The sequence below is a fragment of the Malus sylvestris genome, chromosome 4, assembly GCF_916048215.2.
Source record: "Malus sylvestris chromosome 4, drMalSylv7.2, whole genome shotgun sequence".
Lineage (NCBI taxonomy): Eukaryota > Viridiplantae > Streptophyta > Magnoliopsida > Rosales > Rosaceae > Malus > Malus sylvestris.
Window position 1 is genome coordinate 16,254,867 of NC_062263.1, and position 71,639 is coordinate 16,326,505.

General features: G+C 37.0%; 4 protein-coding genes and 1 long non-coding RNA gene across 14 annotated transcripts; 3 read left to right on the forward strand and 2 right to left on the reverse strand.

Moving 5' to 3' along the window:
- Positions 1-14,958: 14,958 nt before the first annotated feature.
- LOC126617733 (uncharacterized) lies at positions 14,959-16,936 on the reverse strand. 3 transcript variants are annotated; one of them, XR_007621501.1, is made up of 5 exons: positions 16,860-16,936; positions 16,504-16,773; positions 16,325-16,402; positions 15,950-16,231; positions 14,959-15,792 (listed from the first exon to the last, which is right to left on the reverse strand). It is a non-coding gene; the product is annotated as an uncharacterized LOC126617733 (long non-coding RNA). The 3 variants fall into 3 exon arrangements; XR_007621502.1 differs by having other exon boundaries at positions 14,959-16,231; positions 16,504-16,735; XR_007621500.1 differs by having other exon boundaries at positions 14,959-16,231.
- A 10,463-nt stretch (positions 16,937-27,399) lies between these two features.
- On the forward strand, positions 27,400-29,391 carry LOC126617731 (transcription initiation factor TFIID subunit 8-like). The gene has a single exon (XM_050285779.1). The coding sequence runs from the start codon at positions 27,944-27,946 to the stop codon at positions 29,132-29,134; it is 1,191 nt and encodes a 396-aa protein (XP_050141736.1). The 5' UTR covers positions 27,400-27,943; the 3' UTR covers positions 29,135-29,391.
- Positions 29,392-29,764: 373 nt separating this feature from the next.
- Positions 29,765-31,701, reverse strand: LOC126617732 (membrane magnesium transporter-like). 3 transcript variants are annotated; one of them, XM_050285782.1, is made up of 5 exons: positions 31,476-31,701; positions 31,264-31,316; positions 31,083-31,183; positions 30,048-30,142; positions 29,765-29,967 (listed from the first exon to the last, which is right to left on the reverse strand). In XM_050285782.1, the coding sequence occupies exons 1-4, from the start codon at positions 31,552-31,554 to the stop codon at positions 30,049-30,051; spliced, it is 327 nt and encodes a 108-aa protein (XP_050141739.1). In that variant the 5' UTR covers positions 31,555-31,701; the 3' UTR covers positions 29,765-29,967; position 30,048. The 3 variants fall into 3 exon arrangements, with proteins under 3 accessions (XP_050141739.1, XP_050141738.1, XP_050141737.1); XM_050285781.1 differs by having other exon boundaries at positions 29,765-30,142; XM_050285780.1 differs by lacking the exons at positions 29,765-29,967; positions 30,048-30,142 and adding an exon at positions 30,172-31,005 and having other exon boundaries at positions 31,052-31,183.
- A 102-nt stretch (positions 31,702-31,803) lies between these two features.
- LOC126617730 (uncharacterized) lies at positions 31,804-37,535 on the forward strand. Of its 6 annotated transcripts, none has more exons than XM_050285773.1 (14): positions 31,804-32,006; positions 32,117-32,375; positions 32,530-32,861; positions 32,949-33,234; positions 33,445-33,512; positions 33,690-33,761; positions 34,004-34,252; positions 34,750-34,825; positions 35,125-35,201; positions 35,281-35,330; positions 35,658-35,742; positions 36,263-36,361; positions 36,575-36,929; positions 37,216-37,535. In XM_050285773.1, exons 1-13 carry the CDS (start codon positions 31,830-31,832, stop codon positions 36,818-36,820), a joined length of 2,076 nt encoding a protein of 691 aa, XP_050141730.1. In that variant the 5' UTR covers positions 31,804-31,829; the 3' UTR covers positions 36,821-36,929; positions 37,216-37,535. The 6 variants fall into 6 exon arrangements, with proteins under 6 accessions (XP_050141730.1, XP_050141729.1, XP_050141732.1 ...); XM_050285772.1 differs by having other exon boundaries at positions 37,223-37,535; XM_050285775.1 differs by having other exon boundaries at positions 35,314-35,330; positions 37,223-37,535.
- A 23,556-nt stretch (positions 37,536-61,091) lies between these two features.
- Positions 61,092-66,932, forward strand: LOC126617729 (cell division control protein 48 homolog D). The gene is made up of 9 exons (XM_050285771.1): positions 61,092-61,258; positions 61,392-61,557; positions 62,165-62,393; positions 62,906-63,672; positions 63,780-64,001; positions 64,102-64,173; positions 64,274-64,555; positions 65,962-66,321; positions 66,426-66,932. The coding sequence occupies exons 1-9, from the start codon at positions 61,230-61,232 to the stop codon at positions 66,717-66,719; spliced, it is 2,421 nt and encodes an 806-aa protein (XP_050141728.1). The 5' UTR covers positions 61,092-61,229; the 3' UTR covers positions 66,720-66,932.
- The last annotated feature ends 4,707 nt before the right edge of the window (positions 66,933-71,639 follow it).

Below are 71,639 nucleotides of genomic sequence, written 5' to 3' on the forward strand. Positions count from 1 at the left end.
GAGTCATCAACTCTGAAGGAACCAGTGATCTAGCCATCGGAGTTCTGCAACGTCTAGCTACAGACTTAAAATAAAGCGCTTATTGGGAGGCAACCCAATGTTTCTAAACTTTTTCCTAATTTTATTTTATTTTTTTGATTTTCACTTTAACAAAAATTAAAAATTAAAAAATTAAAAAACAAATAAAGAAAAAAAAACGAAAAAATCTAAAATGAAAAATTGCAGGTTGATTTTATTTACCCAGTTGATTTTAGTTGATTTTATTTTATTTTAACACATCTTGGTTAATTGCAGGTTGCGAACGTGGAAAATAAAGCGCGTCCTATGCTGGAATCCTGCACCCAGCAGCAAGTCTACCGTTGCATCAACCACATCTACACTATGCTGGAAATTTAAAGCAGTCAACATAAAAAGTCATTCACAGATGCAAGTTTGGGGGAGATTGTTGCAGATCCAGCACAGAGACATAATTTTGAGCAGTTAATTTTCTGCAGCTCAGTTTTGCGATGCATGGAGGAGAAGCACAGTTAAATGTCAGATCCATACACCACAGAACTGAGTACAGCTATTATTACCAAATCTACAACAATTCAACTTGCAAGGATATGAAATTTTACCTCCCAGATTCACTGATCTGGGCTCTTGGAAGCTTGTGCCGTTTTTGTCTATTGAAGTTGATGTTTGTCCATCCACTTTACATCCCACGGATCTATCAGTGATCCACCTTCCTTACACACAGAGCAACACAATGAACCCATGCTAGGACATAAATATCATTTTTACAGATCATACTCATCCCAACCTCGGACTAGTTTTACCTTCGTATGGGAGGCGGATCTGTGATGTCCGAGCTGTCCTGTTTTCTTCCTTTGTTCCAGGATCAGACTGTCGTCCTGCACAGTTCACAACAGAAAGACTAGTAACACTTTGATTTTCATGATCCAGGTTCTATATCACTTAACACACAACATTGTGAAAGTCATTCTAGGTCTGCAGGAATGAGTGTATACCCTCCATATCGACAGATCAAGACCTTTGCGAGAGGGTACTGAGGCTGCATGACTCGGGTCTGCGATGTCTTCAATGTTTGTTTTGTCCTTGCTATTGTTCAGCTTCCAGCTTGAGAACCTTTACACCCTAACGCGATGTACATATTTTACATATGCCAATTTTTCCGATTTCTACCACGGATGGGCTATTGAAACACTACGGGGGGGGGGTACGTTATTCAGTTGCAGGTAGAGAAGATTTGAGAAATGAAAGGGCTGCGAGGGTTGAGAGCAATGAGAGAAAAATGTGAGGGGCGGAGGACCATTTTTCATTTTAAAGAAAAATGGGGTCTGAGAGAAAGAGATAGTGGGTTGAGGAAAATGGAAGGTTTGTATGCAGAGGGGTGCCAAACTGAGAAGGATTAAAGGCATTTTTAGATTTTCTAGAGAGAGAGAGATGGGCCAATGGATTGATCTTAACCCTTGATTTGGAATCCTATGGAGCTCCCCTTCCTGATGCATGACACGTGGGTGCATCCTTAGCTTTTATGCTCCCTAGGACACGGTTTGAAGAGAGGGGAGAGAGCCGTTTGGGCTCTGTGTTTGATGACTGACAGAGACAGAAGACTGATGCCGCATATCACTTTTCCATTTGCATGCCAGCTGCATGCCATTCTCACGGGAATCCAAGGTGCTTTCTTTTCTAAATTTATTTTTTATTTTATTTTAATTTTTTAATGTTTTTTTATTATGTTCCTTGTCATGCCGTTTTTGTCCTCTTTTTGTTAATTATTCATAGGTTTAGTTAGTGTCCTTTGTAATATTTAATTTTCTTTGTAAGGTTGTTGCTACATTTTCTTTTATTTTTTTTCACACCTTGAGGACAAAGTGTGAAATGAGTTTGGGTGTGGGAAAGTAAATTTTAGTTTTTTTTATTATTGTGTAAGTTAAAAATTTTCATTCTTTTTAAGTTAATATCCATAGATTATTTTAAACGTTAGAACAAATGGACATGGTAAAGGTTAATCCCACATTAGAGTCTTTGCTATTTATCGTTGCTTAGACACTAATTCATGAATTATACTTTGAACTTTGCACATCACACCAACATGGTTTGTAGGGAGTGAGATTGAAACACTTGCTTTTAGTCTAAGTTTATTTTTAATTTTTGTTTTAAGTAAAGTCAGTTATTTTTGTGAAAAAAGTAATAATTGTCTCACCCGAGGTTTTGCCTAGTAACCGGGCCAGTCCTGCCTAATCAGCAGTGATTCTCGCGTCAAACGGTAGAGTTTTGGCATGGGGCAGGTTGGTTAGTTGGTTTCGTAGCCTTTTCAGCTCGGGTTAATAAGTCCTTAGGGGTGTTCTACACCTAGTGCCCTAAAGCCCTAGTGGTTTGGGAGTCATTGACCTAAAGCTCGCTACATGGGTTGGATTGAAAGTTTAAGTGAACCGACATTGAACGACCACTACTGTTACTAAAAAAAAAATTGAAAAGAAAAAGAAAAATAGTTATACTTAAAGTTAGTATGTGTGAAATAAAGAAGGACGAGAGGTAAGGGTTTTAGTCGAGTCTCCTTAACTATGTGGTTCACTTTACACCAAAGGAAGTTTGTGAATTCTTTTCTAATTGATTCTAAATGGTTTAGACTCTGTGGTGGGATAAGTTTGAACTTTTGAAAAGATGTTCTAGTTTTTAAAATTTGCTATGGATTGCAACTTGAAGGTGGAAGTTTTGTCTTGGTTGAGTTTTAGCTAGTTGTCTAGTTTGTTAAGTTTTTATTTTTGTTTGAGTCTTGTTTTGCTTGAGGACAAGCAAAAAGCTAAGTTTGGGGGTATTTGATGAGTAGATTTTATATTATATATTTTACCCTAATCTTAGTATATTTTGGTTAATATATTGGAAGAATTTTGATACTTTGAATTGTATTTTCAATATAGGACTTTCGACTTCCTCTGGAGCAAAACAGGACCAAATGAATGAATTTTGGAGTAATTCTAGTTGGAGGACGTTCGTGAGTCACTTAGCTTGATCATATCAAAATTTGGGATTTTTCCACCAAACGGTTATTTTCTGGCAATGAAATAAAGAAGCAGTGCACAGTGCTGGAAAATGACGTTTTTGGACTTAAATTGCGTTTTTGGAGCCCAAGATGACCTCGGATGGGTTCGTAGCCTTCTGGAGAAGTGTTCAGAATATTCCAAACATTAGATCCAGCTATATTGGGTCAGTTTTGGAGCAGCTTATGGGTCCAAAACGTGGCTGTTCAGTTTTTAGACGAATTTTACCATTTAAATTAGGGTTATGTTTCCTATTTTATGGGAATTAATTTTAGTTTCCTAGGGTTTGTGTGGGGGCTTAGCAGATATATTGCTTGGCCATCTACCATATTTCACTAGGCTTTCTTTTATGCAATTTTGGAGACAGAGAGAATTGCTAGGGTTCTTGGAGATTTTCTACTCTAAGGTGTTTTCAATCCTTTTCTTAGTAATATTTTCTATGATTTCAATTATGAATATGCGTAACTAATTCTATTGCTAGGGCGAAACCTTGAGCCTTAGCATGAATATGTGATTTTTATTTAATTACATATGATTGATTGCATGCATACTTTGAATTGTTAATCACCGGGATAAAAACTATCTAATTGTCTTAATGCCTAATCACCATTAGGATCTTTAGAAAAGTAATTTGATGCAATTTTGGTCGGAAGGTTCCCTGAAATTGACGCTGGCTTCTTGTGATTAATAATTGTAATTTCACTTAGGATGAATATCACGTCTTAAGGATTGCATGGTTTTTCAAAGGATTTTCATAAAGCATAATGAGTCTTTCATGTTCAGATTTGACCCGAACGTCCGAACAGGTTGCATGTTAGATATATGTTCTATGTTGGAGGTTCCAAGTAGAATATGAATTAGGAAAATCTAACCTTCAAAGTGGCATGTATAGATCATAAGTAATGGGTAAAAATTCATAGGATTGCTAGGTGATGGTGGAACCCTAGTGCTTTCTTAATTTTATTCTCCCAAAACTGTTTTCTTTTCTCTCTAGCTCTAATATTGCAGATTGTTTATTTTAATTCATTAATTTCGTTTTTATTTTATTTAGGTTATAAAATCAATCACTTCAATTTTTACTTTACAATAATTAAATGGAATCTGATTAGTTTCGAATTATTTAATAGTCCCTGTGGAGACGACCTTACGAGATCCGTTTATACTACAATAACCTTGTGATTCTTGCAAGTAAAATAGGAGATTTAAACCCGTTCACATGAGTAGTAAAAATCCTATCAATGGACATAAGTCCATCTAATGTGTTGTAATAGGGCATAAGCCCTTCTCTTTATTTCAAGTATTCCTATTTGTTTATTTGTATGCAAATTGGAATAGTTGGGTCCAACGCCCAATAGGAAATAACGGTTTAATTAGATTAAACGCGTAACTAAAATCAACAACTACCTACCTTAGACCCAAGGTCCAACACAAGGCTCGTGTTGGATCAAATCAAACGGTTCATAATCATCCTAAGACCTAATATGACTATATAGTCCATATGAGGATGCAAAGCATTCGTTAGTAGTTCCATATAGTCTCGATTGTTTCATCGAAATAGTGGGAGTATTATATACTACTAATTCATATTAACTTGGACCAATGGTTGTGATAGGCCCAAGTTCTTTTAATAAGATTAAAATAAAATTGATGTAGCCCAACACTACTCCCTCAACAAAACGAATATTAAGTTGATAAGCGAGAGATGCTTTGAACATCTGGTGGGCTCCAATCGTTTGTGACTCCTACACCGGCTTCACCCAATCATGGGGAAGTTCAAAGTATGTGCTTACATTCAGGAGGAGTCCATATGTACGTACTTGATGTGGTGAGGTAGGCAACGAGGATGGCCGACATCATATCATTGTGAGGCTATTCTTGAACCCCTACACGAACTAGCATGGTGGGAATAACTTAACTAAGTGCAATGGTGCCAACATCATATCATTGTGAGACATCATTCTCTAGAGGCCAAACAAGATGGGTAATTACAAGAGTTGTAAATGATTAAAGCGTTATTCTCTCATCATTATTTTTGCTAACCAACATCGTATCATCGTGAGGTTGGCTTGGTAATGGTGAGCCTCCCATACCCCGCTAAAAGTTCAACATAACTCTCAAATTCCATTGAGGGATGTGGAATTTGCCAAAAATAGTGGGTGGTACTATTTGATTTAAGACCCAATCAAGTAGTTTTAAAATCAACAATCTAATACGATTTCTGTTATGTTATGTAGTTAACGACATGCCTAAAATTACACCCACCATTATACTTGACAAAAGGGGCCTTAGGGGCCAACGTTTCCTTGCTTGGTATCGCCACATTGAGAATGTTTCAAATGTGAAAGACATATTGTATGTGCTTAAGCAATCCTTTCTTCGTGTACCTCCTACGAAACTAGCTTCAAATGAGGAGTGTCAAAATTATGATAGACACTATGAGGATGACTTACAAGCCAAATGCTTAATCCTCACTTCACTTAGTGAGGAGCTTATGAAGTTACATAAGCACATGGACACTTCATGTGCCATGGTTGAAAGTTTGCATAAGATGCATGACATTGAGACTAGTAATGTACGATTCTCAAATGTTTGTAGTCTATTGAATGCCAAAATGGCAAAGGGGACATCGGTTCATAAACATGGACAAAAGATGGAAAGGATCTTTCAAGATTTTGAGAGTTTAGGAACTTCCATCGATGGGAAAATGGCCCAAGACTTTTTCCTTGCATCTCTCTCGGATGATTTCACTAAGTTTATTGTAAACTATAAAGTGAATAGATTCAATCATACTTTTACTGAGATGATTAACATGTGCTGTAAGTTTGAACAAGGTTTCAAAAAGGACAGTGGGAGTGAGAATGCAATCATAAGGAAAAGGTTACATAAGAAGAAGGCAATAAAATCCAAAGGAACATGCTTTCATTGTGGAAAGGATGAATGTTGGAAGAAGAAATACAGGGTGCGCATTGCGAGCCTTATGACACGAACTTTAGAAGGGACTATTTCTGTCATAGAGAGTGTTTTTACAGTGAGCTCCAATTCATGGATATTTGATTCAAGCGCTACTCAACATATCTACAATTCGTTGCAGGGACTAACAGGGAGCAGGACACTGAGCAATGGGGAGATGATTGTGCGAGTTGGGAACGGCACTAAGATATCTGCAAAAGCAATAGGCACCTACATGCTTAAACTACCCTCTGGGGAAGTCCTGGAACTTAAAAATTGTTTATATTTTCCTTCATGTATAAAGAATTTGATTTCTATCTCTAAGCTTTTACGAGATAGGCACTCAATATTGTTTGACAAAATGAGTTGCACTTTATACTTGAACAGTCGTATTATCTCTCATGGTAATATGATAGAGGGACTTTTTCACCTAAAGACAAGTAGTGGGATGCACTGTATTGAAAGCAGGAATACCTCAAAACCCAAAAGGGCTATAGAAGAAGTTAACCAAGAAAAGATGTGGCATCTTAAACTTGGACATGTGAACCTTGATAAGATTCGCAAGATGTCGAAAGACGGATATTTCCGCCCATTAGGTAATGACCAAATGGGTACTTGTGAATGTTGCTTAAAAGGGAAGATGACCAAATCTCCATTCACTGGGAAAAGAGAGTGTGCCACTGAAATTCTAGGGTTAATCCACACTGACGTATGTGGACCTATGTCTACTACGTCGAGAGGAGGCTTCTCCTACTATATCACATTCACCGACGATCACTCTCGGTTTGGCTATGTGTATCTTATGAAGTACAAGTCAGAATCCTTTGAAAGGTTTAAAGAATTCAAGAATGAAGTTGAGAAGCAGACTGGGAAACAGATAAAGATCCTAAGATCAGATCGAGGGGGAGAGTATCTAAGTAGCGAGTTCCTAGATTATCTCAAAGAGTGTGGAATAATATCACAGTGGACTCCACCGGGAACTCCACAACTTAATGGAGTTTCTGAAAGGAGAAATCGAACCTTGATGAACATGGTTCGTTCTATGATGAGTTCCGCCGATCTACCAGTAACATTTTGGGGATACACTCTATATACAGCAGCTTACTTACTTAATAGAGTACCTTCCAAGTCAGTTTCACAGACGCCCTATGAGATATGGCATGGAAGAAAGCCAAGTCTTAATCACATTAAGATTTGGGGTTGTGAAGCATATGTCAAGAAGCTTGAAGCTACTAAGCTTGAAGCGAGATCAGTTAGGTGCTATTTTGTGGGATATCCTAGAGAAACTATGGGATATGAGTTCTACCATCCTGACGACCAAAAAGTCTTTGTTGCCAGAACTGCTAAGTTTCTAGAGGACGAATTTGTTCTCAAATGAACTATAAGTAAAACGATGGAAATTAATGAGATTAATGATGAACCACAAACAAGCACTCGACAAGTTGACAACCCTGTTCCTGAACCCCTAGCTCCACGTAGATCTGAAAGGGTTAGCAAGCCACCTAAGAGGTATGGCTTAGATAATGACTTTGGGGAATTGCACCTTCTAGGTGACAATGACACAAAGGAGGACCCTAGGGACTACACTGAAGCAATGTCCGACATTGACTCAAAGAGATGGCAAGAGGCCATGAAATCTGAGATGGATTCCATGTATCAAAATCAGGTCTGGACTCTTGTAGACCCTCCAGAAGGTATAGTACCTGTTAGAAACAAATAGGTATTCAAGAGGAAGCTAGGCGCTGATGGGAACATGGAGACTTATAAGGCTAGACTAGTAGCCAAGGGTTATAGGCAACGAGAAGGGATTAACTATGAAGAAATCTTCTCTCCTGTAGCCATGATTAAGTCTATTCATATTTTGCTTGTTATAGCTGCGTACCATGATTATGAGATATGGCAAATGGACGTGAAGACGGCCTTTCTGAATGGCTACCTAGAGGAAGAGCTCTATATGACTCAACCCGAAAGTTTTGTGTCCAATTCTGAAAGGACTAAGGTATGCAAGCTTCAGAGGTCCATTTATGGACTTAAGCAAGCCTCCAGGAGCTGGAAATTCATTTTGATACTGAAATCAAATCGTTTGGTTTTTCTTAAAATGAAGACGACAATTGTGTTTATCAAAAGGTCGTTGGGGATGCAGTTGTATTCCTAGTGTTATATGTAGATGACATATTACTATTCTGGAATGACACTGCAGTACTTTCTTCTGTAAAAGTGTGGTTGTCCAAAACCTTCCACATGAAAGATTTAGGAGATGCATCTTATGTACTTGGGATAAAGCTTTATCGTGATAGATCCAGAAAATTAATTGGATTATCCCAATCTATGTACATAGATAAGGTGCTAAGTAGGTTCTAGATGGAACAATCTAAGAAAGGTCTTCTTCCTGTGAGACATGGAATTCACCTTTCTAAGTTCATGTGACCTAAGACTCCTGAAGAGATACGGCAGATGAGTGCTATTCCTTATGCTTCCGCCATAGGAAGTCTCATGTATGCCATGATATGCACAAGGCCTGATATCGCATATGCTGTGAGCATTACTAGCCGATATCAATCTAACCTAGGATCAGAACACTGGGCAGCTGTCAAGACGGTCCTTAAGTACTTAAGAAGAACTAAGAACATGTTCCTTGTTTATGGAGGAGCAATAGAGTTGCGAGTGAAAGCCTATACAGACGCAGACTCCAATCTGACGTCGATGATAGAAGTTCCAACTCCGGATATGTATTCACTCTAAATGGTGGGGCTGTTAGCTGGAAAAGCAAGAAACAAGATGTAATTGCTGATTCCACTACGGAGGCAGAATATGTCGCTGCAGCTGAAGCCGGCAAAGAAGCGTTCTGGATGAAGAAGTTCATTACTAAACTTGGAGTGGTTCCAACCATTACATCACCAGTAACTTTGTACTGTGATAATAGTGGGGCGATAGCTCAAGCCAAGGAACCTAGGGCTCATCAAAAGAACAAACATTTTGACAGGCGCTTTAATATCATTAGAAGATATGATGCCGAGGGGAAAGTCAACATCCTCAAGGTTGCCTCAGCCGATAACGTAGCAGATCCACTGACAAAGCCAATGTCTCAAATCCAACTTGACCGCCATATGGAAAAATGGGTAGATACATGGGAATGTGGCTTTGAGTGCAAGTGGGAGATTGTTGGAAGTATGCCCACAAAGCCACTCATTTGATGTAATAGCTTTTGGAATACTTATTGTATTAAACTATTATATGTTTAATAAAGGGCAAAGCTTACTGTTAATCACTATTTATTGTATCATATGTTTAAGCAATAAGGGAATCCAATGAATGTATTTGATCTAAGAGATAAGTGATTTAAGTAAGTTAGATTAACGAGACCTTTCTCTTATGTTCATTCCTAAAACGTTCCTAGCCATAGGATTGCCAATTGGGCATTGACAATCCGCTAAGGTTAGTATGGTTAGGTCTTTGATCTTTGATCATGTTAAAGGCATTCCATCGAGAGTGTCCACGACATTGTTGGGGTCAAGCTATCTAGTCATGTAGGCATATGAATGCACAACAAGGGATCTCTAACCTTCCATGGTGGAAGGAGAATACTCTAAGATATGATTCGGGAGTCTTTGGCCAAAGCATACGAATATGACTTAGGAAGTATGTTCCAAATCATATTCAATTGAATCATATAAAGAAGTATCACATTGGATAGTAGACATGAAACAAACTATCACTCAAACAATGTGATTAAGAGTATTTTATTAGAGAATGACCGTATTGCATTGTAATTGTAACTGGATAGGTTCTCCAACCACTTCTACTTAGCTTGGGTAGCCATGACATACTGCTAGGTATCACTCATGGTTTGTGGAAGCCCTGAAGATTAGCAAACACTAATCTTCAACAAAGGGAGAATTGAAATGTTGTTTCAATTCACAATCGATTGTTAAGAGTAACAATCGCCCACTGCCTCGCTAATTGGAACCTAATGGATCGTACACCGAGTAAGGATGAAAGTGAAGAAATATAAATGAGATGGATAAGCAATTAAATGGTTTAATTGAGAATGGTCAAGATTAATTAATTAGTTAATTAATTTTACGAAAGGTTCGTATTGGGCTTTTAAGTTAGTTTTGGGCTTCGGGGTCCAAAAGGGTTTGGTCCACTAGGCCCATTATGTTTAAGTTGTATGACAACTAAAACAAATATGGGAAAATAGCCCAATCACTTAAGATGGCCGGCCATAGCAAGGGTAGTGGGAAGTTTTGCTTAATTGCAAGTTTGCCACTTACCTAAGAAAAGAGATATAAAAGCATCGTTATAGATTTTACCTCATTAGGGTTTTCTTGAGACAAAGATGAGAAACACTTTCTCTCTTTTTCTCTAAAGGAGGCCGGCCACTTAGAGAAGATATAGCTAGCAATATTTTCTTCTCTAAGTCATCCATTTCATCTTCACACCTCATCCTTGGTGTGGAGACTTAGAGACACCAAATCTTTGGTGTTCTTGGAGATCCTTTCCTCACATTCTCAAGGAGCAAAGGAGCATCAAAAGGAAGAAAATCACAAGGAAGATCCAAGGAGCTAGGAGGTGACTTGAAGGCCCTCCACTTGGGTGAATCCCTTGTGTAAACAAGGATGAGCTTCAAGGGTAATGAATCTCTAAATCCTTCATTCTCTTTAATGTTGTTGAAGAGTCTCTTGGTTCACCATTCCCTAGGCTTTGAAAGTCATGGGTTTTAGAATTGTTTTTTAATGCATGCCTACTTTAATATGTTAATAGTTTGCATATGTGTTCAAATATTCTCACATGTTCTTAGCTAGGACAAAATTTTTCCTTCAGCAATAATAATGAAAAGATCACACTTTAGCCATTTACAACCTTTGTAATTACCCATCTAGTTTGGCCTTTAGACATTGATGCCTCAAAAGAATATCATATTGGCACTATTGGACTTAGTTAAGTAATTCCCACCATGCCAGTTAGAGTAAAGGTTCAAGAATGGCCTCAGAAGAATATCATATTGACCATACTTGTTACCTACCTTTACTTCATCATATGTTTATAGGTTCCTCCTGAATGTAAACACATACTTTGTATAACCCAGAACTAGATGGATACGGTGTATGAGTCACAAACGATTGGAGCCTACCATGGTGGAATGCCCATAAAAGAGATGTTCAAAGCATCTTTTGCTTATCAACTTAATAATCGTTTTGTTGAGGGAGTAGTGTTAGGCGACATCAAGTTCATTTTAATATTATTAACAAGTCTTGGGCCTATCATAACCATTGGTCCAAGTTTATATGAATTATAATACTCCCACTGTTTTGATGAAACGAGCGAGACTATATGGAACTACTAACTAATGCGTAGCATCCTCATATGGACTGTATAGTCATCTTAGGTCTTAGGATGATTATGAACCGTTTGATTTGATTCAACACGAGCCTTGTGTTGGACCTTGGGTCTAAGGTGGGTAGTCATTGATTTTAGTTACACATTTAATCTAATTAAACCTTTATTTCTTATTGGGCGTTGGGCCCAACTATTCCAATTTTCATACAATTAAACAAAAGGGAATACTTGAAATAAAGAGAAGGGCTTACGCCCTTTTACATCACAATTGAACTAATCAAATGACATTCAAATCTAAATTACTTAACTCATTCATGCATAATGTTAAGCGGTCAATCACATAACTCAATTATCATAGGCCTTTGGTTCATAATCATGCCGTTTCAAAGTTAATCACATTAACTAAAAAAGCAACTTTAACAATTGGTTCTTGAATCCATAGAGTTGATTTAAATGGAGCTAAATTAAATGAAAATCAAATTCTCGTTAAAGAGACAAAACTATTTTGTTCTCTAGCTAATTTGGGTCTAAATGCAATAACCTCAACTATTGGGCCATTATGCAAAACATAAACTTTTGGGAGTCACTTTTTAAAAACACAAAAGTTCACAACTTCATATAATTACTAGACCCTAAAATTTCAACAATTACGGAAAAAAAAAACTTCGTTCAAGGAGCAAAAGAATTTGTCCTTTAATGATTTTGGGTTTTACGTAAACACATAAGCTTTCAGGTCAAAGTGCAAATACACAAAAGTATCAAAACTTTATGTTATTACATAGAAGTTCCAAAAGCACAGCCATTGTAGGGGTGGCAAGTATTGGTGAGGGGTGATCATGTGTGTGAGTTGATTTGCATGTTGAAGGAAGTGATTGGTGAGGTAAGGTTGAAAAAAGTGATTAGTATGACTTTAAATAATAAAATACCAAACAAGTACACCAACCATGACTAACAAAAATTTCAAATAAACAACCAAACATTTTTGAACTCAAAACAACAAACTTTTTGTTCTTGGTATGAACATCAAGAACATTGAAGAACATCAATGAAAACTCATAAGAGCTTCATAAATGTTTTCACTCAATAAAACTCAAATTTTCACTACTCAAAAGAGGGTTAACATCCTAGGGTATTAGGGATTCCTAATGTTACTTTAAAACCTTTTTAACAAGACAAATATGAACCCAAAAATCCACCCCATGGATTTAGCTGAATTTCTCCACAAACATGGCACCTAATTTTAACTCCAAAATCCATGCTTAAATGAATTGCATCAACAACTTTTGAGATGGCAAATTTTCTAACAAAATTTACATTCAAAGAAGTAAGAATAAAGCTTGTAACATTTACAACATTCAAAACATAAACTTTGAAAATACAAAACCCAAAAGGATTCACCATACACTAGACCTAGGCACTTGATACCACTTGAAGAAAACTTTTGTCCTAGCTAAGAACATGTGAGAATATTAAACATACAAGCATACAAATAACTCTTAAAGTAGGCATGTATTCAAAAAAATTCTTTGACCCAAAGAAATTCAAAGCCTAGTATATGGTGAACCTAAAGACTCTTTCCAAAAGAAAGAGGAGGAGCTTTTCTCACCCTTGAAGCTCATCCTTATTTATACAAGGGATTCACCCAAGTGGATGGCCTTCAAGTCACTTCCTTGCTCCTTGGTTATTTCCTTTCTTCTTGGTTCTTTGCTCCTTTGCTTCTGGTGGATGTGAGGAAATGATCTCCAAAAGTACCAAATGTTTGGTACCTCTAAGTCTCCACACCAAGGATGATGATGTGAGGATGAAATGGATTACCTAGAGGAAGTTGGATGCTAGTGAACTCCTTTAGGAAGGCTGGCCTCTATAGAGAGAAAGAGAGAAAACGTTTCTCTTATTTGCCTCGAGAAAATCCTAGTGAGAGAATGGCTATAAGATGTTTTTAAACCACCTCACAAGTGAGTGACAAACTTGAAATTAAGCCAAATTCACCCTCTCTTTAGTTTGGCCAGTTTTGACTTTGTTTTTGGGCTAATTTCCCATTTAGTTTTAGTTGTCATACAAGTTAAACTCAATGGACCTTATGGACCAAAAACCCTTTTGGGCTCAGTAACCGGACACTAACTTAAAAGCCCAAAACAAACCTTTCGTATAATGTACTAACTAATTAATTAACCTTGACCATTCTCAATTAAACTATTTAATTACTTATTCATCTCATTTATATTTCATCACATTCATATTTACTTGTTGTACGATCCATTAGGTTCCATTTAGCAAGGCAGTAGGTGATTGTTACTTTTAACGATCGATTGTGAATTGAAACCACATTTCAATTCTTCATTTGATGAAGATTAGTGTTTGATAATTTTCAGGGCTTCCACAAACCATGAGTGACACCTAACAGTATGTCATGGCTACCTAAGCTAAGTAGAAGTAGTTGGAGAACCTATCCAGCTACAGCTACAATGAAATACAGTCATTCTCTAATACAATACCCTTGATCACATTGTTTAAGTGATAGTATGTTTCATGTATACTATCCAATGTGATACGTCTCTACATGATTCACTTGAATATGATTTAGAACATTCTTCCAAGTCATATTCATATGTTTTTTTTTCTTCCAAAAACTCCCAAATCATATCTCAGAGTATTCTTCTTCTGCCATCAAAGATTAGAGATTCCTTGTTATGCATTCACATGCCTACATGACTAGATAGCTTAATCCCAACAATGACGTGGACATTCTCAATGGACTGCCTGACATGGTCAAAGATCAAGGACCTAACCATCAGACAACTATGATGCCTTAGGTCAAATGACTACTTTGCATATTGCAACTTATGAGTTCTTACATGTATGTTCGAACTCTCTTTTTATCGTTGTTCAGTGTACTCGATTACCCTTTCGAGCACGTATGTGTTTGTCTTTGGTTCCAACACTAAATGACTTGAGACTAGTCATACTCACGCTTGAGTCAACATAACACATACTAACCTTAGCGGATTGTCAATGCCCAATTGACAATCTTATGGCTAGGAACGTTTTAGGAATGAATATAAGAGAAAGTCCTCGTCAATCTAACTTACTTAGATCACTTCTCTCTAGAACAAATAAGTTCCTTGGATTCCCTTATTGCTTAAACACATGATACAATAAAAAGTGATTAACAATAAACTTTGCCCTTCGTTAAGTGATTAAAAATTTAATCATATTTCACAAAATTCAAATTTGAGAAGAAAAAAAAATTAAAAATACTTATATGGTATAAGTTTTTGCATGATTATGGGAGAAGTTATTAATTTTCATTATTAATTTCTTAATTAATTTTTAAATTTAACGTTTTGTCCTTTAGTCTAAGAATTTTTTGTCAACTATGGAACTGAACTTAAAAAAAAAAACCCTAAACCAAAGGTCTAAAACTCCAGCAATAACTTACACACCCCGACCCCAGTAACAAAAGTTACGAGGCCATGATATGCTTGCCAACACTAAATTGACCATATGACTCCATTGTAAGATGACATCACAAGCCAGCTTAATGACGAAGCCATCGTAAGATATTTGTGATGTGTAAGAATTTGAACAAAAATGTTCATTTATAATAAATCCAAAGCTACTACATAGTTCACTTATCAACCTCCCCACTTAGGGACACAAAATATCTTGGGATTAAATCCCGTTATTATCACATCACATTAGAGTAGCTAGAAGTTTCACACAACAGTAATTAAACACATAAAAGTGCAGTGTTGGGCATTATCAAAAGTGTGATCATGCAATTATTACAATCAAGATAAAACTACATTAAATGAACTATCGCCCTAAATCCAAAGGATGAAAACCTCACAGCCAAGCCCACTTGTCATCACCGGTGTTCTTCTTATTCTCGTTACTTCCTAAAGATGTTGACAAAACAAAATGTGAGTGGACCAGTTTTATCACTTCAAAATCATTCAAACATAATAACCCCTATTTTGAAAACATAGATAGTGAAAACTACATACATAGTAATACAAGAGTAATAGTAGTCAAGATCAACTCAATCTTGCTCGTCATATCAAAGAAAGTAAATCAATCACAAATAAGTAATGTATAGCAAGCAAGTGAAGTGGCATCTACCTAATCAATATCTAGCGTCTACTAGCGAGTTCTAGCCTCTACTAGAATATAATGTACCTGTAATAAATCATGCAGCCATATCTAGCTATACGATATGTATGATAACCATGTGGTGAAAGTAAATCACAAATGATCTCAAGATATCATCTAATATTAATTTAAGTATAAGTGTCGTCAAAGACTAACATAAGTAATATGCATCCGCATATAAAAGCATATATATATATATATAACGTAAAAACGTTTGAGTTTTCGAAAGGGTCCACTCATTGGTAAGCAGAGCGCTCCTCGTCAATAGGCTCCTTGCTTGATCTCTTTTTATCCTCTAATAAACCTGTGATAATCATATAAAGCTAAGTTAAGCTTTAATCAACAATTTATGAAAATTGTCCAAAACTACCATTTTAAGTAATGAATTTGCACGAACGGAGGGCACCATGTGATTCAGAGCATTGAAAAACGTAAACATAGGTCACGGGTCCTGCACACACCTCCACACATGCCGCATGCTCCGGCCACGTGCCACCATGCGTTGCCGCAGTGGTGTCACGTGCCAAAAAACACGCACCATTGTGAGCCACCGTTGTCAGTGAACACATTTTCGTACTCACCGTCGCGGTTCAACAAGTAAATGTCACACTCATCGTTGCTGAAGCCACGTTTTGGTGCGGTGAGGTTCAACAAAGATAACGGAATATACCTGATGAGGAAAGATATGCAGTTAAAGTTAACGGCACCGTCGCTGTAGCCGTCAAAACGACGGTCACCGGAATCTGCAGAAAAGTACAGAGACGATCAGGCCTTCCCCAAGCTCCAAATTTACAGATTTTTAATTCCAAATTGATCCCAGAGATCAAGAGACTCACCTAAAACTAGTTTAGAAGGATAAGAGATTGAATCCATCTTGGATTCAACAGTTTTTGCTCAAAAAACCTCGTCGGAAACTGTAGAAAGTGACAGAGAGTTTGCATGCATCAAAATAGAGGCCAACACCACATTAAACTCGAGGAAAATCCCACAAACATGACTCAAAACTTATCCATACCACATGTAGCAGGATTGGAGGGGAATCATGGCTCGAACTCGCTGGAGTTCGTCCTCCTTCTCTTGCCGAAAACTAGAAATAGAGATAAGGGTGCATGCAGGTGTTAGAACTTGAACACATAGCTCAAAAGCCTCATCCAAACATCCCAGATGCAAGAGAGAGAGAATGGATGGATCACCAACACCAGCCGACTTCAAACTCAACGACATTTTGCCAGAATTTGTCGTTAAGGCTGGATTCGTATGCAAAAAAGTTGCAGAGGTTGAAACCCTCGAGTTTCAACATAAAATTAACATCACAGAGTGAAAAATGATAAGGTTAAACACATAAATTCAAAGGGTAAGTAGAGACCATACCTGGGTTTGAGTTTGAGAGCTTCAAGCTCTCGGCTTTAATGGTGTCGAGGTCCACACTGCACCGATCTCACATACAATACCACCATTGTGATCCTTGCATCCCACAGACTTCGAATATGTAGAGCTTTAGGTTGATTTGTGAAGGTAAGTGGGAGAGTGGTGTTGGAGAACAATTCAGAAATAAACAATATAACAGAAATAAACAGAACTTGAAATTCACAATTTTATTTCACAAAAAGTACTTGCTATACAGAATGAAAAGTATACAATAAATACAGAAATTAATATAAGAATATCAACAGTATTAACTTGATTACAAAAGGTAGAGGCTAGCGTAAAAGCTATGTCCTTCGAACAGTAATTCCGTCCCACTCTTGTGCTTGTGGTTCTATAACGTCTGCTCGACCAGGATATAACTACCTAATCCTACAACCCGCACTGGATTATAGAATTCTAGCGAATTGCTTTGTGTGTTTACTCTCTCTGGAAAGTTTGTACGGAAGAAAAGGAAGAAGAAAAGATGAAAGATGATGAACTGAGGACTCTAGTTATATAGGCTCTTTCATACCTCTTCAAATACCTTTTGGATGTATCTGAAGCTTTACAACTCTCTTCAAAAGGTTGTATCTTTAATCAAAACGTTTTTAATTAATTTAATTAAAAAATTAATTCGAAATTAAAACTAATTGATCAGATTAATTTTAATTCTTAGGCCCCAAGTGCCCCAAGGCCCTTGTCTTGATTAATTAATATTATGGTATAATCATCAAGCCCAATCCACAGAAATGGTGGCCCAAGCCTCAATTCCCATTCCAAGTGGTCTAACACATAACTAATATTGTAGAAGACAAAACATATATAAAGGTACTTTGGAATCTTGTTTTCACCAATGTGGGACAAGAGTCTCAAAACTTCCAACAATACCCCACATTTTGAGACGACTATTTAGTCCTAGAGAAACTAAGATATGAGAGTAAACAATAGATGTGACAGACATCAGGAGAGGTGTCTTTTGGACTTGAACCTACCTTAGTATATACTTATCGGATTTACTAGATGACGCAGTGAATATAAAATCTTGAATTGTTCATCTCCGCAGTAAACCAAGACAATAAGCAAAACATATGCCACACCAACACATCGCAAATTCATACATTTGTGTTCATTTTGGTCCTGAACAAATCCTGGATTCATGAGAGCTTTAAAGAATGTAGCCATATAATTCTCATAAATGCGACCCCACATTTTCTCTCATATAGGTGATATTGATTAAGAATAAGCTGCTACTATTCCACTTGACTTACAAGTATCGATATCATTAAACTAATGTATCCTATACTCATCAGCAGTCACCACACTTCTTCCATCATAGGAATGGGTATGTAAGTGTGTTTCTTCTTGAATCTAGCCAAACCAGTTTGCCTATTGAACCTAGACCATGGGATCTCCAATCAACTAGGTTAGGTTTCCATTTGGCAGTTTCATTTTACTCTATTGGCTTTAAACCCATTCCCCTCGATGTATGCTTAACTTGCTCTCTAGATAAGCCTTTAGTAAGCGGATCTGCAATATTATCTTTTGACTTGACATAGTCAATAGAAGTTACACCACTAGAGAGCCATTGCTTTATTGTATTATGCCTTCGTCTAATTTGTCTAGACTTCCCATTGTATACACTATTTTTAGCTCGATATTGTGCAGCTAAACTATCACAGTGTATACATATTGCCGTTACAGGTTTAGGCCAGATGGGAACATCTTCCAAAAAATCTCTTAGCCACTCAGCTTCTCCTCCAGCCATATCAAGAGCTATAAATTCCGATTCCATAGTTGATCGGGCTATGCATGTTTGTTTGGAAGATTTCCAAGATATTGTTGCTCCTCCCAAAGTAAATACATATCCACTTGTGGATAGTACTATCTGATATCCAATTCGCATCTGTAAATCCTTCAATCACGGGAGCATACCTCGTATAATGCAATCCATAATTCATTGTATGCTTTAAGTATCTCAAAACTCGAATTAAAGCTTCCCAATGATCATGCCCAGGATTGCATGTATATCTACTCAGTCTACTCACGGAGTATGCTATATCAGGCCTTGTACAGTTCATAATGTACATAAGGCTTCCAATAACTTGTGAGTATTCATGTTGAGATAAAGCATCACCTTTATTTTTCTTAAGTTTGCTATTAGCATCAAAAGGAGTAATTGCATCTTTACTTTCCAAATGACCATATTTCCTAAGTGTAGCTTCTATATAATGGGACTGAGTAAGAATATATCCTTCTTGGTTTCTTTTTATTTTTACACCAAGAATCACATCAGCTAGTCCAAGATCTTTCATATCGAAATTTGATTTCAATATCTTCTTGGTCCAATTTATTATCTCTTTGTTAGTTCCCATTATAAGCATATCATCTACATATAAACACAACATAACGCAAGCATTATTTTGAGTTTTTGTGTAGACACACTTATCACACTCATTTATCTTAAAATCGTGTGTGATCATAACATGGTCAAATTTTTCATGCCATTGCTTAAGAGCTTGTTTAAGCCCATATAGCGATTTCACAAGTTTACACACTTTGTGTTCTTTACCTTTAACTACAAACCCCTCGGGTTGTTCCATATATATTTCCTCATCTAAGTCTCCATTTAAGAACGCAGTCTTTACATCCATTTGATGTATTTCCATGTTATGGAGTGCAGCTATAGCAATCAATAGTCTTATTGAGGTAATTCTTGTTACAAGTGAGTATGTATCAAAGAAATCCAAACCATGTTTTTGACGGTATCCTTTAGCTACCAAATGAGCCTTATATTTGTCAATTGTACCATCTGGTTTTAATTTCTTCTTAAAGATCCATTTGTACCCAATTGGCTTATTGCCAGGGGGCAAATCGACTAATTCCCATGTATGATTTTGCATAATGGAATCTATCTCACTGTTAACTGCATCCTTCCAAAATGGAGCTTCAGGAGTGGACATGGCCTCCTTGAATGATTGAGGTTCTGTCTCGGTTAATAAGGTCACAAAATCAGGCCCAAAGTCTTTTCGAATTTTTGACCTTTTAGTTCTTCTAGGTTCAAGTTCTTCTTCTTCTTGAACTCTAGACGAGGTTGAACCATCATCATGTTCTCTAGGTTCGTTTGTAACCTCAGATACCTCATCATGTAATCTCTTTTTCAATAAATTAGACTTGCCTATTTTGTATGGAAAAATATCCTCAAAAAATATTGCATTTATAGATTCTATAATAGTATTGACATGTATATCACTTACTTCGGAATGAAAAACTAAGAATCTATAAGCTGAACTATTAGATGCAAAACCAATAAAACACATTCTATAGTTTTAGGCCCTAATTTTGTTCTCTTTGGCAATGGAACTTGTACTTTTGCAAGGCAACCCCACACTTTAAGCAATTTAAACGTTGGAGTTCTTCCTTTCCATAATTCATATGGTGACTCCTTTCTCGTTTTAGGTGGAATTCGATTCAAAATTTTATTTGCAGTAAGTACAGCTTCGCCCCACATATTGTGTGGAAGCCCAGAGCTATTCAACATGGAATTGATCATGTCTTTAAAAGTCCTATTTTTCCGTTCGGCAACACCATTTTGTTGTGGTGTATAGGGGGCTGTGGTTTGATGAATTATGCCATGTGTGGCACAAAATTCAGCAAAGGCATGAGACTCATATTCTCCTCCCCTATCGGACCTTAAGACTTTAATCTTCTTGTTAAGTTGATTTTCAACTTCTGCCTTATATGTCTTAAACATATTCAATGTCTCATCTTTACTATGAAGTAAATAAACATAACAATACTTACTGAAATCATCTATAAATGTTACATAATAGTTCTTTCCACCACGAGTTGGATATGATCTAAAATCACACAAGTCACTATGAATTAAATCTAACAAATCATTGGATTTTTCATGCACTGATATAAAGCTTTGACTTGCAAATTTCGATTATGTACAAGTTTCACATTTAACATTATCTAGATAATCAATTTTGGGTAGCAAACCTAAATTATGCATTCTAAAAAGAGAACAGAAATTTACATGTCCTAATCTAGAATGCCATAAATTAGAAGAATAAAAAATATAAGCAGAAGCATTATTTATTTCATTCATAGCATTAGCAAGTACATTGAGTTTGAATAATCCATCAGCAAGGTAGCCCTTTCCCACAAACATTCCCCCTTTAGTTAATACAAACTTATTGGACTCAAATACTAGTTTGAATCCCTTATTACTAAGGATAGGACCAGAAACAAGATTCTTCCTTATATCGGGGACATGCAGCACATCAAAAAGGGTTAATTCCTTTCCAGAAGTGAATTTCATAACACACTTCCCTATTCCAGCCACAACAGATGCGGATGCATTTCCCATAAATAGCTGCTCGTTTCCCTCGATTTTCTGGTACGAAGAGAACATATTTCTGTCACCACATACATGGCGAGTTGCACCAGTATCTATCCACCAATCAGCGTGGTCAGATACAAGGTTAATTTCAGAAATCATTGCAGCCAGTGCATCCACATTGTTTTCAATCAGGTTTGCGCAGTTGTTGTTGCCTTGATTTCCAGGACCTTGATCCCTTCGATGGCGACATTCTTGAGCCCTATGGCCTTGCTTTCCACAAACCCAGCAACTTCCCTTGATTTTCTTGAAGTCTTTGCCTTTCGCACCAGGGATAAAGTGGCTTTCCTTCTTCTTAGTTTTCTAGAATTTTGGCCTTTGCTTTGATGAACTTCCTTCAACAACATTCGCCTTGGCTTCCATACTTGAAACCAGGCCCTTCTCATTCTTTCTGTTATCTTCCTCAATTCTCAGCCTTACAATGAGATCCTCAAGGGTCATCTCCTTTCGTTTGTGCTTGAGATAACTCTTGAACTCTTTCCAAGAAGGTGGCAGTTTTTCTATAATGGACGCCACTTGGAAAGACTCATTGATTACCATCCCTTCAACATGAATATCATGGATGATTTTCTGTAGATCTTCAGTTTGAGAGACAACAGACTTGGAATCCACCATTTTGTAGTCCAAAAATTTGCCCACGACAAATTTCTTTGAACCAGCATCCTCGGTTTTATATTTTTTCTCAAGTGATTCCCAAAGTTCATTGGTTGTTTTGCACACCACGTAGACATCATACAATGAATCATCTAATGCATTAAGAATATAGTTTCTGCAGAGGAAATCATTATGTTTCCAGGCATCTATAGCCGTCAAAGTTTCTGCAGAAAAAATATTTTCTCCATCTGCAGTAGGTTCAGTCTCGCGCAGAACATTAGCCAAATTCAAGGTTGTCAGATAAAACAGCATTTTCTGCTGCCATCGTTTGAAGTCTCCACCCTTAAATTTCTCAGGCTTCTCAGAAAGAGGTTTAGTTCCTGATTGTTCCATACTGTTCGAAGATTGTTGGAGAACAATTCAGAAATAAACAATATAACATAAATAAACAGAACTTGAAATTCACAATTTTATTTCACAAAAAGTACTTGCTATACAAAATGAAAAGTATACAATAAATACATAAATTAATATAAGAATATCAACAGTACTAACTTGATTACAGAAGGTAGAGGCTAGCGTAAAAGCTATGTCCTTCGAACAGTAATTTCGTCCCACTCTTGTGCTTGTGGTTCTATAACGTCTGCTCGACCAGGATACAACTACCTAATCCTACAACCCGCAATGGATTATAGAATTCTAGCGAATTGCTTTGTGTGTTTACTCTCTCTGGAAAGTTTGTACGGAAGAAAAGGAAGAAGAAAAGATGAAAGATGATGAACTAAGGACTCCAGTTATATAGGCTCTTTCATACCTCTTCAAATACCTTTTGGATGTATCTGAAGCTTTACAATTCTCTACAAAAGGTTGTATCTTTAATCAAAACGTTTTTAATTAATTTAATTAAAAACTTAATTTGAAATTAAAACTAATTGATCAGATTAATTTTAATTCTTAGGCCCCAAGTGCCCCAAGGCCCTTAATTAATATTAATTAATATTAATATTATGGTATAATCATCAAGCCCAATCCACAAAAATGGTGGCCCAAGCCTCAATTCCCATTCCAAGTGGTCCAACACATAACTAATATTGTAGAAGACAAAACATATATAAAGGTACTTTGGAATCTTGTTTTCACCAATGTGGGACAAAAGTCTCAAAACTTCCAACAAGTGGGAGCTCCCTTCTCTCGATGTTTTAGGGAGAGAGTGAATTCAAGAGAGAAAGATAGCTTAGAGACAGTGAGTTCTGAAAATAATGAGGGAAGAGAGAGAGAGTGGACCGGACGTGGGATAAATCCTACTTAACCTAACTTAAGTGAATTACCAAAATTACCCTCCACTAATTGTAAAATTACAATTAGGCCCTTGTACTTTCGATTTGAGATTCAATTATCGACGTTGTGTTAACGTACCAAAATTCATGAAACTTTAAAAAGTATGAGAATTGAATTCTCGAGTCGAAATTCGATAAATAATTAGAACATTGATTTAGGACCAAAATGATCATTTCACATGTTTAGAAAATAAAATACAATATTTTAAGAAACGAATCATAACAATAGTCACTCTGTTCTCTCCTCAAACGAACCCAATCCAAATCTTGCGGCACTTTTTCCTGTCGAAGGCCACAATCCCCTCCTCTCTCTTTCTATCGTTCACCTCTGACCTCTCCTCTTTCTCTTGAGATTAAAAATAAAAAACAAAAAAGTGATATCCAACAACAAACCCCCACATCCCTGTGTTCCATTTCCGGTTAATCACCCAATCACCAATGGTGCCTCTATGACGCCAACGACCATCCCTCCATGACCACCATCTCTCTTCTTTTTATCTCTCCTGCATGGCTATGCTCTCTTATCTCCAGGTGGAAACTTGTCGGGCCCAACCGATCGAAAAAGAGAGGTCGGTGAGGAGGGTGAGTTGAAGGCGGAGCAAAAAGGACAATCAGTAATTTTCCCTTTTTTCGATGGGGACAAAATCGTTGCTCGCCTATTTGTAATTAAACAATTTTATCTCTACACCAATTTTTATATATGTCACATTTGAAATGTAACATTTATCACATGGATAATGTTAGGAAAATAAAATTTTATATCAAATTTGAAAACCAAATAATGTGTCACTAATAGAAAATAAGCATGTTAATCAAGACTTAAGTAATATCTAATAGTGGTATTAGACACATCTCATTGTTCTATTTCTACGCCCACATTATAATTATACCCACCATAAAAAATAAAAATATTATTTCTCCACCCACCATTATTCATAAAATAACCTCTAATATAAATTTCTTTTACCAACAAGATCCTCTCTGGATCCCTTCGGTGATGATCCTGGGGATCTGTGAATCGTGTCCGTTCATCGTACATTGTGCGGTTAGTTTTTGTCAGCTATTGTTTTTGTTTAATTTTAAATAAAGATATTTAAAATGATTTCTGACTGCACGATGTACAATTCACGGACACGACCCTGAGATCCTCGCAAAAAGGATCTGGATTCTTTCTATTAATTTTTCAAGGGATACTGTTAATATGTTAAAAAAAAAAAAAAACCATCATCGTTCCTTAATTACAACACAGTACCTGCATTACCCTAGCCGCACCAACACCTCCACCCACCCTTATCAAAAACCAAAACCCTTGACACTTGCTTGGCGGCATCTCCTTCGGAAAGAGAGAGAAACAAGAGGGGGTGGAAGAGAGAAGCACGGGGATGACGAGAGAGAAATGGGAGGGGGGAAGAGAGAGAAGCATGGGGGAAGAAGATCCAATACAAGGGAAGATTGCTCCAAATCGTTTATTCCAAGTGGGAGTTGGTATTTATTCGATTTGAAAATCTGGGTTGTCGTCATCCTTTTCCATGACTGCCTCCTTTGTTGCATCTCCATTCCACACGTGATTGGTGGTCATCGTTGTTTGTCTATACGGAAGAGGAACAAAGGGTGAAGGTGGTAGTACTAGAATTTAAAGGGAGAGTGAGGTGGTGATTGTCGCTGGAGAAGGGTGATGGATGACTGGGGACTTGATAGTCATCGGCCCATCATGGATGATTTGGGAGGGTGATGGATTTTATTTTTATTTTTGTTAGTTTTAGTGTTTCTTTATTCTATTTTAGTTTATTTAGTTAAAATCATAATGAATTTATACATATGGATTTAAAAGTATTTTACTAAAAAATAAATATGTGAGTAACATTTTTATTAAGGTGGGTGAAAAAATAAGACAAATTTTAGTACCAGGTAATGCTAGGAAGACTAAATTTGTAAACTAAATTTTAAAAACTAAATGACATGGAAGTTAATGATTTGGTTTATTATTTACACATTGATAACGTAGGGGTAGGTTCGAAAAACCAAAAACCGAAAAAAAGCAGACCCAACATCAAACCAAAACCGAAAAAAATCAAACAGAAAAAGAAAAAACTGAACCGAACTGAACCTTATTGGTTCGGTTTTGGTTTCGAGGGTTTGAAAAGCGAATGAAACCGAACCGAACCAAATCCCTTTACACTTTATTAATGTATACCCATGATGTCTCTCTTTTGTGAAACTTTGTTGCCAGGTTTGAAACTAAGCCTAAGGCTTTTTCAAGGAGCATACTTGGTTCAAATAGGGAGGATATTTCATTGGTTATAGAGGAAAGTTTTGGAAGGCTTTGGAACTTGGAAGAGCTTCTCTATTTGTTTACTTATTGAATGGATGCAGTGATCATTTTTCTTTGCAATTGATGTTGTTGATAGAATATGATTGATTTATATGATCTTGCATATGTACAACTACCTTCCCACTTTCCACTTTCCCCATTTTCTTATGGGTTTTTATCACAAATGGTTCCTGAGATTGACCAAACTCATCATTTTGGTCCCTCACTTTCAAAATCAATCAATGTCGTCCCTAACATTCTTTACCTCACATCAATTTGGTCATTCCGTTAAGATTTCGTCAACTATTATGTTAGTTTTTATGTAGGACTCACAAATTCAATCAAATGGTGACACGTGAATTACACACACGAAACAAGGGTTTTTATCGCAAATGGTGCCTGACATTGATACAACTCCTCATTTTGGTCATTGAGTTTCAAAAATCGATAAATTTGGTCCCTAACTTTCACTATTGCACATTAATTTATTCCCTCCGTTAATGTGGTCTTACTAATCCAATTATATGGCTCAACGTGGATTAACTATAAGAAACTATTTTTCTAAGAGTGAACCAAAAGAAGTGTATTCCGCATTGGCATTTTTCTGGCATCCCACAACCCCAAATGGAAAGAAAAAAAATCAAAATAAATTCGATAAAAATTGAATCCAAATTCAATTCAAATTTGATAAGATTTAGGATTATAACCAACTAGAAAGAATGAGGAGTGAGTTCAGGACGCCAAGTACTTTAGTGGTGTCATGGTGCCTTACTTTTCCTTTTGAGCATATCGTGATGAAGACAACAATGACTTTTTTCTATTCTTTTAGTTTTCGTTTTTAGTTTCTTGTTTTACGTTTAGTTTTAAATCTTAAAAAGAAAAAAAAAAGTTTCTTATACATGTGGTGCCATATGATTGGATTAGTGGGACAAAAAATATTGACGAAACTTTAACGGAAGGATTAAATTGATGTGCAATATTGAAAGTCAGGGACCAAATTTATCGATTTTTAAAACTCAGGGACCAATGGATCGATGTTAGGGACCATTTGCGATAAAAACCCTTATTTTGTGTAATCCACATGCCACAATTTCATTGGATTTGTGGGTCTCACATACAAACTAACAGAATAGTTGACGAAATCTTAACGAAAGGTTCAAATTAATGTGCGGTAGTGAATGTCAGGGATGAAATTGATTGATTTTGAAAGTGAAGGACCAAAACGATGGGTTTGATCAATCTCAGGGACCATTGTGATAAAACCCATTTCTTATTACTAGTCTACCAATGCAAGCCTCTTTTCTAAATTCCATAGTAAAAGAAGATCAAGTTTTATAATAATAAATTAAAAAAAAAAAAAACTGAAACCGTAACAAAACCTAACCAAACAAAACCAAATTGAAAAAAAAAATCGAATAAAAAAAATAGAAATAAAATTGAACTGAACCGAAAATTTAATCTTCCTAGCATTACCATTTTAGTACCACCCTAATTGGATCATCAACAACTACATCATTTAGTTTGCAAATTTGATATCCTCAGCATTATCTTTATCAAAAAAGTGATGAGGGTAGACAGAAGACAACTCGGTTCAAATAAAAAGTCCTAAAAAAATAAAGATGTGTTATTGGCATTCCAAAAATCTCATTCTACACTCCTCACAAGTGTATTTTTCTTTCCTAATATAAAAAGTTTGAAATGTAAAATGAAAATTTCGAAGTGCTAATAACAATTTCCAAAAATTAGAGAAGTAAATCTTGCTCACCTGGTCAGCAATATAGAAGGTCCATCAATATTCCAAGCCCACTAAACCGCCCAGATACCGCCTCTGAGTTTAGTGAAATCTCTATAAAATTAAACCCAACCCCCCCAAATCAAATTTTTATCATCGAAATCCCTCGCCTTCCTTCCCTCCCTTCGTTTTCCCAAATCTCCTTGCCCATTTGAATTTTGATGCCAATTTTGCTATTTGGTCTTACCAGAACTTTACCAAATATCATTTTTTTCCTTTCAAAAATTCATAAATTCCCTCCATATCCCAAACCTTCTCCCTCGCCCTACTTCTCCTTACTCCTCTAGGGTTTGCGATGTTTCCCTCAATCTGAATCCGAACTTGCAATTTTGCTTCTGATTCGTGTTCCGGAGTCTTCGATTCGCTGCAAGACTCCGTGAATTGCGTTTCTTTCACTTCAATTTTGACTATCTCTCGCTGCTCTGCGGTCTGAATTTTTCTAGGGTTTCTGAGTGTGAGCTCGATTTTACTTTCCCCCTTTATATGTTTCTGTTTGACTCTCGAGAAAAGGAGGGAAAAGGAGGGAAAATTCGTGGGTTCTTGCGGGAATGCGCTCACGGGTCGATTAATATGAGAGTTGAAGAAAAAGCTGAGTGATATGAGGGTTTGAATATGAGCCATGGAGATGCGGGCAGTAGCAGCAGAGTGAATCAACCAAGTAGCGATGCGCCGAGGAGAACAGGAGGTGGAGGAGGAGCTGATGAGTTTGGCCGGGCCTTGTCGACAGTTGCGGTGGCGCAGATATGCGAGAGCGTTGGGTTTCAGAGCTTCAAGGAGTCTGCTTTGGATGCCCTTGCCGACATTGCCATCAGACACCTCCGTGACCTAGGGAAGATGTCGAGTTTTTACGCCAACATGGCAGGTAGAACCGAATCCAATGTGTTTGATATTATTAGGGCGTTGGAGGATTTGGAGTCGTCGCAAGGGTTTTTGGGTGCTGCCGAGGTGGGACATTGTCTTGCAGAGTCCGGGATTGTAAGAGGCATTGTTGAGTATGTGGGTTCGGCTGAAGAGATCCCGTTTGCACAGCCATTGCCTTGGTTTCCAGTGATCAAACAACGGAAATTGATCCCAAATTTCGAGCAGATTGGGGAGGCTCCGCCAAGTAAGCATTTGCCCAATTGGTTGCCGGCTTTCCCTGATCCACATACTTACATCCAAACACCAACGTGGAATGAGAGGAAGACCGATCCTCGAGAAGATAAGATCGAGCAGGCTAGGCAGAGGAGGAAGGCTGAGAGGTCTCTGTTGAGTCTGCAGCAGAGGTTATTGTGCAATGGTGAGGCTTCTGGTTCAGGAGAAGCCTTTGCAGCAGTGGCATTGAGGGGCAGCAGCGGTGGCGGTAATGATGGAAAGGGATTGTTATTATTACAGGGGAACGAGAGTGATCAAAGTAATCCATTCCTTGAACCGCCAATCCAGCCGGGGGAGAAAGATGTATCAGTATCCCAAGTAGTTTTGCCATCCAGGTTTTCAGACGAAGTGGCAAAAGGGAACAATGCGGGTTCTTCCCTTTTGGATGCGTTTGCGCCTGCCATTGAAGCGGTGAAAAGCGGGGCGTGGATGGATGGAGACGATGAGAGGAGACAGCTTCTTCCCGAAACCAGGCCGTCAGTGAATTTCAAGTTCAGAAGCGGGAAGAAGTTTTTGGGGCAACCGTCGGATCTGAGCCAGCAACAGAAGGGTGCCGGAAGACAGGCATATTGGTTCGGGCGAGACGAGGAGAGGGATGACAAGAAGAGGAGAGCAGAGTTTATTCTTAGACAGTCGATGGAAAACCCACAGGAACTCACTCAGTTGTAGATTAATTTGATTGACTGGTTTTCTAGGGATTTTAGGAGTGGTATTTTATGTCCTTTGTTGTTCTACAAGTAGAATCTAGTTAGAGGTAATGTGAATGATTCTTTCAATTTCCACGCTTTCTTGTGAACCAATTTTTCTAGGATTAAGTTGTTTTTTTCGGGTATTATTTTTTCCCCACCATCTGAGATTTGTATTGACACATTGAATTCGAATGTTGAGTTGATCGGAGCAAATTATGTGCTCCTCCTTGTCTTCAATTCCTTTCGACTGGATCCGTTTATACTTTTTTGGGTAGTAATTTAAAGCAAGGAAGAGAAAATGGTTTTCGCACGCCCCTTTTCTCACCATGCAAGTACAAAATATATGGAGGTGAGGAGGAGAAAGGAGATGTCCGAAAATTACTTCCCAACAGAAAATGTACTTCCCTTAAGAGTGGGAGGCAGTGATCACGTGCTGCTTTCTTAAATTGGAAATTCAAAAGCTTGATTTAAGACCAAACGATAAGAACATGATCATTTTATCTTTTACAAAATATTTAACGATTAAAAACTTTACAACATAAGGTACTCCAGAACACCATAAAAATAAGTAATGTCGTTGACCTCTTCAATTTGACAAGCAGGCATATAGTTATATCGAAAGCTAAATCGTCTCCAAGTTTAAATTACTTTAAATGACTAGGCCAAGGCAACAATAAAGTCAGCAGGCATCTGTCTTTGGTAAGGGGATACACAGTGAAGAGAAAATACAAAAAACATAATCCAAGACAAGTAGAACATGCATGGAAACATATGCAGAAACAGTGCTGATCTGCCGAATGCTGCCATTCTACCCTAAAGGCCAAGAAAGAAACTGAAATCGTCAGAGCATTGGTCGAATACATCCCACCCCAAGTTTGCTTGATTGAAAATACCTCAGTGTTTGAACTTCAAATCCAACTCCACGGGAAACACTCTGGCACGATGGTTGAAGATCATAAAGTCAAGGTTGTCTGGTAGAGAAACAATCCTGCACTCCAAAATAAACGGATGTCAATGATCCAATCAAACATCTTGCATATAGCATTTCCAAAGTCAAATTAGCTATTATTCCACAATTGTTAATTTCCAGTACAGAGACCATGGAATAAAAAGCAACTGAGATATTTCATTAACACAGTTTTCTCTTGCAAAGTTTATGCCTAAAAAGAGCAAACATAGCTGGTTCTTATCTTATCAATAATCCCCACTACAATGAGACATACAAATTCAGCTCTTAGCCTATGTTGGGTTTATTGATAATGGAGAAAGCAAAGAACTAAAGTCTTTGTGCTCGTTTGGTTTCTAGGATTGAATTGGATTGGATAACTTGCTAGATTCAACACGAGTTGAATGAAGAAATGGATGTCAACCTCCAAATCTTGTCCAAGTTGAAGATGGAAAATAATTCTCTGGACAAAATTTGGAGCTGGCATCCATTTATTCATTCAACACACACTGAATTCAGTGATTTATGCAATCCAATCAAATCCTTAACACCAAACAAGGCCTTTATCTTTCCATTATCCTATTATTAGTGAAAATAGAAAGAAAAAGGAATTAAGTTCAGGGTTTTCTTCTCAAACTCTCTCCTTCCAATTTTGTCAGGACTTGGTAAAGTTCCCAAAGTATTATCTTCTCAAGGGAATATTAAAAGTTCCCGTTTGTACGTTCTCTACTTTCTCAAGCTTACCATGAACCAAACATGAATTTTGAAATTGTTGCCATCTTCTTTCCATCCAGTCCTTGCCAACTCACAGATTCTCAAACTTGAGATTATAATTAAAAGGTATTGTATGCAAAGTGCATAAGCATAACACAATGTCTACAGTTTACTTCAACTTTCAATTGCAGGTATCGAAAATAGTCCAATCACACCCTGAACTCAAACCCAAGTCAGGTATTGAACAGAATAAAACACGTATACGTACCTGTTCTCTTCAGAATAGGGATGAATCGAAAGAAACGTGCCCGGGACAGTAAGTGCCGCCCACATACAGAACACTAACCCTAGAAGCAATTCAGCCACCACCTGCATTCCCAATAAACCCTTTTAGACACGCTAAACCACAATCAACCCAATTTTATGAATTTGTATTTGTTAAATCTCACAGTTAATGGAGGTCCTGAAAACTCTTCCTCCATAATCTTCAACAATCCCCTGTCTGCAATCAAATCAAATCAAATCAACCAACCTAAAAAACAATCCAATTTCAATCACACAACTAAACCCTATATTCCTTTTACTCTCTAATGCAAATTGATATATATATATATATATATATATATGTACAGATATAGATATAGAGACGATTAGGGCTTACATTGAACGGTTGAATAAGCAGCGTGAGAGAGAATTACAACTCCCAAGATGCCAACAACGAAGCCCAAACTCATCGCCATTCTAGCTCCGATCTCCGGCAAGTTAGAACTCCGGTATTGGCCTAAACGACGTCGTTAGCGATGCAAGAACGAATCGGCGTTTGGCTCTTCTCCGGTAAACTCTGAGAGGGCTTCTTGTCCTTCTTTGCTTCGTTTTGTGGAAGATGCGAATTAAAACTTGGAAATACATGTCGTTTATATGTATTGCGACACCATCACAATAAACGACACGTCGTTTCATCTTCTCCATGTTAAAGTTAAAACGGGCACAGCCGGTGAGGCTTCAGAGCAGAAACATGGTTCAACTTCATGCAACTTTCTCTTTCAGCAACTCTCCCAAATTCTCAGGTTCTTCTCCCAAACGTCCCCGTTTCTCTCCCACATCCTCAGGCCTCTCTCCGAAACGTCACCGTTTCGGTGTCGCATATCTCAGAGCAAATCTCCTTGGCACTAATTTAACATTTAATTGCAAGGTAAGTTATTCTAACACTCTAATCCACCGTCTAAATTTCGCTTCTTTTTTTCTTTTATGTGATTATTTTTCAATTTTTTCCATTTTTTCAATTGGGGTTTTTGTGTTTAGGCCAATGGAGGAGAATTGGATCCCCTGCCTCACTTGCAGACTCTCGGAACATTTCCAAGGGAGGAGCTTGCTGCAAAAGTTGTCCTGGTCAGATTTGACTCTGCCCTTTTGCTTCATGAACATGTGGAACAACACAGATTCCAATCCGATGCGGTATTAACGATTAAGTATTTATGCCAATCCGGGGCTAGAGTAGTTCTTGCTAGTGATTGGAGTGTTAAAACTAATCCTAAACTGTGTGTTGCACAGTCTGTTGCAGGTATAAAATGCTTCTTGGTAATGTTAGTTTTAGTTTATAACTGTAATTTAGACGATTATGATGTTCTATGATAGCGAACGTTGTGTTGTTTGAGCTGTGTGACAATTCAGCATTTTGATAGTTTGTTTATTGCTTGTTGGTTTCCATAAATCAGATTTCTTGTCATCTCTTGTTGACTACAAAGTTGCTCCGGTTTCTAACCTGGCATCAAAGGTGGAAGGTTTTGAGAAAGGAGATATTGTTCTTCTTGAGAATCTTTCTGAGTTTAGAGGGGAAGTTGCCAATTGTTCAAAATTTGCTCAAGTATTGTCATCAGGAGTTGATATTTTTGTTAATGACTACTTTTCCCGGTCTCATAAGATGCTTGCATCCACCTGTGGAGTTGCTCGCTTCTGCTATGGCAACTTAGCTGGTTTTCACTTTGAGAAGAGCCTATCTCAACTTAGAAGGGCTGCAGAAACCGACACAAAACCTTATGTAGCAATTGTATGCCCTTGCTGCTATTATATTTTTATTTGGCTCCACTTAAAATTTGACTTATGAACTCTAACTTTGTTATCTTTGGATATGCAGATTGGTGGGGGTAATCTCTCTGATAAAGCAGCTGCTTTGCACTCCTTAGCTTCAATATGCGATGGGTTAGTCTTTGTTGGAATGATGTCATTTCAAATAATTCACGCCTTAGGGATATCTGTTCCCTTGAATTTCTTGGAACATGGGGCACTTAAGGAAGCTTTAGATATAGTCCAGGTTGCACACGATAGAAATGTACAGATACTATATCCAAAAGACTTTTGGTGCAAGAATGATTCTCTTCCGAAGCAATTGGAAATATTTCCTGCTCATGGTATTCCAGATGGTGAGACTGCATTTGATTGACCAAAAATATGATGCCTTTTGACTCCCTTCCTTTCCACGAATGATTAGAACATGTAGCCATGTATGAATTGACTTATTCTTTTGACTGCTTTTGCTGATCACAATATCATTGAAACTGCGCAATCTAAGTCTCATGTGATAGTAACTTGTGAAATTGGGTTTTAATCCAAGTTATTTTCCCCTATTTTAGGGTGGGTACCTATTGATATTGGGCCTGTATCGTTGGTTGAAATAAACTCCATGCTTACAAAGTGCAAGGTAAATCAAAAGACTTTCAAAGTACTATTATAAGGAAGAGGAATTGTTTTTTGGTTTTGAAATGCCAATTTAATTAAGTTTTGAGGTGACAGTATCAATTTGTTAACTATTTCTCTTTGTATTTAGACAATGCTTCGTTTTATTGATAGATTTCAGTGTGCATAAGAGTTTGCTCAGGTACTTTATCTAAGCACGACATCTAGCAAGCTTAATATAGCCCTGGAGACGGTTTTTTCACTTTCAACTCCGGTGTTGGGCTCCATATTCATTATTCTGTTCTTTTGCACCCTTATGGTTGTTTACTTTTCAGCATTGAAAACTGAAAATTTTAAATTTTATTGCAAAAGTTTCAAAGTTAAATTCCATCTTGATGTCATCTCTATTTTCTTTCTTGACGGAATTATGTTCTCTTTTGTGTTAAGTGTTCAAGCACTCATTGTTTCTGGCCTTGTCATGGACTCATTATCAGGCATCCCTCATTTGAATTGCAGAAAGTCACTTGGATTGGTCCAGTAAAATTCCGTATGAGTAACTGCACAAAAGGAGCTTCTATACTGGCCCAAATGCTTAATCAACTAAGTCAAAGCAACTGCAGCGTAACTGTTGTTGGGAGTATGGCATGCGAAGCAATGGTGAAGGAATCAAATTCTGTCTCTCATTTGACCATGATTGAGAATGCTTCAGTTGTATGGGAGTTTCTCAAGGGAAGAAAACTTCCGGGGGTCATGGCCTTAGATAGGGTATGTTTCATGCTCTTCTTTCATAAAAATTCACCACTTTAACCAGAAGCTTGAAAAAAATTGATTCAGAATTATCGAATGAGACAAAACTAAATGTCTTGTATTGTAACCCATCATGGTTGGAAAGACCATCTAGTATCTGGTGGCCACGTCAATATTGGTATATATTTTGCATGTGTGTTAATCAGAAAATGAACCCCTTCTTGTAATGACTGTCCCAAACCACTGTAATATATGAAAGTACATGAGCTACAATTCTTTGGGAATCTAGCCTCATATCTCATGATGGTGGTAGTAGTTCCTACCACAAGGGCCATTAACTCAAAACACTTAGTTTAAATTTATTTATGGGTAAAATGTGAATTGATGCATCAACCTGACTTCACTCTCAGCTAAGGGATCTTTCGGATCAATTCACTTCCAAAACATACAATTGTCCAGCATTGCATACGGTGCTAATTTTTTTTTTTCAAAATTCTGAAAGTGGTATTTTGCAGGCATACCCTTTTGATATTGACTGGATTGCTGCCTATTCTGATCCAGCTCAACCTTTGGTAGTTGATATTGGAAGTGGTATAGTATTTGAGCTTCTTCTCTGCTCCTATGGGTTGTTCCCCCGTCCACTTTTAGGTTGCAGTTTGTTACATTGTTAGTTGTTCTTGGTCTCTGTCTTAGAAAGCTAAAACAGAGAAACATGATGATTAAGTTCTCACAAGAAGCTAAATTTGATACAAATGATAAACTTATGATTGGGATAAACAAATATTCATTTAAATGTTTCTATAATATTGGGAAAAAAAACTTTATGATTTGATTATGAGATAGTTATAGAAGTTACTGGTTATTTTCTAACTCCAAATAATAAATGACAGGTAATGGAATGTTCCTTTTCGGGATGGCCAAAATAAGGAAGGATTTGAACTTTCTTGGTTTGGAGATGAATAAAAAGGTTTCCAGTATTTTAATTTTTTATATTCTTTTTGCTTATTCTTATCATCTACTAGTGACAGTTTTACAACTTCTTTCAGCTGGTACAACCTTGCCTGGATTCTGTTCACCAGTCTGGTATACGAAATGGGTAAGGGTTCTATCCTTGTGCTGCAAAACAACTACGTCCTTGTGAATTTGCTGGTCTAACTGACTTCTACATGAAATTAAACTAGGTCCAGCAATTCTTTGTATTGTGCATGTCTAGTTAGCTTGTGCCAGATAAAATTGGTAGTTCAGTTTTGTAAGTTAAATTTAGTGGACGCATCCTGTGTGAGTGTGTGTTTGCACCTATCTGTTTGAATTGGGGTTGATGTAGGAAACTATGCTGTTTTCATTGATAGAATAGGATGTTTCTAACATTAAAGCTCAAGCTTCATCATCTTATCTATGTTTGTTCTGCTTTTGTCTGCATTAGGTATTTCATTGCAACAAATGCAACATCAACATTCCGTTCAATTATCTCTAGTTACCCTGGAAAGCTAGTTCTTGTGTCAATACAGGTTAGGATTGCAACTCTATGTCTCTTATCTTTTATGGTCAAAACTCTATCTCTTATCAGAATGTAATGTCATTCTACCAACAACGGTTCTGCCTCTTTAATCAAGTGTCTAGATAGGGTTCGTACCTAGACGTTGTTTACTTTATGAATTAGGAAAATGTAATATCATTCTGCCGATATTGGTTTTTTCCCATGCCAACACTAAAAGGACATGGTAAACTGAGTTTTTTTTTTCTTTTCATTTCTTGTTTTCTTTAATGGAATTGTATATGTGATTCATATATTTACTTTATCTTTTGTAAAAATTCGTTTGATAACTTGAATAGTTCCTTGTAGAGAACAACCTGATGCCGCATTTCCACATTATAAGTTAAGAAAGATATAGTTCTCTTTTAAATTTGTCTCTATCACTTCACTTGCAAATGACATTGAAAGTAGGGAGTATATGTGATGTGATGTTTCCACTGATTACTTAGATTTATATATGTATCTATAATTTAACTGGGATTTTCCCCATGTAGTGTCCGAATCCTGATTTCAGTGAACCAGAACATAGATGGAGTATGCTGCAAAGGTCATTAGTTGAAGCAATTTCTGATCTCCTTACAGCTAATGGAAAGGTACTATTTTTCAACTCCACTTCAGTACAGAGTTGCATATGAACTTTGCTTACCTTCTTTGCCAACCTTCACTCTCCCTTCTAACCACTGCAAATAACGGCGTATACTCCAAGATGCACTGTTAAACATACAAAATCTTGAAAATTTTATGTAGGTGAGCTGCATGACAGGGCTCTGACAGGTCAACTTGCTAACTTTTCTTGTATTTGGTAGGTCTTTCTGCAATCTGACATAGAGACCGTCTCTGTGAGAATGAAAGAACAGTTTCACAAATATGGTAAGGGAAAGCTTACTGTTCTGCATGAACAAAGTTATGTCGTAACTAATGGAGGGTGGCTTAAGGAGAACCCCTTTGGAGTTCGGTCAGATTGGGAACGACATGTCCTAGATCGTGGGGCTCCTATGTACAGATTGATGCTTCGTAAATCAAACTCTAGTGAAAGAAGTGATTGCAGTTAACGATGTAGGAAACTGGCAAGCCTTGTACCAGTGGAGCTAAATGGGGTATAGTCTAACTGTGCAGTGGTCTAGACTCATTTCCCGATCACATCTATTTCTCCCAGCAATGGTAAGGGCTGGCGGTTGCTGCATTTTTGTGATCTTATCATATTATAAATGGGTAGCACTAATTCCAGATTTGTGGCTTGCACTCCACCTAATAAACTGAAGGAATCTTCCGTGTAGGTCGTAAGCCAGCAACAAACGGGTGGCAACAGATAGTGCAACTGCTATAAATATTTTTTTTACGTTGAGTTTATTAATGTCAAATTGCTGTGCATCTGTTCTATAACATAATCAAGTTGAATTTATTGAAAATTGTCAGTCAAGTGAATATGCTGAACTAATATGCACAGTTTGCAGGGATGAACAACTTCCCGAGTTAGAGAGATGGTGGCGGATGGACGTTATTGATGAAGCACATGCAGTATCAAAAGAATAGGGACCAAATATGGTTTGAGAACATGCATGTCGGAAGCTTAGCATCGATCTTCCATGCTGGTGTCTGTAAAGCAAAGGAACCACATGATTGACAAGCTTCAACAGTAGTTATCTGAAGTTACCATCTTTATCATTTCGATCATTATATCTGCATTTGTAATCGCTGACACTTGTATATAACAATTTTGAGTGTAAGTTCAGTTTATATCGTATAAATTTGCAGGTTTTGGGGTTTCGTCGTCGCTCTTGATGTAGCGTTTGGAATTGTTGCTTAGGGAACCAACCAATTACTTCTCTTTTTGCTGTTCATTGTTCAAGTGAATCAATCTACTCTCCTACAGTTCCTACTGTGAAATCCCTTCGAAATGCATCTCAGTAAAGTGGCTGCAGCAGGATCTGCAACCAAGTTTTGACAACAATATCCGAAAAGACCGGCTTATATGGACTCTTTCCTCGTTAGATGTATATGATTGGATGGATGGACAACTAAATTAAAGGTGCGTTCAAGAGAGAAATGAAAAAATTTAGGTCCAATCATCGATAATAAGGTAGGATAGTATTGCGAATTTGTTTACGGTGAAGAGATTGTTCAGTGTATCCAGGACACAGGTTGGTTACACTGGTACACCACATGTCGTAATATAGGTGGAGGAAAACTTGAAAAATAAAAACTTATATCCATTTATATTATGACAAGTGCACCGCACAAAGGCTTTCGGAAGAGGACTACTTTCTATTATCCTATCAAGTCTTAACGAACTTGATACGGTAAATGCTTGTATTTAATACATTCACCACCTAATGATCAAATATGATGAATATAATATTTTCTTTTTGGTTGCATACTTGATCATTCGATGGTAAATAAATTAAGTAAATATATGCAGCCATTGTAGCGTTATTGTTCCCAACTTCAATAATTGAAGAAATATCTATAGGATTAGCTCCTCAAATTTGAAAACACCATTGAAACTGCCGAATACAAATCCAGCAGTTCTAGAAAAAGAATCATCAAAATTTAACTTCTATTTAATTGTTGCCATTTGACTTTTAAGTTTAGGAACTTGTTTTTTGGTTTTCCGAATTCTTGTTCTGTGTAAAGATGTTAGTTGTATCAAGATTTCATAGACTTATAGTGGCCTACTACTAGTCAACACGATATGTGTTCACAACTTGTATTTTAGTTCGAAAGATACCCAATTCATAATGTAGAACCATTCACCATATATTTATGTTATTTTGTCAATTTCTAATGCGAGACTTTTACATTCATTAATATATTGTTTAATTTAAAGTATTCTATTGGGTTTAACAGCAGTTACCTATTATGAGATACTTTCTCCGAACCCATACCTGTTTCCGTAGACCTTATTGTAATAGGTTTGTCTTGAAATATGCAAACCCAAACAAAATAAATAAATAAAATTAGAATATATTTAATTGGGTAAAAGACTGTTTACTACCCTCATGTTTTGTGGTTTTCAACATTTAGTACATCAAGTTTTTTTCGTCTCAAATTCATACCTAAAGTGTAAATTTTGGAACAATCTCATACATCCGTTAGTCAAACTGTTAAATTTACCGTTAATTGTGACGTGGCGCCATGACTGGGCACCACGTGTCATCCATTTTTTTTTTTTCTTTTTCCTCCTTCTTTCTTCTTCTTCTTCCTCCGACTGCAACCTTTTTTTTTTTTTTTCTTCCTCCTTCTCCTTCTTTCTTCCTCCTTCTTCCTTCCCCTTCTTCTCCTTCTTCCTTCTTCTTCTTCTTCCTCAAATCTGGGGAAGATGAAGGTTTTTTTTTTTTTTTTTGAGGAAGATGAAGAAGGAAGAAGGAAGAAGGAGAAGAAGGGGAAGGAAGAAGGAAAAAGGAGAAGAAGAAGGAAGAAAAAATAAAGTTGTAGTCGGAGGAAGAAGAAGAAGAAGAAGGAAGAAGAAGGAGGAAGGAGGAGGAAGAAGAAGAAAGAAGAAAGAAGAAAAAAAAAAACAAAACCTTCATCTTCCCCAGATTCGGAGGAAGAAGAAGGAAGAAGAAGAAGAAGGGGAAGGAAGAAGGAGAAGAAGGAGAAGGAGGAAGAAAAAAAAAACCTTCATCTTCCCCAGATTCGGAGGAAGAAGAAGAAGAAGAAGAAGGAAGAAGAAGGAAGAAGGAGAAGAAGGAGAAGGAAGAAGGAGGAAGGAAGGAGGAGAAGGAGGAAGAAAAAAAAAAAAGTTGCAGTTGGAGGAAGAAGAAGAAGAAGAAGAATGAGGAAAAAGGAGGAAGAAGAAGAAAGAAGAAAAAAGGAAAAAAAAATCCCCAGATTCGGAGGAAGAAGAAGAAGGAGAAGGAAGAAGAAGGAAGAAGGAGAAGAAGGGGAAGGAAGAATGAGGAAGAAAAAAAAAAGTTGCAGTCGGAGGAAGAAGAAGAAGAAGAAAGAGGAAGAAGGAGGAAGAAGAAGAAAGAAGAAAAAAAAAATCCCCAGATTTGGAGGAAAAAGAAGAAGAAGGAGAAGGAAGAAGAAGGAAGAAGGAAGAAGAAGGAAGAAGGAGAAGAAGGGGAAGGAAGAAGGAGGAAGGAAGAAGGAGAAGGAGGAAGAAAAAAAAAAGTTGCAGAAGAAGGAAGAAGAAGGAAGAAGAAAGAAGAAAAGAAAAAATAATGTGGATGACACGTGGCGCCCAGTCATGGCGCCACGTCACAATTAATGGTAAATTTAACAGTTTGACTAACGGATGTATGAGATTGTCCCAAAATTTACACTTTAGGTATGAATCTGAGACGAAAAAAACTTGATGTACTAAATGTTGAAAACCACAAAACATAAGGGTAGTAAACAATCTTTTACCCTATTTAATTTGTTTCAGTTTGGTTCGGTTCAGTTTTAAAATCACCAAAACTGAAATCAAACCAATAGTTTTCGATTCAGTTTTGTTTAATTCGGTTCATTTTTTTTTCATTTTTTTAGATTTCGGTTTGGTACTATGTTCGGGTTTTTCGGTTTTTGATTTTTTGAACACACCCCTAATCGGGTGTACAACTAAACTCCAGTTTGGGATTGCTTAAATTTTAAATGCATCTTATTAAAAAAATCTAGAACATCAAATATGTTTGATGAAGTAAAAAAACACAAAAAAAAAGTACTTACTTTTGAAAAATAAAATAATTGATGTCAATAATAATAGAAACATGGTCTACTTGCTTTGAAAAACAACTTTTTTTCAAGAGGAGTGAATAGTAGCATTTAATAAAACTTTCTAAAATACAATAATACCCTCACATCTTTTACACAAAGACAATCTGTATCTTGACTACACACCTCCACTGAACCGCTGTATTAGGGGTGGGCACGGGCTGGGCCGGACCCAAATTTGAAGGAACCGAACTGGATTAGTTTTAAATTGCAACAGGGCAAGCCGGGCTGGTTGTAGACAATTTGAGTATTGGAACCGGACCTAACCCAACCCATTTAAAACGAACTGAATCGAAACAGGTCCACGAGTCCAATCCATTTTTTTCCAAAACAATCGAATTCAATCAACAACTTCGTCCAACAATCGGATTCAACAATTAACACATTCTCCAATTATCAAAATCACAAAAAAAAAAGTTTGATTGTGGACACACAATTTCATCAATTAGTTAAAAACAAATAAAATTTCTAAATTTTTCGATCACAAAAAGTGTTCTTCCTCAACACCCCAACAGTGAACATACATACTGATAAACATGTTAGTATTGAGCCGCCTCAATATTTTCCCATTGATCCCCAACGCCCCAAATCTAAAAATTCTCATAATTCCAATCTTATTTAAAAAAAAAAATTGCAAAGCTTCAAAATTAGAAAACTAATCAGTCGATTCCATCATCAGACAACTAGAAATTATTAGGTCCATACCCCCAAAATTCCTATATCTAGGAAACCCTGAATCCTAATCTCTAGCATCAATACCTTAAAATTGAAGACTTTGAACATAATAGTAGAGTGGTGATCGGAGTTGAGAAGATATGATGGTGGTGGTCTGAGTAGGGAGAGCAAGGACCTCTAGGTCGTGTCTTGAGTTGGGTAAATTGGAGGACAGAGTCGACAGAGGAAAGACCAAGAGACGAGAGACGGACGAATGGAGCACTGTGCAGCCTCTACCGTTGCAAATTTTTAGTCAAGAGACGAGTTCAATACTTTGATTTGAGTCTTCGATGGATCGAGAGATGCAGAGAGACTCAGAGAGAATGAAAACAATGGAGAGAGAGAGTGATCTAATGTTTTGAAATACACAGTGGAGATTTAATCTCATATAATGTACAATTGAACGATCATAGCCAGGGGCCCATTTTCTCATATATTAGGATCCGCCTCACTCTACTTATTATAGAGCCCTATCCTACCCCGCCCTGTTTTGAGTTTACAATATTTGGACACGTCCTGTACCTGCCCCTAACTACATGGACCCGTCCCAACCCTTGGGTACAAAGTGACACACCCCGACCTAAATCGAGGCATATTGGTCGTCATGTGAGAGTGATGGTGCCATGTGCGCCGTGCGGAAGTGAAAATGATAAGATAATGTGGGTAAATAAAAACCACATCCCGGGCCGGGATGTTACACAAGGCCCGTTTGCCCACCCTTATACTGTATCGTTTGATCAGACTGATTAATCGACTTTTTCAAACGGGCCATCACACACTCAGACCAAAGAAACAGAAAAATATCAGATTTTAGAGAGAACAATGTTGATACTCCAAAACTTGCTGGTAGCAAGAGATCATCAGATCAACAACCACGTCTGAAAACGAAGCCGCTGAAGAAAATAGGCCAACAAACTCATCAACAACCACCCCAAATGGTATGCTGTTCTCTAGTTTGATTGTCGATTTGGGGAACTTTTTCAAATCCAAAAGACAAACCCAAGCATCCAAAACCATCATGCACTCGATTCAAGATGCAGAATTTCACACAATAGATCAAAAAAGCAAACCGTTTCTACAAGTCCAAGCCTTTGTTTCTTCCAAAAGGATTTGATTGTTTTAATCATCCCAGAGAAAACATATACAGAAAACCTAGATCAAGAATCATCAAAAAATAAGAAGCAAGAATTCAATTGTAAAGAAGAAGGAAATGGGGCACAAGTGAGAAGACAAGGTTCCCCAAATTGCTTTCACTATAAAGAAAAAGGGAGTAGGAGTAGAGAAAATGAGGTTCCCCAAGTAAGCTTCATGCTTCTAGTAAAAAAAAAAAGAGATTATGAATGAAAAATTAGCCACTTAACACCACATTCTAGTAATATTTTTCTTCACTTATAAGTGAGAGTTTTTAAGTTTGATTCTCGTCAAAGGCGAACTTGAACCACATTATTGCTCATTATGAAGCTTAGCCCACTCTCCATCCCCTTAGTGTTAGATAATTGGCTTATTATATTGACACTCCACAAATTGTTGAATAAACCCCACATACTTAATACACCCCCACATTTGCTTTTTCAATTACAAATTATCTTAATACACCCCACATACTTCCCCATGATACCCTCACACCCCACATTCTTAATATACACCTTACATTTTCTACATGCACCTTGTATTTTCTATACACCCCACATTTCTCAAATCTTATAAAGCTTTTAATTTGGACAAAGAAATGCCAACTGGAATTTTGACAAAAGATGCCGTTTGGGATTTAAAGCATATGTGGGTTGTTTTCAATTCCACCATTAAAACCCATGTCGTCAGTTTTTAATATTTGGTAGTAATTTTAGGTATTTAATTTTTCATGTAATCTCTATGATCCCTAAAAGATGAATACGAACATAAATGCTTGAAGCATAAAAAACAAGATTAAATAATTATCGATGTCGTCAAAATTACTAAAAACAATAAAAAATATGAAGTCTTACCTCATGTGAAGATTCCGAAACATCAATCTCGTGTTTCATTTGTCAAAAATATTTTTTTCTCAATCAACTTGTTTGTAGTTTCATTGGTTAGGGTTTTGTTCAACAATTGAGGGTTGAAGGGGTTTTGGTAGTTGAAGAAGATAAATAATACATTAAAAGTGATTTGGGGTGTATATAATTTATTTTTATTTTTAAACCTAATAAGGTCAAAATTATCATTGCATAGTAGGGTAAATAAGTCATTTAATACTAAATTTTAATGTGAGGTGTATTCAACATTTTGTGAGGTGCTAATATAAAAAGCCTAGATAATATCATATGTCAAAAAAATAAAAGAAAAAAAAATTATAATAATAAATAATAAAATAAATTATTATATCACATCTTGTTGCAATCCTATTAGATTAAGAATGTGATTGTGTAAATCCTAGTATATCTTGTAATATCTCTTATATTCCTATAAGGAGTAGATTGCCTATTAAATATTGTAATCCTAAAGGGTAAGGAATTAACTTTCTCTACTACTATAAATAAAGGCATAATGGGGTGGAATAACATACACCCACAATTACACATCCCTCTCATCTCTCTCTATATGCCGCACCCTCTCTCTCCATATAGCCTTCATAATTGTTTAGTAAGTTATGCCTACAAGATGTTATCAGCACGCTCTTGACGCTGCACTAAAGAGAGCTAATTCTTTAATCAGGGAAGTATTACGTTTTAATCATTCTTTTTGTGATTAATTTATTCTTGTAAAATTGATCTACATGCTATTGATTCAATTTTTTTTTTTTTGTGTGTTGAACGTGATGCAACGCATTGGAGATGCAATTATGACTTTCTGAGATGGATCTTCTACAAATTTAAAGGCTTTTGTTGTTTTCTGCCAATCAGGTACGCTTAAAATAAAGTAAGATATTTGAAACGACCATGAAGCATGAAAACATTCCCCATGCCCCCTATGTTTATATTTTCCTTCCGATATATATATTGTATATGTTCATATATTTGTCAATATATATATTTGTTTCATGGATTACGCAATTAAATTGCTATGTGGAATTGTGAGTCAAAGCATATAAATAAATTAGAAGCATATTAGGGTTTTTCAAACCCTAGATATCGAAAAAAAATTCTTTGGGAAAAGCACTAAGCCAATGTACCAAGCCAGCAGCTTGTCAGCGTCACCAATGACGTCAGTTTGACATTTGTCTAAGATCAGCAGCCTTTGTTTGGGCTTGCTACATGTGCTTGAGAACCAGGCTTGGACCTAGGTTTCCTTCTGATGGCCTATAACTGTTGGCCCACCAACCAGCACGCCTATACTTGCGGGGCTAGTTCTGCATCAAAGCTAAAGCCAAAACGTGCTGGGTTTCACCGTGAAATGCCAGCAGTGCAAGGTTGCTGGGCTCTTTCCAACATAGCCAGCGTCCCTAAAATTGCAAGCCTATAGCTTGCTTTGCAAGATGGGTTGCACATCTGCTTTTCCTCAGCCCACTATCAGCCAAAACGTGTTGCTCTTTCTCGGCCTGCTGCCACATACAGCCATGACCCAAGCTAAAAAGGCCTACAATTTTTGCAGGATCGTGTATTGCAACCAACTAGAGTGTGTTGGCCTGCATTCTTTTTTTTTTTTACCCAATGCTAATTTTTGGCATTCTAAATAATTTTAACCTGAATGTTATAATTATTTTTGCTTCTATGATCGACCCCAAATGGTCTCGATCTATTGAATTAATTAAAAGTGACCTACAATCCATTAATCTGATAATGAATCCAAAATTATTGACTTGAAGATCACTTTTGGACATTAACAATTCAATAATTTATTTTTATACTTTGAATCGTTGACTTACTTTCATAGTCCCGAAGCTCTCACACTTAAGTTCCCGAATAACCTCAAATCCAGTACACTTAGTTGTATATTGCATTATGTGTTTCATTGTAGGAACTTCTCTTTTATGAACTAAACGTTCATAAACTAAATTGAACCTGTAGTTTCAAATTTAGTGTCTTTGAAACCCAAAGATTTCATAAAACAATACACCCATGAAAACCCAACGTTTTTCATGAAAACCATGTTTTAGAACACGAATGTTCTAACTTTGATGCTTATGGATGATTCATTCCCATAGCACCAATCACAATATTGTTCCTTCCAATTTAGTGGATTGTCGAACCGTCACAAGTTCGATTTTCCTGATTTGGACGTTTATAATAGAAACCACTTTATGTGGGGCACAAGACGTGAATCTCCACTTAACTATCAAGAAGATGAGAAACCATTGAAGCCAACAATAGAATGGAAGAGCTGAATAAGTCTCCGCCATGATCTTCATTCGAAGACTTATGCTCAAAGCATTACAAATGGAAATACCTCCCGATCGAGGATTCCATGGCTCTTTGGCTCGCTCCTACAGACTGTCTAATCATGAAAGACATTGCCTGAAGCACATCATAATTATGTCCATGAATGAGTACAATTTTGAAGTTTATAAATCCGATCGAATTCTGACTAAAGAATATTTTTCTCGTCCTTCCTTGTTCCTAACTCGCTCCTGAAGCAACAAGTGTAGAAATAGGAAGTTTACCAAATTCTCGGATCTGATAACTACCATAAACATATGGTAGAATCAAGGTCTGCCAAGGTGTGGCATCATGCCCGAAGCATGATCCTTGGTACTTAAGACCTAAAACTTCAAGAAAAAGGGAAAATATTCCCGAACCTTAACCCTGCAGAATCTATTTTTGTCTCGATGGAATAGACCATTGGTTATGCACCTGTTTGTGCCCCTATCAATGTTGTTAAGGAAGTACCATTCTAGTAGTCAATACGTGAGACTAATTTTGCTCCACCAAACATTATTGGAATAGCAGAATTTTGACATGGATGACCTTGTTGGCCGAATCCCCTTAAGTAAACCATTTACTTTGTGAACATTTTTCCATGTTCTTGGATTCACGTTTGGTGTATGTTTTACTTATGGATAATCTTATTGATATTGTCTTCAAATATGAGTTAATTGAATCATGTTTCTTAATAGATGTGACCGATTCAATTAAACACGTGATTAAATAAGAATGTGGGAAAGTTTCGTTGTCTGGATGAATGTGTACTATGCACACTAACTTAACACCTAAATGACATCTTTAACAACGACTTCAGGTCTATCCAACCTGATTAAGAGCATTGGCATGCTCCTCGTTGTATGAATGGTACTGCATCACCATTTAAGGGACCTTAAATTCTCCTTGACGTTGAGTTTTTAAGGATATTCGAGATGATAATGATCATAAATGAAACCATTGAAGAAAATAGAGTGAAATATCTTTACACCACCTCCAAAAATGAGCCTGAAGCTTTGATTTGGGGCCAATGGGTTGTCTCATAACTGGAAACACACCACATGTGGCCAGCCTGGAGCTGGGTGATTGAGCAGTTTACTTGTTTTGGTATGACTATTTGGGACACTTAGGTCGAACAATGATGCTACGACGCATCTCCTTACTCGAAGTAAGGATCTTGTGCCTACAAGCACACTTTGCCAAGCATACTCATTAGGGAAATTGATTTTCTATATCATTCATCGCAAAGATACGACATAACTCATTTTTCACAGTGGATTCAAGGGAATATAAGTGGACTAATCCAACCAAAATGCGGCCCATATAAATACTTATGGTTTTGGTTGATGAATCGACAAACTGGTCACATGTTTGTCCACACACATTGCTGCTAAACCTCTTGGCCGATTAAGGGTTCACCACCCTACTTATCCCTTAAGGTCTGAGAGACTGGATAATGCTGGAAAGTTTACATCGACGGTTTTCGATAAAGTATTGCATGTATTTTGGGTTTATAATTGAACATCAAATTCTCATGTTTGCCCCAAATAGCCTCGCCTAGCGATCATAAAGTGCAATTTAAATGATCGCCTGAATTTTGGTAAACGTACCAAGTTTTTTGGTTTTTACCTAGGGCTATGCAATCTTGTACGCAGCTATGTTAGTCCGCATTGAGGCCCATTGCCACCAACCTATATGACGTTACAGTTGGTTACTGGGAACGAACCTGACGATTTTCATATTTACGCATTTGGGTGTGCATTCCATGTGCCAAGTTGCACCACCACAACGTACCACCATAGGTCCTCAAAGAAGGATGTGTATCTTTTGTCGATCATGAGTCTCCTTCACACTAGCTCTCTTCGAGCCCTTGCATGTGATCTCTTTACCACTCATTTGTGGGTTGTCACTTTAATGAGACAGTTTTCCTGCCATTAGGGGGAGATAAGAATGTCAACGTTCCTATAGAACGGTGCGAATTTGCGTGGATGTTGATAAGCTCATATTTATATATATTTTACATCAAATTCACTTGTCTTGTCTTAGTTAGTTCCTTATATTCTTGAGCTATTTACTTTGTTTTTGTGTTTTTTGGGATTTGTCAAGCAAAGAAAAGAAAAATAGCACAAGTGGGATTTTAAGTACCAAATTCGTCAAAACTGCCTGTGCAGATCAGCTGACTTTGGAAGCAATTTGCGAACAGCTTAGATTGAATTAGAGAATGAGCCTTATATGTTTGGAAAGCTATGGATGTCTATTTTCTGGAGAATTTCACGGATTGCTAATATCATTTTTCTAGAAGAAGTTATGGTGGTTGTAACACAGAAAGGTTACCAAGAGGCTGAGCAGTTTGTAACTGTTATGAAAGCAATAAACCCAATAAATCTAACAACCAAAATTGATGCAGCCAAGAACAAGTCAGTTGACACTTATTCAAATATAAAAGGGAATGAGATTAAAGATGAGGATTAAGAGGGAGTAATTGGCATAAAGGCTACCCAAAGAGTCACAATTGTTTTACCATCATCACTAAATGGCTATTAGTGGGTGAGTTAAGGAGAAGAAAAGGATGCAGCAAGAATTGGTTTCTGTTCTGTTCTGTTTGATTTAATTTAAATAGAAACTCAACTCCAAAAATCCCAAAAATTTGTGTGAGTGTAGCCCTGTGTGTCTAGTGTGTTCATATAACATTTCGTAGACTTTAGATAAGTGTAAGTCGGTCTAATAATTATTTTTCAGTGGCTGGTCAGTAGGGACAACAGCCTAGTTTTGTGACATTTTAAGTAGTTAGATTAAACAATCTTTTGTGGGAAAGACCCTTATTTTCATATGCTACAATTGACAAATCTTAGGTTTAATAAGGAAAATCAATAGGACATTTGTGTGCTACTTTGCGGTGTGCTTTGAATCTTATCAAAGTTTTGGCGCCGTGTCGCCGGGGATTGTTATTTCCGATTACTTATTTTTCTATTGTTTTCTTTTCTTGCCTAATTAATCTTTTTGTTTTTATTTCAGGTACTCTTCGTAGTATATGCATACTCGAAGGTCCAAGAGCATTGATCTTGTTTCCTACAATCCTGAGCTTGAACGAACACTTCGAAAGCTTCAGAGAAAAATCAAGCAGAAGCGTGCATCAGTGTCTTTACCACCATCTTCTCCACCACATTTGAGTTCGGAAGAGGAGGAAGAACCACAAGAAGGCATGGCTGATAATCGTACTTTGAGGGAATTGGCAACGCCAAATACGGATCAACAACCATTGTGCATCACATATCCAAATTCAAAAGGAGGATTTGAGCTCAAGTCCGGCATGATTCACTACTTGCCTAAGTTCCATGGCTTCTCAACAGAGGATGCCAACAAGCATCTCATGGAGTTTCACGTGGTATACTCGGGAATGAGACCAGCAAATGTGGATGAGGAGCAAGTCAAGTTGAGGGCATTCCTATTTACATTAGAAGCTAAGGCAAAGGAGTGGCTTTACAATTTACCTCCGAGATTAATGAACACATGGAACCAGGTGAAGCAAGCATTCTTGGAGCAAAATTTTCCGGCCACAAAAGCTGCAAGCGTAAGGAAAGACATCAACAACAACATGAAGAACCTTTTGGAGATTACTATGAGCAATTCACACATTTGGTTGCATCTTGTCCTAATCATCAAATTTCAGAGCATCTTTTAATACAATATTTTTATGAAGGTTGTGTGGTACTAATCGTCTAATGCTTGATGCAACAAGTGGAAGAGCATTCATGGACAAGACACCAACAAATGCTAAGGCATTATTAAAGAACATTGCTGGCAATACACGACAATTTGGAGGGAGAGATAAACTACCTCTTAAGAAAGTTAATAAGGTAAGTGCTAATTCTAGTATTGAATTACAGTTAGTTAACTTGACTAATCTTGTGCAACAGGTTATGGTGGCTCCAAAACAGGTGTGCGGTGTATGTTCAATGATGGGACATGCCACGGACATGTGCCCTTCATTGATGGATCAAGGTGGTCTTGAGCAAGCTAATGCGTTAGGAGGGTTTCAAGGGTAACAAAGGTAAAAGTATGATCCATACTCCAACAATTATAACACGGGGTGGCGCGATCATCTACACTTAAAGTGGAACAATCAAGACAACAGACAACAATCTGTTCCCAACAACTATAACCGTCCACCTGGCTTCTTTCAAGCAAGACCGCAGGCACCATTTCAGCCTCAACAACAACAAGCTCCAAGTAAGTCTTTTAAAGATTTAATTGCTTCTTTAGCTAACTATGCTCAATCTCATCAATAGAAAACAGACAAAGCAATTGAAAACCTTGAGCACCAAATGAGTCAGTTAGCAAGTTTGATGGGGCAACAACACCAACTAGGAAGGTTGCCTAGCCAGACCGTGGTGAATCCAAATGCGGAGCAGATGAATATTGTGACTTTAAGGAGTGGAAAAGAAATTTTTGAGCAACCAAGGATGCAAAAGAGGACTAGAAAAGATACAAATGAGCAAGGGGATCTACAAACCAAGAATCTTGAGCAAGATGAGGCTTCAATAGAAACTGAAAAGTCTCCTAAAGCTACATAATTGAACACAAAAGATTTTGATAAGGTAAGTAAAGAAGTTCAAAATTCATTTAACTCATGTGTCCCTATTCCTTTTCCTCGTAGGTTTATGAAGTCTAAGAAAGAGTAAACTGATAAGGAAATCTTGGATACTTTCCGAAAAGTCCAAGTGAACTTATCTATTTTAGATGCCATAAAACAAGTGCCCAAGTATGCAAAGTTCCTTAAAGAGCTTTGTACGAACAAGAGGAGATTCAATGATTAAGAAGCTGTGGCATTAAGCGAGGAAGTGTCAGCTGTTTTGCAGAGGAAGCTGCCATCGAAGTTGAAAGATGTTGGTAGTTTTACCATTCTATGTGTAATCGGAGGGAAAGAGTTTGGGAGAGCATTGTGTGATTTGGGTGCATCCATCAATTTGATGCCATATTCAGTGTATGAATCATTGAACCTTGGAGACTTGAAGGAAACAAAGGTAGTAATCCAGTTGGCAGATCGTTCAAATAGATATCCCAAAGGCTTATTGGAGGATGTACTTGTGCAAGTGAATGTGCTCATTTTTCCCACTGACTTTTTTGTTCTTGAGGTGGAACATGACCTTATGCTTACTGCACTTCCTCTTATATTGGGAAGACCGTTCCTTAGAACGGCACGTACGAAGATTGATGTTTATAATGGTACCTTAACCATGGAAATTGATGGGGAAAGCGTCAAGTTCAGAATCTTCAATGCTATGAGGTACCCTAGTGATTTTGAATCTTGTTTGTCTATTGATGTGTTTGACAATTTTGTGCAAGATTGTTTTAATGAAGGTGTGGGATAAGATAATTTAGAGAAGGCGTTACTGCATAGCATTACACATGGACATCTTAATTATTCCGAGCACACTGAAGAAGAATTAATCCAAACAGTGGCGGCCCTTGAGTCACTTTCACCATTTCGTGGTAAGTCTTCTTCCTATTTTATTTCTCTTCCTACTTCTAACGAAAAAACTCTTCCTTCTATGATTCAGGCACCCAAATTGGAGCTTAAACCGATTCCTGAACATTTGAAGTATGCATTTTTTTTGAGAGGATGAAATATTACCGGTTATCATACCATCACAACTCACAACAAAAGAGAGGGAGAAACTGATCAAGGTACTGAAGGATCACAAAACAACCATCGCTTGGAGTATTGCAGATATCAAAGGTATAAATCCAGTTACATGCATGCATAGGATTCTATTGGAGGAAGGTGCAAAACCAACAAGGGAAGCTCAACGCCATTTGAACCCACTCATGATGGAGGATGTCAAGAAAGAGGTTATCAAACTTCTTGATGTTGGCATCATATATCCTATCTTAGACAACAAGTGGGTGAGCCCCGTTCAAGTAGTTTCGAAGCGATCCGGAGTCACAGTTGTTAAGAATGAAGCTAATGAGCTAGTGCCTACATGTGTGCAAAATAGTTGGAGAGTCTGTACAGACTATCGGAAGATAAACAACATCACACGTAAGGATCACTTTCCAGTCCCATTCATTGATCAAATGTTAAAAAGGTTAGCTGGTCATTCTCATTATTTCTTTCTTGATGGCTATTCTGGATATAAACAGATTGCAGTTGCTCCGGAGGATCAAGAAAAGATGACTTTCATATGTCCATCTGGCACATTAGCATACCGGAGGATACCGTTTGGACTTTGCAACGCCCCTGCCACATTTCAAAGGTGTATGGTAAGTATCTTTTCTGATATGATTGAGAAAATAATTGAAGTATTCATGGATGATTTTTCAGTTTATGGTGATTCTTTTGATACATGTCTACATAATTTGCCCCTAGTTTTGAAACGCTGCCAAGAAACTAATCTAGTCTTAAATTGGGAAAAATGTCATTTCATGGTTTCACATGGATTAGTTCTAGGGCATATCATATCTGAAAATGGAATTGAAGTTGATAAATATAAAGTAGAACTTGTTAGTTCTTTACCCCTCCCTACTACTGTCAGGGAGGTTCGTTCTTTTCTTAGACATGTAGGTTTCTACTGTAGGTTTATGAAGGACTTCTTAATGATTTCTAGACCTTTGTGTCGTTTGCTTCAAAAATATGTAACATTTGATATGAATGAAGAGTGTGTGGTAGCATTCAACAAGCTTAAGCAGTTGTTATCCACAACTCCTGTGATCATACCATCATATTGGAGTTTACCTTTTGAGTTGATGTGCAATGCTTCAGACTATGTCGTCGGTGCAGTTCTAGGGCAGTGTATAAACAAAGTGCCACATGTCATCTATTATGTGTCTCGAACACTCAATGATGCACAGTTGAATTATTCAACAATAGAGAATGAGCTTTTAGCTATTGTATTTTCTTTAGAAAAAAATTAGATCTTATCTGATTGAGACTAAAGTTATTGTATTTTCTGACCATGCAGCTTTGAAGTATCTACTCACAAAAAAAAAATGCAAAATCGCGACTCATTCGATGGATACTTCTACTTCAAGAGTTTGACTTAGAGATCAAGGATAAGAAAGGGAGTGAAAATGTTGTAGCAGATCATCTTAGTAGACTTGTGCATTCAAACACAGAGGAAGATCTCATCCCTTTACATGAGAGTTTTTCAGATGAGCAATTGTTTTCATTAAAAGCTATTGACCCTTGGTATGCAGATATTATCAATTACAAGGTCACCAAAAAGATTACGGATGATTTTACACGTGCTTAGAAAGATAAGCTTGTCAAAATCGTCAAATACTACGAGTGGGATGATCCTTATTTGTGGAAATATTGCCCTGATCAATTGATTAGAAGGTGTGTCCCCAAATCTAAGTTTAAATTTATACTAACTTTTTGTCATTCTTATGCATATGGCGACCATTTTGGAGCAAAGAGGACAACTCTTAAGGTGTTATAGAGTGGTTTTTATTAGCCTAGTTTATTTAAGGATGCGTACGAGTATTGTGCAACATGTGATCGTTGTCAACGAATACGTAACTTGGGCCCAAGAAATCAAATGCCATAAACCTCTATTTTGGTTGTTGAGATCTTTGATGTGTGGGTCATTGATTTCATGGGACCTTTTCCATCTTTTAATGGTTTTCTTTACATTTTATTGGCTATGGATTATGTTTCTAAATGGGTGGAAGCAAAAGCCACCAAAACTAATGATTCAAAAGTTGTTTCAGATTTATTAAGACTAACATCTTTGCAAGATTTGGAATACCTAGAGCAATCATCAGTGATGGAGGGAGTCACTTTTGCAATAAAACATTTGAAGTGTTGCTTAGGAAGTACAATGTCACACATAAGGTGTCTACACCTTATCATCCGCAAACTAGTGGTCAAGCAGAAGTATCAAGCCGTGAGGTGAAGCAAATTTTGGAGAAAACTGTGAGTCCTAGTAGGAAGGATTGGAGCATGCGCTTGAACGATGCATTGTGGGCTTATAGGACTGCTTATAAGACTCCTATTGGAATGTCCCCATTTCGGTTTGTTTATGGGAAACCATGCCGTCTTCTAGTAGAGTTAGAGCACAAAGCTTATTGGGCGATCAAAGCCTACAACATGGACATGAGTGTTGCCGGACAAAACATAGAAAGTTTCAATTGAATGAGTTAGACGAAATCCGGAATGATGCATACGAGTTTAGTCAAATATACAAGGAGAAATCAAAGGCATTTCATGACAAGATGATATCAAGGAAGAGCTTTGCCATTGGACAAAAAGTTCTTCTATTTAATTCTCACCTTCGGTTATTTCTAGGTAAGCTTCGTTCTCGATGGGTTGGTCTTTTTGTTATAACTAATATTTTTCCTCATGATGTAGTGGAAATCCAAAGTGCAAAGTCCGGAAACGTTTTCAAAGTGAATGGACATAGACTCAAGCCATATTACGAGTCTTTTGCGGAGCATGATGTGGAGGTCGTACCCCTCCAAGAACCATCTCCCCTTGGATGATTACTCTTGGTACCGTCCGGCTGCGGACGTAAAAGCAAGCGCTTTATGGGAGGCAACCCAATATTTCTATTCATTGTCTTTTTATGTCATTTTCAATTTTCTATTCATTGGCCTGATCAAATTTCCATTTGTTTTTGTTTTCTGAATTTTCTTGCATGCTAAACTGAATTATTTCTTTTCTTTGTAGGAAAATTTGATCGTGCCCACCATTGGAGTTGATTGTAAAATTGGAGTTTGGGGGTCATCGCTTGATTTTACTGCAAATTGGGGAAGTTTTCAGTCCAAATGCTTTATTTTGTTTCTTACTATTTTATTTTATTTTTAATTTTATGCATTATTGTGTTTTTTTGACATTGGGGACAATGTCCAGTTTAAGTTTGGGGGTAAGGATTGAAAAAAAATGACCAAATTGAAAATTTGAACTGGTTTGATTTGTTTTCGTGTTGTTTCTTTTTGTTTTCTTAGTTAGTTTTATTTACTCTAAACAAAAACACAAAAACATTTAGAAAATTTGAAAATTCAAAAAATATTATCTTGTTTTATTTATTGTTTTGAATTAGATTTTTGTTAGTTTCCCGACCCAATGATATAATTGGATTGAATTTGAACCACGGTGATCAAGAACTTAGTAAGCATGTGTTGTGTGTAATTCCTTATTCTCTTGTTAGCCTTGTACATGTTTGATCATCTATGAAAAACCAAATCCACATAGCCTTGTTGATGTGAAACTAAAGTATGACTTAAAGCTTCGCATGTGAATATAGTGACCATATACAACCTATGTGAGTTTTTGAGCCTATTGAAAGTGTGTGCATTTTTCATACACTCATATTCTTTCATGTGTGATGAACTTATGTGACCTACATCTCTAGAACTTGCATAACAATCTTTCAAAATGTTTGTCATTTGATTGCATGAACTTGAAAAGGATAGAGGCATTAGGTTTATCACCATGGCCCAAATGAGCATGTTTCCTAAAGAAAAATGATATCATTAGATTGCCAATTTGAGTCGTATATGTTGAGCCTTTTATTTCTTATCACCAGATATGTCTACCCTTATACCTTAAACATTTTTCCTTACCCTTTTCAAGCTAGCTAGTGAGCAATGTGAGATTGTCTTATGAGAAATGTTTGTAAAGTACTTTGAAGGAGTTTGGAAAAAGAATAAGTGTGGGGGTATTTCATGTTTGTATTTAGTTATGTGCAAAAATCGTTTTTTTTTTTTTAAAAAGAAGAAGAAAAAGAAAAATTGTATACAAAGCAAATAAAAAGTTTTTTAAGTTTCAGTTTAGGGGTGTGGTTGGAGGTATTAGTAGAATGGTTGGAGAGCTTGAGTTCTTATAAATCTCAACAAGAGAATTGCTTGCAATGTAGCTTGGAACTTGTGTTTACCTATCCCTTTGTTTCTATAACCCTCTCCCTAAGCCTCATTACATCCAATAAAAGTCCTCTTGATTTAAGTTTTGCAATTATGATTATGGAGATGAGATCCTTATGCAGGCTTATGGTAGATTTTTCGCTTTTGATTCTTTGAGTGAAACAGGTTAAACTAAACATATGAGATCCTTATGCAGGCTTATGGAAAAACAATAAGTGTGGGGGTATTTCATGTTTGTATTTAGTTATGTGCAAAAATCGTTTTTTTTTTTAAAAAAGAAGAAGAAAAAGAAAAATTGTATACAAAGCAAATAAAAAGTTTTTTAAGTTTCAGTTTAGGGATGTGGTTGGAGGTATTAGTAGAATGGTTGGAGAGCTTGAGTTCTTATAAATCTCAACAAGAGAATTGCTTGCAATGTAGCTTGGAACTTGTGTTTACCTATCCCTTTGTTTCTATAACCCTCTCCCTAAGCCTCATTACATCCAATAAAAGTCCTCTTGATTTAAGTTTTGCAATTATGATTATGGAGATGAGATCCTTATGCAGGCTTATGGTAGATTTTTCGCATTTGATTCTTTGAGTGAAACAGGTTAAACTAAACATACATGTGATTGAGTGTATGTCCCGTGAGAAGGTCACTAGTTTGCATGTGGTATTTAAAAATAAAAACTTGAAATTGCATTAGCATGGCTATTACACACACTACACTTTAAGGATGATTAAAAGGTTACTGCTAACATTTGAATAAGGAAGATGAGCTTGGATTAGCTTGTTTGGTGCTAGCTAAGGTTCTTGATGATTTGTTTTCTTGAATGAAATTCTATGAGGGTCACAAAGGGGGAAGCTAATGTTTTTCAAGTTGCTACGTTTTCATGTTTTCTTTGTTTTGCTTGAGGACTAGCAAAAGCTAAGTGTGGGGGTATTTGATAAGCTCATATTTATATATATTTTACATCAAATTCACTTATCTTGTTTTAGTTAGTTCCTTATATTCTTGAGTTATTTACTTTGTTTTTATGTTTTGTGAGATTTGTCAAGCAAAGAAAAGAAAAATAGCACAAGTGGGATTTTAAGTAACAAATTTGTCAAAACTGCCTGTGCCGATCAACTGACTTTGGAAGCAAGTTGTGAACAGCTCATATTGAATTAGGGAATGAGCCTTATATTTTTGGAAAGCTACGGATGTCTATTTTATGGATCATTTCACGGATTGCTAATATCATTTTTCTAGAAGAAGTTATGGTCGTTTTAACACTGAAAGGTTACCAAGAGGCTGAGCAGTTTGTAACTGTTATGAAAGCAATAAACCCAATAAATCTAACAGCCAAAACTGATGCAGCCAAGAACAAGTCAGTTGACACTTATTCAAATATAAAAGGGAATGAGATTAAAGATGAGGATTAAGAGGGAGAAATTGGCATAAAGGCTACCCAAAGAGTCATAATTGTTTTACCGTCATCACTAAATGGCTATTAGTGGGTGAGTTAAGGAGAAGAAAAGGACGCCCATCCTTGTTTAGATTGTGAATCAAAGAAGATGGGGGTCATCTGACCCACGTGTTGTCGCACATTTCTAAGTTCTTTCTCGACGCCAAATGGTCCGTCGACTGATTGGCCAGTCTTGGAACCCAAGACCAGCGACAACCTTGAAAATAAGTCTCCAAACTCAAAAGAGAATCTAAGATTGGAAACACTTCCCAGCTGCCATTAGAAATATCCCCCTTTAAGGAAGAGGCCACCTCAAAAGAATCTGACTCCGTAACAACCCACCGGTAACCCAGCTCTGTCGCCAACTCACAACCCCTAAGCATCGCCATTGCTTCAGCAAACACCACTGATAGAGCCACAATAGACAGTTTATGGGCTCCCACAAAATGACCATCATGATCCTGCAGCATCGCAGCCAAAGTAGCCCTACCATCCAATAGGAACTAACTAGCATCGACATTAATTTTTATGAAGGGAGCAGTTGGGGGGACCAACGAGGATTCGGTCTGGAGGAAGCTTGAATAACGTAGGACTTTGGGACCTGTGACTCCAAATAGGAACCCAAGGAGAAGGAGATAACATGCAACACCTAGGAGGGAACAATGGTTGAAGCCTTAAAGACATAATCACACCAGGCTTTCCATAAGTGCCAGCAAGTAAAAGCAATAACTGTAAGAAGCTGCGATCTGTCCTGTAGATGAGAACTCACATTGATCATATTGTGAAACCATTGATAAAATGAAGAAACCCCATCACCAACCATTCAAAGACTAAGATGACCACCAAACCAAATTGGCTCCACCCAAGGACACCGCAAAAGCATATGCAGAACAGATTCCTCCTGATTCTGACAAATTGGACACAAAAGAGATAAGGTAGACCTGCGTGAGTATAATCCCCCCATCGTTGCCAATGCCCCTCTCACAGCCCGCCATAAGAAAATGCAAATTTTTGGTGGTGCATTAATAGTCCACACAGTCTTCCAAATCAAATCCTCTGAGTATAAATTTATTAAACACTCGTACATTGTTTTTTTTTCCTATTAAAAGCACTTTTAAAAAAAAAATTGTCAACCACTAAGCTACTATATTTATTAATTATTTATTTTCATGGTACAGTAGAAATAATTTTTTTTTTTAAAGCGCAACAATATCAAACTAGTGCTAATAGGTGGTCAAATAAATTGGGTGTCCAGAAAAAAAACTTTGGGTATACATAGAACATTGTTAAAGCTCAAATTTCCAATTCCGTCGGGATATTTGGGCTATATACCTGTTTTGTTTAGTCAGTGCCCAATAAGAACTCAAATGGAACATTCTAGAAACTAGAAAAATGCCGATTGGCTTTTAAGTATTTTAAATCAATTAGTTTATCTTTGAGATTCATCCAAAGAAGAGAAAGATGAGAATTTCAAATTGATATGCATTCTTTCATCTAGTATGTTGTGGTTATCTGACACTTAGTATTATGGTCTAATAATACTTCTCTTTACTTGTAAATAAAATGTCTTAGGTTTGATTCACATTCCCTCTCCCTTAGTAGATAATATCGTTTATTCAATATATATATATATATATATATATATATATATATATATATGTTGTGGTTATCTAAGAGTTTTTTGCAATCAATTTATAAATTATCTAAAATTGCCTTTATTTTGGTAAAGTTTTCCAAACACAATTGATTCATTTTATAAGGACAAATTAATATCTAATTATACATTCGAAAATTTTATTTGAATCCATATAACATTTTCTACTTTACAAGAATATGTGAGTGTTCATTCAAAAAGGCTAATAGGCTTGTTGGCTTGTTTGGCTAATTCATTACTCACATATTGTAGTCTCTCTTTGGCCTTACAATTTCGCAGGCATTACAAAAACAAAAGCGCAGGGCTGCTGCAACCATGGAAAATCGCATGGCTGCAACCTTACACTCGTAAACCTTAAAAAAACTTGAAATCAAACAAAATAAAGTTGATTGACATAAATTCCTTTTTTCTTTCTTTTGTTTCGCACACAACCTTGGCTAACAGTCATTTTATTGCAGGTAATACACTCTTAAGCACTAAAAGAACTTGAAATTAAACAAAAAAACTTGCATAAATTGATTAGTACCTTAGTTGGAGGATTTAAAACTTCAAAATCATAATCCAACCACAAAAAAGATCTTTTATTTTTTTATTTTTTTATTAGAGCATCATAAGGTTTAGCCATAATAGAACATAGTACAAAGATTGTGTGATGGTAAGTCTCTGATTATTGATTATGGTTTTCTTTACAAAGTTTAGTTTTATTCTTAATTTCATTGTGATGATAATATGCAATATGATAAAATAGATAATATACATCTAAAGTTTAAGTTAAGTGTAGAATGATGTTATACGGATTCAGATAAAATTTTCCTAATATATTCGGTCTTAAATTACTGACCTCAAATTGTACCAGATCATACCAACTTTAACCTATTTTCTAATCCATTTATTATCAGATTCAGATTGTATTTAGGTCATCTCCAACCGATGACTGGCCAAAAGGCTCGTTTTAGCTCTCTTGCCCTCAAAGAAATTAATATTTTAATGAACAGTATAGGACCATATTGCCTCTGTCTCCAACCGATGGCTAAAGGGCCATAGGGCTCGTTTTAGCCCTGTCACAAAAAACCGTCTCCAACCCAGGGCCAAAGGGCCAAACATAATTTTTATGTTCGTTAATGTTATTTAATGTTGTTTCATATTGTTTAATGTTGTTTCATGTTACTTAATTTAATTTAATGTTGTATAATAGCTTAGGAAGTTATAGTAAAAAAAAAATTTTTTAGAAAAATATGAAACAAATTTTGTAAAATAGAAGTTATGGGAAAAAAATAGAATTTAAAAAAAAATATGAAACAAATTTTGTAAAATAGAAGTTATAGGAAAAAAATAGAATGAAGTGAGATGGTATGGAATGGTGAAAATGATGTGAGAAATGGTGTAGGAATGACTTAGGTATTTATAGGAAAAAAAATGTTTAAATTCATTAAAAAAATATAAATACATTCTTGCTTGTTATAACTGACATGATTGCTTTGATTTTCTGGCCAGCCCGGGCTGGTTGGCTGGCTGTATGCAGCCAGCCCTTTGGCCCTTTCAGATTCCGTGAGGCCCACGAGCCATTTGGCCTAGCCCTCGATTGGAGACGGTTTTCGGGCTATTTTCGGCCTTCTGGCCCTTTGGACCCTTCAGTTGGAGATGACCTTAGATATTGGATTTAAAGTTTCGAACCATATCATAGGTTTACCGATCAGTAATTTTATTAAAAATAGGGTGAACTGCCAATTTAGTCCCTGAATTATCATATCAGTAAAAATTAGGTCCCTAAACTATTTTTTTTCTTTTTCAGAAAAATAAGTCATTGAATTGTAAAAAGATCTGTTAATTACATCCCTAATATTATATTCGAAGTTACTAAGTCAACTTTTAGTTAATTTAAATCACGTTACTTGTAAGTAATACACATTGAATGGTAGTTGATAGTTTTTCATACAGAAATAGTGCATGAAGTTAACTTTGGAGGATAAGTTGGTAGTTTTTCATAAAAAAAATAGTGTAAGTTAATTTTGGAGGGTAAATTAGACGTTCAATTCGTAATCTATATGGAATGTTGAGGTCTTATAGGCGAGAAAATAATGGTATAGCACTCTAAATTGTGTCAAGTGACTTAAGTTGACAAAAAATTAGATAAAATAGCTTTGAATATAGTAGTAGGAAATTAGAAATTTTTAATGAATCAGACATTGTAAATTTGATTCGTATTATACTATTAATGTGAGTTTGATATTATAAATGAAAAAAAAAAAGAAATGCTAAGGGATTATCTTATAAGTAAGACTCTCTATAAACTCTTTGCCATATCATACTTTAACGACCATTCACATACCAGCATTATAAAATATTGTGCTAAAGTAAAGTGGTAGATAATCTATGAAAGAGATTTATTTTAAAAGTGTCTTATTTGTATTTCGCTACGTAAATGTAAGAACTACTCTCATTATACTCATATTTTTAAACCCAACTATGAATTTAATCTCTACTAACCAAAAAACCCTATAAAATTACATACTCAAATTTTTCGGCTTACTGTGAAAAAGAATAAGAGTCAAGTTTATATTCGAGAACTAAAAAAGAAGTAAACCAAAACATTTCTTTCCTAACAAGAAAAGGAACTATCCTCGCTTATAAATATCCAACCCCCAACAACGCATCAAATTGCTTTTAGCTACTCTTCTGCTTTCTCTCTCTCTTCGAAATCCTCGATCGACAAAACAATCTCAAACTCTCTCTTTTCGTCTTCGTCTGGTCTTCTGCTCCGTCTTCCACCATGACCGACAAGGCTGAATCTTCAGATTCGTAAGTCCCCGGATCCCTCTCTAATCCAACTGGGTTCTACTCGATTTCAATCGATTTCACTTTTTTTTTGCGATTTTGTTCTGGGATTTCTTGGTTTTGATGGGATTGTGGTTTTCTGTTGTTCTAATTGCAGTAAGGGAACGAAGAGGGACTTCAGCACCGCGATCCTCGAGCGCAAGAAGGCGGCGAATCGCCTCGTTGTGGACGACGCTGTCAACGATGACAACTCCGTCGTCGCGCTCCACCCCGATACGATGGAGAAGCTCCAGCTCTTTCGTGGCGACACCATCTTGATTAAGGTTTGATTTTTCACATCAAGTTATATGATTTCGGTATTCATTATTTATGCCAAAGGAGAAATTGTGGATGGAATTTTGCTTGTAAGTGTTTTCTAGTTAGGGCTAATGTAAATCACGGTTGTGGGTGCGATTAAAGGCTGTAAATTTATCTGGGTTGATGGGTTTTCTGTGTTTTATTTGGGATCTGAAAACTGATTGTGTTTTGGTGTCTGAAGTACTGGGTTTTGTGTAGCGATTTGCTGGTTTTTGATGGTTTCCCCTCTACTTTTTCTACTGATTAGAACTGTAGATGTTTCTGGGGAATGATTATCCAAACCAATTTTTTAAATCTGTTATTTGTTTATTGTGTTTGTCTTTTTCCTTCCTATACCTCTATTAGAATTAGCACTTGATGATTTAATATTTATGAGGTTCGTCTATTTGCTCAAATTGAAACTTTGCATGTGATTTTTTGGTTTGGTTGGCTTTGTATTGTCATTTGCTGTTCGGGTATTGCACTTCGGTATTAGTTTGCATGAAGGCTCCCTATATTCTTCTTTCTGCATAAGCTTGGATTTGTAAAGATACACAACAATTAATTATTTGTGTTATTTTGGTTGGTCTTTAGGGAAAGAAAAGGAAGGATACCATCTGCATTGCTCTTGCTGATGATACGTGTGAAGAACCTAAGATCAGGATGAACAAGGTTGTGAGGAGCAATCTAAGGGTTAGGCTTGGGGATGTTGTTTCTGTTCACCAATGTGCTGATGTCAAGTACGGAAAGCGTGTCCACATCCTACCTGTGGATGATACTATTGAAGGGGTCACTGGAAATCTGTTTGATGCTTACTTGAAACGTAAGTTCCTATATTAACCCTTTTTATTCTCAGCTGCAACTGGAAGCGTGTGAATATTTATTACGTACTCGTCATGATTTTAAAAAGTTTGCTTTTGGTTGGGTACTGTTAGTGGTATTGTTTGGTAGTAGTATCTGGATGCCAAGATACATACATTTGCGCAAATTGAGAAATAACTGAATCATATTTTTACCTCATTGATACGTGGATGCTAGAAATATAGTGTTTCGCCTTTATATGTTTGAATCAATTGACAGTGTGGAGTTTGAAGAGGATCTTATGACTTATAATTTAACGTACCTGTGTTCAGATTTAATGACTATATGCTTAGGGGAGAGTGTTTGGTTATATATCTGTACTGTATTGGAGATTTTGTACATTGTCAGTGTTTCTTTTAGGTCTACATAATAGCTATTACTGAGAGTTGTCAGAGCCAACTGATTTTATGGAGAAGTGCTGGTTTAATTCTTTGTAGCATTCATTTTTACCATGTTTTCTGGTCTATTTTTCAGCTTATTTCCTGGAGGCCTACCGTCCAGTGAGGAAGGGTGATCTCTTCCTTGTGAGAGGAGGAATGAGGAGTGTGGAGTTTAAGGTTATTGAAACTGACCCTCCTGAGTACTGTGTGGTCGCTCCTGACACTGAAATTTTCTGTGAGGGGGAGCCTGTTAAAAGGGAGGATGAGGAGAGATTAAATGAGGTTGGCTATGATGATGTTGGTGGAGTTAGGAAACAGATGGCTCAGATTCGTGAATTAGTGGAGTTGCCACTGAGGCATCCTCAGCTTTTCAAATCGATTGGTGTGAAGCCACCGAAGGGTATTTTGCTGTATGGACCTCCAGGATCGGGTAAGACTCTAATTGCCCGAGCTGTGGCTAATGAAACTGGGGCATTCTTTTTCTGCATCAATGGACCAGAAATCATGTCAAAATTGGCTGGGGAGAGTGAAAGCAACCTCAGGAAAGCTTTTGAGGAGGCTGAGAAGAATGCACCATCAATCATCTTCATTGATGAGATTGATTCAATTGCTCCCAAGAGAGAGAAGACGCATGGAGAAGTTGAGAGGAGGATTGTTTCACAGCTCTTGACACTCATGGATGGGCTAAAATCTCGTGCCCATGTGATTGTTATGGGGGCTACAAATCGTCCAAACAGTATTGATCCAGCTCTCAGAAGGTTTGGAAGATTTGATAGGGAAATAGATATTGGTGTGCCAGATGAAATTGGGCGTCTTGAGGTTGTCCGGATTCATACGAAGAACATGAAGCTTGCCGAAGATGTAATGTCAAATATAATTATGTTTATATGATATTTATTTGAAGTTCATATCCTTTTGTTCCATCTTTCAAAAGGTGGTTACCAATGTTTTGGTCTTTTCTTGTACAGGTTGATTTGGAGAAGATAGCGAAGGATACACATGGTTATGTTGGTGCTGATCTAGCTGCTTTGTGTACTGAGGCTGCCCTTCAATGCATCAGAGAGAAAATGGATGTAATTGACTTGGAAGATGAGGAAATAGACGCTGAGATACTCAATTCAATGGCAGTTACAAACGAGCACTTCAAGACTGCTCTTGGCACAAGCAACCCATCTGCTCTTCGTGAAACCGTAAGTATTTAGCTTTTTGTTTCAAGTGACAGAGTTTTATTTTGATAAGAGACCTTAGGCATCAAATGGAACCCATAATTTCATGGTTTTTCTTTTCTAGGTTGTTGAAGTGCCCAATGTTAGTTGGGAAGATATTGGTGGTCTTGAGAATGTTAAGCGTGAACTTCAAGAGGTAATTGAGTTTTACTACGTTGGATTGTTCATTCAAGTTTACTCCATTTATTTGTCTCTGTTATTTACAATATCTATTCTTGTATTATTTTGTATTGCAGACTGTTCAGTATCCTGTCGAGCATCCTGAGAAGTTCGAGAAATTTGGAATGTCACCCTCCAAGGGAGTTCTTTTCTATGGCCCTCCTGGATGTGGTAAAACTCTTCTCGCCAAAGCTATTGCCAATGAGTGTCAAGCAAACTTCATCAGTGTCAAGGGACCTGAATTGCTTACCATGTGGTTTGGAGAGAGTGAGGCCAATGTGCGGGAAATTTTTGACAAGGCCCGTGGATCTGCGCCATGTGTCCTGTTCTTTGATGAACTTGATTCCATTGCTACTCAGGTTTGTGCCATTCTTTATATAAAGTCACTGCTTGTTTGTTATTGACACTGGCTTCTAATTTGCAAATTGAATATGACATGTTTAATTTGGAAAAGGGAAAAATATTTGCTCAACAATGACTAAATAGGATAAAACTTCAAATTCTGTTGCAGAAACTTGAATTATTACTTGCGTTTAATAGGTTGTCTGTAGTTAATAGGAGAGAACTTGCACTTTTTGAAAGAAACTTGAACTTGTAATGCTCAGAATCTATTGACAGACTAGGCAAAGAACTTTTGATAAAAGAATGTTTGCAGTACTTTTTCTCAATGTTTTAAAGAACCCGCCTCGGGGCGCGCCTAGGGCGCCCTTGAGGCTGGGCGGTGAGGCAAACACCTCAGTTTTGCTGGAGTAGGCGAAATGCTTCGCCGGAGACACGGAGGCGCACCTCAAGTCGTCCAGGCGCCTTGTCAGACCTTTTTTTTTTTTGAAAACCATTCAAACCCAAAACGACGCCATTTGGGTAAGGATTCAGTCTTCATACCATACCTTCGAATTCGATCGCCTTTGTCTGCCTCTGCCTTCTGCCTTCTGCCTTCTGCCTTCTTCTTCTTCTCTCGTGCGCCAGAAGCCCAGAAGCCCAGAACACCGGTCCGGTCGCCACGCCACCGCTTGGAGCAACATCGTCGCCACACCGCCGTCACCCCAGCCCCAGCGCCGTCTGCAAGATCCCAAGGGTTAGGGTTTTTGAAATTCTGAAATTAGGGATTTAGTTTTCTGGGGAAGGTTTTGCTATAATAGAGGGGTTAATAGTTAGACAGAAAAGTTATTAATCTGCCTCTACATGCTGCCTCTGCGTGCTGCCTTGTTTAGGCTATAAATTTATTAATCTGCCTCTGCATGTTCTGGGGAAGGTTTTGTGGGGTAGGTTGGAAATTGTTAGGCCTAAGTAGTCGGGACTACAGGGGTAAATAAATAAATTAATATATTGTTGGAAATTGTTGGTATATAAATTAATTAATAAATTGTTGGTTCATTAACTGTATGCATGCATCGAATGTTTATTGTTTTCTTTGTTTGTATTACCTTTTTGAATGATGAATTTGGATGATATTACCTTTGAATGATGAATTTAGATGATATTATCTTTTGAATGACTATGGATTTGAATGAAAAATTGAGAATGGATGTTTATTTTACATAGTATTATTTTTATACAATTATATGTATAATATATAAAACATATATATATATATAAAAAAATTAAATCCCGTGAGGCTTTGCCTCACGCCTCACGCCTCACGCCTAGGCCAGGCTTCGCCTCGGACGCCTCACCCACGCCTTACGCTTTTAATACATTGTTTTTTCTTTGGGTCATCATTGTGTTTATATTTTTATATGCTTATTGCTTCCATTCCATCTTGCAGAGAGGTAGTAGCGTAGGTGATGCTGGGGGTGCTGCTGATAGGGTTTTGAACCAACTCCTCACAGAAATGGATGGAATGACTGCAAAGAAAACCGTTTTCATTATCGGGGCCACCAACAGACCTGATATTATAGACCCTGCACTTTTGCGTCCAGGCCGTCTGGATCAGTTGATTTACATTCCTCTCCCTGACGAGGAATCCCGATTTCAAATTTTCAAGTCTTGCTTGAGGAAGTCTCCAGTTTCCAAAGATGTGGACATCAGAGCCCTTGCTAAGTACACCCAAGGATTTAGTGGTGCTGACATAACAGAAATATGCCAGCGTGCTTGCAAATATGCCATTAGAGAGAATATTGAGAAGGTATGATAGTGCACTGCTCTTAGATGCTTGAACTTCTGTCAGTGAGAATAATGTACTTTTTTCTGAGTTTGTTTCTGAATAACCGTTATCTTCTAATCTTGCAGGATATTGAGAAGGAGAGGAGGAGAAATGAGAATCCTGAGGCAATGGAGGAGGATGTTGAGGATGAAATTGCAGAGATCAAGGCAGCTCATTTTGAGGAGTCGATGAAGTATGCTCGCAGGAGTGTTAGCGATGCTGATATCCGCAAGTACCAGGCATTTGCACAGACATTGCAGCAGTCGAGAGGGTTTGGAACAGAGTTCAGGTTTGCAGACAATCCTTCTGGCACAACTGCTGCAGCCGACCCTTTTGCAACTGCTGCTGCTGGGGCAGATGAAGATGACCTTTACAGTTAGGATGGTTTTCATTATTCTCTTTCGTGCTTGAATTTCAACTTTGCATTTTGTATTTCCGTCGATGTGGTAGAACCTTTGAAGTGTCCATTTAATCGTTATTGTACCCAAAGAAGCCTTGGGGTTTCCAGCCATTGGATTCACCCCAGGATAGTACGAAGTTAAAAACAGTGTTAATTATTTCATAAGATTATAATGGAGAATTTAGGAACTCAAGATGTTTTGTTTCAGATATTGCTAGATGCCAGTTTTGTTTTTGGCCATATGTTTTCATGCGCAGGTTAGCTCTTTGTGTTGTTTGTCAAGAAGATTTCAGGGTATATAGACTCGAATGAATAGAGTAGGTGCCCGCCTTTCTAACCATTTTTACGCTGGGCGTTCTTGCTTTCATCAGTTGGGACGGGCATTGTGCACGAAGCCCCCGGAGAAACCCCATATGCGTCGCGAAATCAATCTGTTATGATATCATCCCTTGTCAAATCTTGAATTGAGGAACCGAGCTCATTGTGGTTCTGTGTATAGCTTGGGTCGGAGATTCAAAGCATATGTGGATTGAAACAGACCCCTAAGTTATTTATTATCTTTTCAAGGCGCCTAATGGGTCTTTTAGTTCTTATGATGGATGGAAGAATTGTCTATATGGCGTTTTCATCAAATTCGGTTTGCACATATTTATCGAGAATGAAATCAGGTTGCAGATGCCTTAACTTCATTGGGAGTAGAAAGTTAGCTTATCAATGGTTTCTTTTGATTTCTTGCGCTATTATTGTTAAAAAAAGGTGGAAGAGGGAAGAGCGGAGAAAGGTAGGTGTCTCGCATGTAATCATTGCCGAAGCACTAATCTTATCTAATCTTTCTCTATTTCACTTAAAAAAGAAAAGGAACTGAGTTAATTCACTAAAAGTGGATGAGTCGGCCTTCCATGGATCTCAACGCTCATTCCCTGTATAGTTTTAGCATTAATGTTCTTCTTTTTATCGTAGACTTTAGTGGTTTTTTCTTCAAGAATTGTTATCGACACTCTAAGAAAGTCGGCCATCTCTAGTGCAGTAGATGCCTTGCTAGTTTGATACGTTGGATTAGTTATAATTTAAATTTTTTAAACACATTTCAATTGTTATTTCTCAAGGAAGAAGAAAACAAGTGGAACGAGTTGAAAGCCATCTCAATCTCAAGTCTCATATACTCAATCCAGAGAATAATGTGAAAGACAGATACATGGTGTTAATTTTAAATCTCCAGTTACTTTATGATCTTTTCGTTTTCTTTAATTTGTTTGGCAACATGTGCAAGAGTACAGGTACAAATAGGAAGTATAATTCTCTCTTTTTGACTGGCTAAAAGCATAGAATGGATTAATATTGGCTTAATATTAGCTATATGCCCATGTATTCTGCACAAAATTTTTATTTTGCTTCATAAACGATTCTTTATCATTTTAGGCTATGCACTCACAACGTCTCGTGTTATCTCATTTCGTCAAACATCGTTTAGAAAGAGAAAGACTTGGCTTCTTAAGTATTGAGGAAGAGCTTCTCTTTAAAATACTTCGTGGTCTATTAAAAAATTTCATGTTTATGATCATAATTTATATTATAAATCACTATGTAAATATCATCTTTATCCTGCAGAAATCAATTGAAATTAAGATAGTTTAGTCATCAAACTGTATAAAAACAGATAGACAAATTTAGTAAAAGCATTACAAATTGTTTATGTATTTGCTACAATTGCATAACTAAATGATCTTAATTTGTTTCATTTTTTGCAGAGATAATCTTTGCTTAGTGATTTGAAAATATATACGGTTACAATCATAAACATGAAGTTCAGTGAATAGGTCATGAAGTGTTTTGACCTTTAGGAGTCTAACTCTTCTCGTTAAGAAATACGTTCACTGATATGGATGGGTAATTTGATAAATTTTATGAATGAATATAGGTATAGGTGAACAAGTGTGAGTTTTAATGACAATTTTTGAGAAATTGAGCCATTTGGGTCTCCATGGAAGAATTTGGGATAATTTAAGTGAGTTTGGTGTTTCTTTTTTGTCAGGATTATTTTTACAGTTTTAGTCGTACCAAATGGGAAAAACTGGTTCGAAAAACAAAACAGCCCCGCCACTTCAGCAAACACCAAGTTTATGTTAAAACGTAATTTACAAAGAGGGATAACGTAGGACACAAATGATGAATACAAAAGTTGAGGTGAAATATTGTACAAGATCGAGAGTCATAGCCAAAAATAAAGCTTATAAATAATTCAAATGATAGGATGATATGTAACGAATCGGTTTTTAAATACAAGAAGATCATATAGGGGAAAGACTGCCTAACCAGCCACATCATATTTACTTTTCATGTAAATTTTTAATATAAAGAAACAATATCAACCGATATGTAATCAAAGTACAAGTATTATCAACACTACAAATAATGTATTAATAGTCGATAACGTACAATATACTTGTCGATATTAGATGGTGAGTTAAGTTATCAATTCATAAGCCGGTCCGACCAAAGTTTCACTCGACAAGTAGAGTAAATAAAGTCGAACAATTAGGAATGCAGGGCAATGGGAATCAAGTCCATTAATTGTCCTTAGTAAAGCAGGCACGAAACACAGAAGAAGGAAAAGGAAAGCATTTTTTAGAGGAGTGATTAGACAATGCTACATTTTAGGGAGCAACCCCGCGTGGATACGAGAAATTATTAATGTCATCACCAATATTTTACACATCATCTCTTTTTGTTTTTGGCCTTTGTTATGACACATCCCGACCGAAGTCGAGATGTGCTGGCCGTCACGTGAGAGTGACGTAGCCATGAGCGCAAAGTGGAAGCGATAAAGAGTAAGAGAAATACTAACAATTTAAAACCTATTAACTAACCATCCCAATTAAGAAAGGATGCCAGTGAGAGTTTAAGTGTATAAATACACTTTCAGAGCAATAAGAGCATTTAGTTGCAGTCGAGTAGGATGATTACTAAAATACCACACCCAAAGATGAATCCTACTTTTTCGGATTCTGTCAGAACACTGTTGGAGTCCTCGTGGCCACCAACCTCAGCTATCTAAGACCTGGAGGGGCGAAAAACAAAGTTGAGTGGGTCAGTAAAACACATTTATACGAAAACCTTATTTTCCTTTGAATATACTAACCCCTCGCCGTAAAACAAGTATATGGTTACTTTCCCAGAAAATAGATATAAGCATATACATATACATACATATATATATATATATATATATATATATATATATATATATATATATATATATATATATATGAACGTGTATCAAATCATTTCATACTTCACATAATCATAAACTTATGCATGCCATGCCAAGATATAACAAAGTAAACAATTCAGGTAAGAATAATTTCATAGAAATATAATACGTTAGCCGGAACCCCTGTGGTAGTCTGTACGGCTGAATTCATAGCTCAAACTCAATCTAGTCGGAGTCACTACTATGACCTATACGGCAATATACTGCACATAAGTCGGAACCACTGAAAAGAGTCTGTACGACAAGGTTGGGTGTAATATAATTATGCTCAATTCTACTCTCTCAATGCTAGCTGTGCGATAATACATTAGTCACCTACGAGTCAGAACCACTTATAGTGGTCTGTACGATAAGAATGTGCACCTAATTGGATCCAATGTGAGCATATGATGCGGGATGTGACATAATATACAGGCATGTGCCAGCTCTCTTTGGCTAAATCGCAATCACCCTGGGTGCAAGTTTATGAGCTATCACTTCTCAATCACATATCGCATCATCGATGATTTACATAACCAAACACAAGTTACCTGAACTTACCTATGCCTCAACAGCACCACATTTATATACATAAGGTATCACACATCAATTCATGCACGAAACATAATTGTATATGCATGGCATTTATGGCATGGCATTTAAATTGCATTTCCTTCAAATACATTTTCTGGGAAAAACGTCAAGTATATATATATATATTGAAAATAACTGCCCACTCACCTGGGGTCCGCGCTACGAATCCTTAACATCAGAACCAAGGCGTCCCGAATGTTTGGTGCCTAAAACAGTTATCAAACCACATCTGAGAACTCTTATCCATAGAATATGTAATTCACATAACACATATCCTCAAGGGAATTCAAGAATAATTCGAGACCCGTTGATCAAAGGTCAACCGTCGACTAAGTTCGACTGTAGGGTCATAACCCCAAATAACTCAATCTGGAAGATCCACAACTTAGATGTCTGATCCGTCACTTCCCAAGATACACATTAAGCTTCTAGAACAACATACTAAAATTTCGCTACAATCCGACGGTTAGATCTCCGCCAATTTCCAAAACTAAATGGCGGTTAACATTTTATTTTATGAACTTACAAATCAAATTCGGGAAGATCTGTCCATCGAATTTCCGACCCGTAAGTTCCTACATTCTTCAAATATTATGTACTACTAAGTATCAAAGTTTGGTGACGATCCGACGGTTGGATCGTCGATTCACCTTTTGCCTAACCATGAATCGTATCGAAATTAAGTCCTAATGATCAACCAATGTTAAGCCACTATCAAAACTGAACTCAGGACATCAAATATAACTTAAAAATAATATCGGCGGCTCACTGGCCACGTGCCGTCACACGCGCCACCGTGGGTGGCGGTCGGCCGCCCCGGCTCGTCAGAAATTCCAACTATTTCCAAAAATTACCAAAATTTACAGAAATGAAGATCTCAATGAGTAGAGTAAAATTTATACCTATGGCCAAGACCAATTTGGTCTGGAAAGGCTCCAATTTCATCAAACCCGTGAAGAACCCTAGAAATGGGTGTTTTCAATTCGACCTCCAAAACCACTCCGATGCTCCAACTAATGCTTGGGATTTGTTCTAGGCCTCAAGAGGATGTTATGG

What these genes read in the sequence shown, in the direction of transcription:
- LOC126617731 (XM_050285779.1), top strand. Translation starts at nt 27,944, where the DNA reads ATGAGCCATGGAGATGCGGGCAGTAGCAGCAGAGTGAATCAACCAAGT.
- LOC126617732 (XM_050285780.1), bottom strand. Translation starts at nt 31,554, where the DNA reads ATGGCGATGAGTTTGGGCTTCGTTGTTGGCATCTTGGGAGTTGTAATT. An exon ending in TTTCAGGACCTCCATTAACT is followed by an intron (nt 31,184 to 31,263) that starts GTGAGATTTAAC and finishes TTGGGAATGCAG; the next exon opens with GTGGTGGCTGAATTGCTTCT. An exon ending in TGTTTTATTCTGTTCAATAC is followed by an intron (nt 31,006 to 31,051) that starts CTGACTTGGGTT and finishes TATTTTCGATAC; the next exon opens with CTGCAATTGAAAGTTGAAGT.
- LOC126617730 (XM_050285773.1), top strand. Translation starts at nt 31,830, where the DNA reads ATGGTTCAACTTCATGCAACTTTCTCTTTCAGCAACTCTCCCAAATTC. An exon ending in CCATGCTTACAAAGTGCAAG is followed by an intron (nt 33,513 to 33,689) that starts GTAAATCAAAAG and finishes GAGTTTGCTCAG; the next exon opens with GTACTTTATCTAAGCACGAC. An exon ending in TTTTTTCACTTTCAACTCCG is followed by an intron (nt 33,762 to 34,003) that starts GTGTTGGGCTCC and finishes TTTGAATTGCAG; the next exon opens with AAAGTCACTTGGATTGGTCC.
- LOC126617729 (XM_050285771.1), top strand. Translation starts at nt 61,230, where the DNA reads ATGACCGACAAGGCTGAATCTTCAGATTC. An exon ending in GCGACACCATCTTGATTAAG is followed by an intron (nt 61,558 to 62,164) that starts GTTTGATTTTTC and finishes GTTGGTCTTTAG; the next exon opens with GGAAAGAAAAGGAAGGATAC. An exon ending in ACATGAAGCTTGCCGAAGAT is followed by an intron (nt 63,673 to 63,779) that starts GTAATGTCAAAT and finishes TTTCTTGTACAG; the next exon opens with GTTGATTTGGAGAAGATAGC.